The sequence below is a fragment of the Falco rusticolus genome, chromosome 6 (assembly GCF_015220075.1).
Source record: "Falco rusticolus isolate bFalRus1 chromosome 6, bFalRus1.pri, whole genome shotgun sequence".
Taxonomy (NCBI): Eukaryota; Metazoa; Chordata; class Aves; order Falconiformes; family Falconidae; genus Falco; species Falco rusticolus.
The window spans coordinates 1972063-2033907 of record NC_051192.1 but is presented as its reverse complement, the minus strand read 5'-3'; the positions used below and the strand labels follow the sequence as shown (position 1 = coordinate 2033907).

Here is a 61845-nt window from a genome sequence, read left to right as displayed (position 1 = left end):
CGTGGGAGCAGAGATGCGTAGTGCCCCTGTGCCACGCAGCAGGGCTCCCTGGGGAGCCCCTGGGCTGCCACCACGGAGCTCGTTCCAAACCCTGCCCAGCACCATCCCTCGCCCACCCTTGCCAGCGAGTTGCACTGACGCAGAGCAGTGCTGAGAGCTGAGAAAGATGGGCAGCAGCGCCTGGTACACACCTGGACCTCCTGATCTTCCGCACCTTCGTGCGTCTTTTGGCTGGTCCAGCCCGCAGAAGTTTTTCTATCTTCATCATCCTCTTTTCCGTGCAGCTTTTAGTGTCCTCTCCCCAGGCCTCTCTTCTCCTTAGCCTTCTGCCTTCCTTGCTCTGGAGAGAGCCTGCAGACCTTTCCATCCCGCAGTGGTATTAGTTAGGGGGAAAGCCACCCTCCAGCGGAGTACCCTCTGATTTGACCCAAAGCGAGCCCATTTTACCTTCTGTCCTCTGAAAGGCTGGCCAGCTTGACTGGACACCCCAGGGGGCCTGCTGCACTCTTGATGGTGGTTGGAGGCAAAGCTGGAGGTGCCTACAAGAGAAATGTTGCAGTTGGGAGGTGGCAAGGGACAACCTGGAGCGGGAAGCGACTGTTGGCCAGACTGCCCCCTTAGCTGTCCAGAGGAGCTCCCTTGGGCTGGTTTGCATCGGCCACATTGCGCAGAGTCATCTGCGCCCCTGCAAAATAGACCGGCTGAGGCTCTGACATCGAGACAATGAAGTAGGGCCCCGGCAAAGCCCCTCTGACCCCCTCTGTCTTTTTGTAGCTATTTTGTGGGCCTTTTGTTTGCTCAAGCAGATGCCTAGTGCATTTGAGAACCACCTTGCCACTTCCCCTTCCTATGTATCAGCCTGGGGGGGCTGGAGGCATAAGCCACACGCAGCCCGGCTCTGCTGCCGGGCAGAGGCACAGCAGCGACGTGGCCTCCTCAGAGACTGCCCTCCTACAGCAGAAGACAGGCTGTCACCGTGGCTGCGGGGCTGACATACCTCTCCCGTTGCAGACTCCACCACTGTCTCTCCCCCAGCTTTTTCGAGGACACTGAGCAGAGAGGGGCATGTCTGCAGCAAGGCTTCTGCCCAGTGCTCGGTATCCTCTGTGTCTGCACAAACACTTGGCTCTTCCAAATGCAGCTCTAGAAAGAAAAAGCCCTTGCAGCCAGGTGACTTCTTGGAGGTAAAACCCAGCTCCAGCAAAACCCACCGGCAGCCCTCCAGCGCTTCTGTTTCTACCCCCCCGTGCCCGGCCTGCAGGCCTCAGCTCACCTTGCTGAGCAAAGTGTTTGTGCCCCAAGAGGCAGGGGCAGAGGCCATGAGACAAGCGGGTCTGAGAGGACCACACAGGATGCCCAGCCCCGCCAGAAAGGATGCTGCCGGTTCTGTCATCCCAAGCATCCCAGCCTGTGACACCCCTCAGTCCCACTGCCTCTTACCTCCAGATCTCTGCCTGGTGGCCAGCGACTCCTCGGCTGCTGGGCAGGGGGGGCCACTTGTCTCCTCCCCAAAGATTTCGCCACAGTTCTCCACCAGAAACTGCACCAGCACCTTCACCTGCACACATCAAAGCCCTGTTGTCAAGCCAGCTGCTGGAAATGGACCAAGCAGCCTTTGCCACTCCTGCGCCTTGCCTGTGCGCAGAAGGCGGTGGCTGTGGGGCTGCTCTTGCAGGCAGCCACCCCAGCAGCATCTGCCCAACGGAGGAGGAATCCAGAGATCCCACCTCAGAGGGACCGCCAAGGCTGCAGCTCACTACAGCGCCAGTACCTTCTCAGTGACCTTCAGCATGGCCTCCAGCGAAAGGAGGCCCTCATCAAGTGGGCCCAGCAGGCTGGGCCCAACACAGACAGCCAGGTTGCTGCAGCTCATCTTGCTACTGGCTTCATTGCGGCCGATGTGCTGTAGGAGAGCCAGCAGCCGCTTCAGAAGGAGCAGATTGGCCACAGGCAACTTCTCGGCCACCCTGAGGGAAGAGGAGCACAAGGTAGACAAGGCGCATGTTGCCCACAGCCATCCCTCAGCCTTGCCCAAGGTGGGCGGGAGCCAGTGGTCACCTTGCGTAGCCTTGCAGGTGCTCTCAGCCAGCGGTCAGGGCTCCTGCTTGCTCAACAGGCAGGCTGCTGCCCACACTTACGCTTTCAGCTCTTCCATCTTCTCCTCCCTGCTGGTCTTCTGCATGGCTCCCATCCAGTCCTCGTACATGCTGTTCACAAGGAGCCTGCCAGGAATGTTTCGCAGGAAGTCCTGCAAGACCAAGGGCTCCAGGTGAGCCTTTGAATGCTCCAGGCCGGCCAGGAGCTCCTCCAGCTGCAGCTCAGGAGCACTCACCTTCAGGATGACAGCGAGCAGCAGCGCAGGCTGGCTGGCCAGGTCGACATCTCTGCCACGGTCCAGAGCCTCCCGCAGCTCCCGAACTGCTGTCCCGCTGGCAGACAGGCGAAATATCCCCACTGTTGATGGTCCTTCCTGCCAAAGGGCAGACAGCAGCTCCTGCAGGTGAGGTGGGAGGACAGTTGCTTGGCTGAGGAGCTGCTTTCCAGCAGCGGTGGCCAGAGCACTGCCCCAGGGCTGGCTCCTTGCTGTGGGTGCAGAGCCCAGTCCCCTGTCCCTGGAGCCCCGGGACACCCACCACCTCTACGGAAAATGCGGAGGGAGGGCTGGGCAAGCCCTGTGCAGGCTGGCTTACCTGCATGGGCTGGGGCAGCGCGCCATCCTCCCCACCGAGGGCTGCCAGGGGCTGCCCAAAGAGCGCCTTGCCACAGCTGGAGCCTGCCTGCCCTGGTGCCTGGGCAACGGCCGCGCTCTGCCGCAGAGCTAAGGGCCAGGGCAGCCCCCTCCTGCTGCTGCTGCTGCTGCTCCCTCCTGCTGCAAAGCAAAAGAGAGCCAGAGCCCATCAGTGGAGACTGCCAGGCCAGCGGTCCCGGAGCCTGCCCGGCCTGCCGCCCAGTGCTGAGCAGTGCGGCAGGACGGGCAGGGAGCCAGCAGCTGCAGCCGTGGCTCCGGTTCAGTGGCTGGGAAGCTCCCGAGAGCCGGCGTGCCACCAGGGCAGCAGCAGAGGCTTCGTGTCCCCCCAGAGCCAGATCCGGCAGCCGCTGCCCAGTGAGTGTCCTTGCTCATCCAGGCGATGTCCTCCCTCGGGCTGCCCAACCTGCACGGTGACGCTCCAGGGACAAGTGAACACAGATCAGCTGCTTGCAGGAGGTGGCCTTTTGTTCCAAAACTCACCTGGTGAGCGGCAAAGTCCCTCTCCGTTGCTCGATTCGGCCGCGGGAGGCCCTTGCTTGGCATCAGTCTGCAAGAAGGCGGCAGCGCTTAGCACCAGTGCCACCGGCGAGGCCATGCCAGTGTTCCTAGTGGCTCCCCGACCCCCTCCACTGCCCAAGAGGCACCGTGGGATGCTCTCTCCCTCCCCCCAGCACAAGCTCCCCCGCCTCGCTCCACATCCCTGGCACCCCGGCACAGCCAGAGGCGGGTGAAAGGCAGCCATCCTCACCCTTGCCTGCCGCTCCACCAGCCTCTCCAGGCTCCTGGCGCTGAACGTCCTCCACTGGGCAAGAGAGAAGGAGGGGAAGAAGATGAGCGGCGATGCCTCAGCTGCTCGGCTGGAGGACCACTGCTCGGGGACAGAGCCCGGAGCAGAGAGACACTCACGGCACAGCGGCGGCTTAGCTCCTTCTCCAGGAGTCTGAGTGACGGCACATGGGTGACTCGAGGTCTCTTGTGCCCTTCTGGTGTCCTGTGGAGCGGGAAGGCACAGGGAAAGAGCTGGGTGAGCCCCAGGCCGCCTCTTCTCCCTTGTCTGGAGAGCTGGGGAGCTGTGTTCCCCCGGCCAGCTGGGAGCATCCCCCCGGCTTACCCAAGCAGCGTGTCCACCCACTGCTCCTTCAGGGCCCAGGAGCTGCAGAAAGAGAGGAGACACAGTGTCAGGCCCCGCAGCCCCCAGCCCGTGGGCAGAGGTGGGTGCCTGCACACCCCTACCCCGTGGGGAAGGGCACAGGGGCAGGATGGAGCCCCGCGGGGCGGGGCAGAGGTGCTGCCCAAGCCCTGGCTCCCTCTGTCCTGCCACCCTGCCCACACAGATGCTTTTGCCCTTCCCTTCTGGGGACCAAAAGGTGGCCAGGGGATGCAGGAGGTGGCAATGCCCCCATCCCTCCCTGCCGGCGTGCTGCCTGTCCCCTGGCCAGGCTCTGCACGGGGGGCAGAGGCCACTCACAGGGTGGCGTGGGCACAGCTGGGAACCTCTCCTGCCCGGCCATGGGACGTGGCACCACGACTCACCCAAAGTCGGCAACGCAGGAGCCAGTGGGCCAGGCGAGGATGAGGGAGGTCCTGCCCTCATGGCTGCCTTCCTCTTCTTGGTGTCCCGCTGCCCTTTCTGGGCTGCTGAGCACCCACAGCTCGTGCAGGGCCACGCGGAGCTGTGGGCGCAGGGTGGTGCCACGTCTGCGGAGGGGAGACGTGGGCAGTGAGGTGGAGGTGGCCTCCTTGGGGTCCCCACAGGCAGAGCCCTGTCCCCCACCTGCCCTTGGGACGGGCACCGGTGCCTCCAGCACCGAGGTGCCGGGGCCCGGGGTGGGTGCCAGGGTGTGCCTGTCCTGGTCGCCAGGCAAGGGCTGGGGGAAAAGCAGGTGGGCTCTGAGGGTCTTACTGCAACTTGGCCACCACCAGTTCCTCCGGGAGGAGGAGAAGGCGCCTCTCACTCCTCTTGCGGCCCTGGGTCAGCCGCACGTCCACGCTCAGCGCTGCCTCGTCGTCGCTGAGAGCCTCCCTGCAGAGCAGAGAAGAGCGGGCATGAGAAAGGCCACTGCTGCGGGGTCCGGCCGTGCCCGCGTGTCCCCAGGCCGCAGGGGGAGCCCACCTGGAGCCACTGCAGCAGTTGGCCTGGCCCATCCTGCCCGGGACAGCAGCACCCTCGCCGTGCACAGAGGATGTGGCCCAGCCGGCGATAGCGAGGATGGGAAATAGGGCGCTGGTGCCAGGACAGCGCTGTTTGGCCAAACCCTGCCTCGTCCCAGCGCCACTCCGTGCCAGCACAGCTCCCTCCTGCCGCCTCTGGTGGCTGCTGGCTCCAACTGACCAACACTCCACTCCCAATGGAAAGTGGGCGGAGCCTGGGGGGGGCTGGGGTCTCTCTACAATATGGCCACCCATGCCTTGCCCTGGGGAGCCCCAGCATGACAGGGCAGGGGGCAAGGACCACCTCCCTCCCCCTGACGGCAGTGCCCCCTGCCTTAGCCTTCACCGTTGCTTCCCAGTGTCCAACTAGTTTCGGTGCCCCAGGCCTGGTGGTTCAGCCAGGTCTCCATTCCTCGCGCTGCTCATCAGCCCGTGGTGTGTTTGCTTTCCTCCAGGCCTCAGGCCTGGCTCCTGTTGGGAGCGGCCTCGCAAACCCACCTGCCAGGTCCCGCAGCACTTGAGGGTGCACCCCATTAGGGACATGAGCATCTCCACTGGTCTCAAGTGTCATCTAATCTCATCCTCTTCCAAGCGACCTTACTCAATCTCCTTGCACTAAGGGTACCTCTTCTCCAGCCTTTCCAGCTCTCCAGGGCCTGGCATGTCTGAAGGCTGGTCTTGCCAGAACCACCATACCCCAGGAGGATTGGCAGAACCTAGACCAGCCCCAAGTGCTGCCATGGTCTAGTGAAGGCCAGCAGAGGTTTACCGGAGAGACAAATAATTCCCTGAAATTGTGACATATGATGAGTTCTTGTAGCCCTGGGGAACTGGGCATCGGAGCTGTTTTCACTGCTGTGCCCTGTGCTGGTTCTGCCTTACGGTGCTCAGCTGGCACGGTCTTCACTTCTCTGTTGGCAGTTCAGTGTGGCAGCAGCAGCCGGGGGTTCCAACCAGCAGCAACGCGGTGTTGCCACCTGCTTAGCATAGAGGTCCCTCAGCCACTGTGCCTTGCCCAGTGGGGTGTGTGGCTTTCCCTGGATTCCCCATGCCTGTGTCTGTGACCCTCACAGTCAAAGCCTGCAAGGGAAAAACGTGAAACCAAGGGAGGGATAAAGACCCAAGCAGTTAGTATTCACCAGTGAGTATTTGATTTCAGCCCATCCCTCTGCCTCCATGCTTAGCACTGTACAACCACCCAGCGCAGGAGAGTGGCTCTGCCATGGGGGCGAAGCACCTGCGCAGGCAGGAGAAGGGGTGGGGGACCGCACGTACCTGGCTTAATTCTACAGTCTCGAAAGAGATTTCGCCAGCTGATGTCATGACTTGTCCGAGGCTGGCAGTGATGTCGGCCACAGAGGCAGTAATTAAAGCCCTGGCCTCCCAGCTGGAGGCACAGCCGTGTCCTGTGTCCTCCGAAGCAGCGCTGGACTGACATGGCAGGAGCCTTACGTAGCCAGGCCAGATTTTCATTTTTGGAGTAACAGCTTCAGATCCACCAATGCAGGATTTTTCACTGTAAGCTGGAGAAGCAACACACTTATTTCCCTTTCTGTCTCACACTTAACTAGATGGCAGGTGTGTCAGGGGACCAAGGGCTTCTCTTCCAGCCAACAACACAAGGCTTTGGTTCTCATTCCCTCATCACGTTGTGTTGGCTAGCAGAGGTTTGCACTGGCATGTGACATATTTTCTTATTGCTCATCTGCAACTGCAGTCACATTTCAGAAGTGTTTTGGCGCACTGCCCCACTGGCAGCTGGCACTTGCAGCAGCAGCTTCTCCAACTGAGGTGGTTTGGGTGCAATGCATCAGCCCATCTCTCGCATTGCACAAGGTCTTCCTTTCCCCCTCGCCTCTTTTGGCTGTACTGGGACATGTGACATCTTTTCAAAGAATCTTTAATCTTTTTCAGCATTTGGAATGGGCCTGAATAAATCCTTGTCAGGGGAAAACTTTATGAGAAAGACGTGGTGTTCTGGCTGGTACAATCTCTCGCAGGTGCAGGATGACGATAGCCATGATGCAGCAATGCAATAGCATGGGGTGTGAAAACCACAACTGGTTTTAGTGGGAAGAATCGGGCTGGTGGTGCCTGCGGACCCCTGATGTGCTCCTTACCTATCCTGTGAGTGTGCTTTTCTGGTAGACACACTCACCCCATAGTTCCCTGGAAAAGAAAGGCTTAGAAATGATGGGAATTTTCTATCACCACCTGAATACCACTTAAAACTGTGGGATAATTAAGGTTGACAGCTTTAATTCATTGGCCCCATTTTCAGGTAAAACTATTCATTCAACCAGGGTAAGGGCAATAGATGACTACCGGTGAGTTCATCAGCTGTAAATCTGGGGTGTTAAGTAAAATAAACATGTTGTAAAGCTTCTGCCCTGTTTCGTCCCAGCTATTCTTTAGACTATTCATCTATTTTGGAAAGCTTATTGGTTCAAGATTTAAAAATCATGGACTACATGTGAGGAGCAGGTGTGATGTGGACGTGGAGGAGACTGAGGTCCTGATAGGAAACAGGGGTGGGAAGGTGAGATGCTGGCATCCTTGGCGAGGGATGAAGCAAGCTAAGGGAGAAGTAAGGGGGCAGGGGGTGGGCACATGCATGTGTGGTTTGGGGATCGCTGCCCAAGTTCAAAGCACTTATGCAGATTATTGCTTGTAACTTGTATTTAAGCCCAGACCCAAAGCGGTTAAATACCTGCCCAAACGTCCAGCTGGTGTCCCCTAAATGTGTGCCTGTGGGGCATCAAAGCCTGCTCAGCCAGGGGGGTCCTGGTACGAGGGTCCCTGGGCTTAAGCAGGGCTGAGGCCAGCAGCTGGAGGGTCTGTAGAAACTCAGCTACAAATGTCAAAGCCACAGAAGCTTAGTCTCCAATAAACAGCTTTAATCTTATTTATCTCAAGCCTTTTATCTGCAGGCTTTCTTGGCTGGTTTTGTTTTCTTTACATTTGTTTACATACACTGAACTAAGAGTTTTTCTGGAAATGCTGGTATGGCTTTTAACTGTAGGAATGATTCACTGAGAATAATTAATTCAAAGATCTTGGCATCTCTTTTCCTTGTAATCTGGTGATGGATATTCTGTGATTTTCTTGGAGGTTTTTCTCCCTGTATGTGCGTGTTTACACTCACACCCACACAGACTCACACACATTTGCAAATGCAGATACTTCCCTCTTCTTCTGGAGCTTTTAAGTTCTAGAGCAGCGTATCTGACCTGTGTGATTAACCCTTTCTGCTACGCAGCTCCTTTCTTTACATCCAAAAGCATGACAGAGCTTTTGTGATTTGTGAGACCCTTCCTATAGGTTTTTGCCCATACCATGAACCCCCTGAGCTCCCAGAGCAGAGCAGACACACAAAACACACTTCAAGGAAGGTCTGTGCTCTCTGCTGACTGCTGCGGCTGTTCGGGCTCCATCTGGGGGACAGCTGGCTCAAACCAGGCATTTTCCTAAGGAATTAAACAGCACAGAGCTGCTCCCCAGGCCCAGGATTGTTCCCCAGCGTTGTTTAATTTATTAAATATTGTTGATACGGAGATTACAGCTTGTTCACATGTTAATATCCATTAGCTGGGAAGCAGTGAGTTGCGCCCCTGAGACTCTTGAGGAGTGGGACTTATGTAGCAAATGAAGCAGGGACCTCACAGTGTATGAGACAAGGGGTTTGCCCGCTGGCCCTGTCTGTGAAGTCTCTGATGGCCCTTGGAGTGGCTTATCACTCTAAATGTCAGTAACACTGAAATGATTTCCTTTGTAGAGCTCACAGCTACACTCAAATAGTTTATTTTTTTCCCCTTGTTCTGAAACCCATCGTCTGTGCGCTGCCAGGATCCCTGTAGCCCGGTAATTTGCACTGTTATTTCAGAAGTTAAAAGCTATTATGGTGCTTTTTAATCACCAGCACAGCATGGCAAAAACCCCTCATTGCTTCACAGTGATGGTCATACCATTGCGACACCGATGGCTGCCTGGGGACCTGGGCCAGGCGGCTAGCAGGCTGCTGGTGAGCTGGCATTAGCCAAATAGTGTCATGGCAGAGCCCGCAGCAGAATGTGGAGTCACTCTGTAATTATGCTCCTGTTTTTTCTGTTTTGTCTATGAAACAGAGTCACTGGAACAGGACAACTTTCATAAATTCAGGGAGGGCCAAGATTATTTTAACTATCTCTAACAGCACTTGGCTCTTTGAGGATTTTTATCCAAATGTCTGCAAGCCCTTGCTCTTCACAAAGAACGATAAACGTAATTAGCACGGTTCTAAAGTGGGGAAAGCCGAGGCTTAATTAACTACTCATGGATATGCAGCAAATCAGTGGCAGAGATGGGAAGAGAAACCAGTTTTCCTGACTCCCATTTATGCCCCAGTCAGTGGATTCCAGTGCCATCTCTATGTGTAGCAACTGCAGTGGGATAAACAAGACAAAAAGTCGCAACAGGGCAAAGCCGAGGGTGGCCCAGAGTCCCTGGACAGCCCTGTGGCCGGCCGACATGGCTCTGGGGGACACCGTTGCCTATGGTCTGGCATTTGGTGAAGCCAGACCGGCATCAGGAACCTGCACAATGCATGTGTGGGAGACCAGTCTGCTCCTCGGAGCCTTGCCCTTGTAATAATCCAAAAGTTTGCTTACAGGAAAGGGTTCCTGCTGGGGCATTGCCCACCCATCCGCTCCCTGCCTCCCTGCCACCCCCACTGGGCTAACCTGGGACTCCGAGCTTTCTCCAGTCGGGAAAGTCAGTGGTCTAGGACAGAGTCATGGCAATATGCACCCTGCACCATCCACTGGGGCTTCTGGCTTTCCAACCTGTGTCACCCTTGTGCCAGCCTGCCCGTCACCACCCATGCAGCCTCAGCCGGGACCTGCAGCCACGCAGACCCATGCTGTCACGGAGACCCACGCTGGGTGAACCCCTGCTTCTGAAAGCCGAGCCATGCAAGTGGAGGAAGAGGCTGTATTGAGGGATGCAGAGATGAGATAAGCCAGGCACGGACTCCTCAAAGGCAGTGTTTAGCCGTTGTTCTCCCAAAAGGCTGCTGATCGAGAGGGATAGCCTTGAAATGTTCTGTTCTGAACAGGTGGTGCCAATGTGGAGGGAGGGATCTCTCCTCCATCCCTCTCACTGACCCCGGGATGGGTGTACTCAGACTCTATTACCTTCACAGCTACACACCTGGGTGCAGAGCTATGCTGAGTGGTGTCCTCCTTACGCCCCACCAGCTATCACAACAGCTCTGGAGGTCAAGGTGCTCGCAACATCTCCATGGGCTCTCTGGAGGTTGCACCACCCATCTGACTTACCTTCTTTTCCTACAGCTGCGGTAGAAGCTGTCTTAGCAAATGAGGAGAAATCATGGCTACACAAGTGACATCCCTTTCCTGGTTTGGGTCAGAACGTAACCTTGAGCTTGTGCAATAGAACAGACTCCTCTGCCTGCGGCTCCCAGAGCACAGCGCTGCATGCCTGCAGGCGTTTAGCTAACTCCAGGAAGCAAATCAAGTTAAAATGCTGCAAATGAGATTTTTTTTTTTTTTTTCCCTAGCATTTACTGATGACTTACTACATTGCATCAGGGAGGCTTTCAAAACAGGAAGGTATTTCTACTCCAGGCTGAAATAACACACTCTAGTACCGCCAGCAGGGAACTTGCTGCTCACACCCTGGGCAATACCCGCTTTTGCTGAGAGCAGCAGTAGGTGCAACCCATGGCAAGGGGTGGCTCTAGAAACATGTAAATAGAAACTGTAGTTTTTGCTTCCAGCCACAAGAAGAGGACCTATTTAGCATTTGCTCAGGTTGTTACAGGACGATGTGGTTTCCGTTTTCATCCCACTAAAGCTTCAGGGTGAGCAAGGATGGGTCTGCAGACAGGCACTGTGCTGGGGGAGGGACGCAGCCCCCGCCCCAAAGGCTCCTGCAGGAGCACCGTGGCATGGGGCAAAGGGACTAGCAGCAACACAACAAGAAGGCAGAAAACAGGCAAGTGCTGCTGTGCAGGGAATCACTAAATGGTGGAAAAGAAGGGAACTGGCTGGCTGTGGCAAGCAAGAAAAAAGGCAATGGGGGGCTGGAGCTGAGACAGGTTAGAAAGGAAGATCTCTGAGGCCGCATCTGTTCTTAATCACACCCAGGGCTTTTCTCTGGTGCTGGGGTCAGCTGGCGGAGGAGACCTTGTGTCCATACCATTCCACCCTCTCAGCTGTCAACAGGTGATGGCTGACTCTGCATGGTCTCCTGGGAGCTCTTCCTGGCTTGTGCTAATTCCCAAGTGATGCCCAGAAACCTGCAGGACAAACGTTCATTTGCACAAGCCAGGAACATGCCGGGGACCGCCCTGACCATTGGATTCCCTTGCCCAGGTCCAGTATTGCTGTGTCTGCACAGCCGAAGTCTTTGCTTGGCTCTTGCCATGGCTTCCCTCACCTGGACCTGATGAAACCCTTCCCTCACAGCTGCCAGCCCCCCAGTGCCTGTCGCGAAGGACCCATGGCTGGGGGGCACACATGCACATGGCTGGGAGGGGGGTCCCTCTGCAACCTTGGCGAGGGAGGGCTGCTGGCACCACAGAAGTGCGGGCTTGGCCAGGCTGAGCATTGAGCATAGGCTGCTTGTTGCGGCAGGCTGATGGAGAGTGATGGTAAGAGCCATAGAAGCTGGTGCCGGCGATGCTGATGGAGAGGTGAAGCAACGCTTTCCTGCAGCATCAGGTGCTCCCTGCTGCCCATGTCACCAGCCAAAGCAGTAAGGCAAGCTTTCACAGGTTCTCCATCTTTGTCCCTCCTCCTGCTCCAGGCCAGACTGCAAAGGCAGAGATGATCAGTTGTGCCTCTGAGGCCAGCGGCTGGTCACGCCACCAAGTACATGTTCTCCAGGACAGAAACGCATGTGGCAGACGTTTCTCCTGCTCCTGGTTTAAATGTACCTTGGAAAACTTGCTGTATTAACGAGGCTGAGTTGAAGTGGTCATGGACACTTTTGGATGCTACATACATACATGCGCATCTTCTCTTTAAGATTCTCCCTTCTCTTATATCCATGGCTTTCAGCTCAGGCAGTGCTTTGATACCCCAGTGCTGATTTTTGACTCGAGCACTTGCAGAGACTGGCTCCTTGTGCTGGTGGGAGCCTGATCCATTGCCCAGCTGCCTTCCTCAGGGGAGAAGTCACAGAAGAGCTTCAGGAGCAACTTGCTGTAAAGCTGCTTATTTAGTGAAAGTGAAAGTGAAAGTTAAAATCAGCCTGAAGCCTGGAGGAAGGCAGCAGCCATCACCTGGAGGTGCTGCGATGGAGATGCAATGGAGGTGCTGCGGTGGGGGTGCTGCGATGCGGGTACTGTGATGGAGATGCATGGGGGTGCTGTGGTGAGGGTGCTGCAGTGGGGGTGCTCCGATGGAGATGCTGCGGTGGGGGTGCTGTGATGGGGGTGCTGCCGTGGGGGTGCTGCAGTGGGGGTGCTGCAGTGGGGGTGCTGCGATGGGGGCACTGTGATGGGGGTGCTGTGATGGGGGTGCTGCAATTGGGGTGCAATGGAGGAGCGATGGGGGTGCTGTGATGGAGATGCAGTGGGGGTGCTGCGGTGAGGGTGTTACGATGGGGGTGCTGTGATGGGGTGCTGCAATGGGGGTGCTGCGATGGGGGCACTATGATAGAGATGCAATGGGGGTGCTGCAGTAGGGGTGCTGCGATGGAAGCGCTGCAATTCGGGTGCTGCAATGGGGGTGCTGCGATGGGGGTGCAATGGAGGCGCTGCAATTGGGGTGCTGCGATGGAGTGTTGTGATGGGGGTGCTGCGATGGGGGTGCTGCTGCAGCCCCCGTGCCCAGGTGCCCATCGCTGAAAGGCAGCCCTGGGCCAGCACAATCCCCCCAGCACCGCTCAGTCCAGCAGCTGAGCTCAGACAGCACCTACTGGCACCTCCCGTGTGCCGCTGCGGGGGGTGTTGGCCCAGGCCGGGAAGCAGTGACAAACCCGACCTTCCCAGACTGCCGTGGATGTCCTGCTCATTTTCCTGGGAGAGGAGAGCTACCCTGGGGCAAGCTGTATTAGGGAAGGGAGGGACTCTTGCAGGGGACCAGGGAAGGGGATGCTGGTGCCAAGGGAGTGCCTTGAGTGGAGATGGGGGCAAGAAACAAGGGTAAAACAAAAGAAAAAAATAAAGAGAAAATAAAGAGAATAGGAAAAAAAGAAAAGAAGAGGAGAAAAGAGAGATAATAGGAAAAAAAAAGAAAAGAAAAAGAGAAAAAAAGAAAAAGAAAACAAAAGGAAAAGGGGGGGAAAGGTGGGTGGGAAGGAGGGGAAGAGGGAGGAAAGGAGGGGGAAAGGAAAAAAAAGTCTACAGGTACTAGCAAGGAACAAACTGGAGGTCATCACTACCTCAGCTCTGCATGCAGGGCCATTCTGTACCCCTCAAGCCCCAGTTCAGACAGCCTTTCAAGGCGCAGAACATTTAAGTCCATAATTTTTCTTTTTTCACCAAGTTTTACGTGGCACTGAGGAAAAAAACCCACCACATCTCTTTCATTCTTGGCTGCAGCATTTTAAATCAGAAAGGAAGAGGAGGTGCAGTTTCTATCTGTCCGCCTTCAGGCACCCCCAGTGCAAACCCTGGCACCGATGCTTGTAACTCCTGACAGTCATGACTGTCACAACAGCCAGAGAAACAGACCAAGACCCCTGCAGCTGTGGGGCTCCACAGCACAAACCTGAAAAAGCCCCCAGGGCACCCATAGGTCCTAACGGCCCTGAGCAGCCTCAGCTGGGACCCACACCCACGCCCCTGCCCAGCAGCTCCATTGCAGCTCAGCCTTGGGCTGCCTTGCAGGTGGGTTGGGTTGGTCCTTTTGGGGTGGTCCTTAGGTTGCCTGCAGCCCCGGCCTTGGAGCACCCTTTTGTTGTGCCTGGGGCTGCTGTGAGGAGCTGCTGCTGGCACCCAGCTCTGCTCTGTGTGCCTGCTGGGGTCTCCGTGCCCCCCTTTGGGGGCAGTGCTGCTCCCTGAGAAAGGCAAGTGCTCTTGTTACTCTTCCATTTCTTGTCCCTCAGTAGCTATCTCCTCCAGGGTTTTTCAACAGAAGTTCTTGTTATATGTATGTATATTTTCCCCTGCTTATATTTGTCTCAGAAGCGACCTCATCTAACATTTTCCTCAGGGGAACAGGTCTGCATTTATGACCATAAACTGATTTATCTGCTCATAAGAAGATGGTGCAGCCTACTGAGCCACCCTCTGATCGAGGCTTGTCAGGAACCCCTGCTTGCCGGCCACAGGGCTCCTGAGCCTGCTCGCCTCCTTGCTGTCTGCAGGTTTCTGCTTACAAGCTGGTTTTTGCTTGTGAAGACTCAAGCCCACTGATTTTATTTTTTTAAAAATATGTATATTCCTTTTCTGTTCTCAGGATGGTCTCACGGCTTTTCTGAAGTGCTGCGGAGGAAATCGCTTCACTGAAGCATCTCTGCAAACTGCTGACTGATGATGAAATCTTGCTGGGAAGGAGCAATTTTGAGCAACAAGCCCTAGCCTTCTCCAAGGCGTGCAGCCGCCCGGGCGGTGGAGCTGGGACGCCGTAGCACTCGTCCTGCTGCTGTGGTCAGAGCTATTTTCCAAGCACTTTTATTTTAAGACACCACGAACTTTGGGGCCCAAGTCTGACTTTTGTTGAGGGTTGGAAGGGCAGGAGTGTAGCAGGGCTGGCCTGGTGCTGTGCACCCAGAGGTCTGAGTAAACCACTAGGACCTGCAGAGATCCCACTGCATCTCTGGGTAGCCTTGTGCTGATGGTCAGGATGATAGAAGTAGGGGAGCTGGTGTGGACTTTGAGGGGGGTTGATTGGTTTTAAATACTTATTTCCTTTCCTGTTGAGTGTAGGGGTTGACGTATAAAACACCTGGCAGGTGGATCCGCCTTTGGAAGCAGAGCATGCTCAGTGTGGTGTGTGTAGGGAATGAGCCCATGGCATAATGGCTTTTAATGTTGATGAGTTTTATGAAGTGATTGTGATGCCTCTTCCTTGAAACACTTCTGCTCACTGTTGTAGGGGGTGTATTGCAAAAGAAGGTTTCACTGCTGTGTCCTATCGCCCAGGGCTGCTCTTGCATGAATCCTGCTGAGTGAGGGATGTGTTCCTTGAAAACACTTACCTGCCTGGGGAGCACATCTCTGCCCCAATAGTTTTCTCTGTTTGGGCAAGTGCCCTGTTTATGGTGAGTAAAATCAGAGGAGATTTACAGCCCACACTGATATAATGTGATCCAGCCATGACAGACAGTCCTTTTTGTCATCACGAAGGATGGATCTAGTTGTTAGTACTATATTTTATTACGGTAACAGGCAGGTTTGAACTGCACTTGTGAAGGATGGATGTGTTAGGAAGGAAAACACTGGAGCTGTTGTGGCTCACTGTTGTGTTAAGGAAAACTGTCTTGCACGTCACATGTGGGCTATTTTACACAGCAGAAAAAACCCAACCCTTGCTGTCGGGGTTTGCTCTTTTCAGGGTGCATTTCCTAATTTTAGAGGTGGAATTCATGCGTTCTGCTTCTCACATTGTTGGTGAGGTCTCTGAGAAAGCATCTGTGGTCAGAGCAAGTCTTTGCAACTAGTACTAGCCCTGCTTCTCCTCAACTCCCAGTTGCTCACAGACAGTTGTTCAAAGTGGGTCTTACATCTGCTGTTGTTTATACACAGGAGCTTTGCAGGGCCATGTGGTAGAGTGGCAGATTATACAGTTTATAAATAATCTGGCTGCAGTTATAGCCTTTCTGTGTCTTTAAATATATATTTATATATATGCACACTTGGTGAGAATGATACTGTGTAGATCTATGTGACCTGACTGTCACTTCCACAGACTTTAAAACAAAATAAGTGATGTTATGCTTCAACTTGAGTGACAGTCCGAGCCCCTAATGCTGGTGAGAGGTGTGGAGACTGACAGCCAGCCCCCCATATGATGCCTGGCCCCCGCTACATGCCAGCAAGGTGCCTTAGACCGAGAGTCCCGAAGCCCTGTGCTGGTGGCACGTTGGGATGCCTGGAAGCTGCAGTGGTCAGGCACGAGAGCAAGCCTGCAGTGATGGCTCTACCAAGGCTTGCGGATTCTGACTGTTGGCAAGCCTCGACAGAATAACCAGATTAAAACTGTTAACACCATAGCTTTCCCTAAAACTTAATTAGTAGGAAGGAAGAAAAGGAGGACGGGCAGGCCCTGCTTTGAAAGTTGAGTTGCAAAAAGTAACACCACAATAACCCTGAAGAGTGTTTGGACTAAGGCAATGTAGGTGTTTGGTGTTCAGTGGAAAATATGGTGAGAGGCTGATGTTGCAGAGCTGACGGTGCCTCTCCAAGGAGCGCAGGGCTGGGATACTCAGAGGCTTTTTCTGACAATCTCATCATCAGTCAGCCCTTGTCAATTTGCTGCCAGTGGGTTTCAAAAAGGGGTGGTTGATTTTACTGCTGACCCTTCTGAACGCCTGTTCTTTAGACACCTCCTGATGTTACCCAAGGGAGGAATTCCAGTCCCTCCAAAAAACAAGCTTTCTTCTAAGGCACCTCAAGCATCCCAGGTCCAAACCAGAGGCTACCCCAAATCACCAGATGTGCTGGGGCAGATCCTCATCTACATCTGCAGGAGCAGGAGGTCTTGGGCACTGCGTGGCAGGGCCTGGGAACTCTTGTAGGTTGCAAAAAGCTGCCACGAGAAGCTGCATCTCACCTTCTTGAGGTGTAAGGCCCTTGTCTTCAGCTGGCTTTCCATGGGCACATTTGGTCTCCAGCTTGAATGAGAAAAGCAGTCTACTGCATGACCTTGGAGAGGCTTCAAAGTGCTCTGTGAGGATCTAGATATGTGCGTGTGCATACATGTCTCAAACAATAAACGCATTTACTGTAGGCAAAAATGGCAATGCTGTTTTCAGTTATGGCTTTCTTATGCTTCCTGCTAGAGCTGCCTTGCTTCACTTCTGACTTAACCAAAATTTCTTCTTTGGCTGCAGTTTTCCCTTGTTGCTGCCACTTTCCATTGTCCTTCACTTGCCTCAGGCTTAGCTTGTTTCTGAGAAGTTATAGCAGAAAGGGTCTTGCTGGTTTTGACTAACCTTAGGAGAAAACTGATGTTTTGTCTTAAATTTCTGACTGCAGTAGTGTTTGCTATGTCTAACACTTCCAGGTTCTGAAAGGCAGTCTGGAAATTCAGCTGGAGGATCGACATGCAGCAAAGGCTGTGGGGTTTTGCCTTTGAAAAGTAGTGAAATAATTCTGAGTTATAGGTTTGAAAATCCTTACATAGGAAAGGATAGAGGCTGGCAGAAACAGCCTGGAGAAATGGTCTTTTCCTTAAGAGGAAGGGGATGGGGCAATTGTGTTGAATAAGGAGAATTAGGACAGGTAAGTGGATGCACAAGCAAGGATGCAGGATGTGGAAAAGTGGGTGAGTGAAGTTTGTATGGTAACATACACAGAAGAACCAGTTAGAGGGACTGCTGTCTAAAATGTGCCACGATATACACAATTTTTCAATAACTGCATTTCCATATGGTCAGCCAAAACCTGTGTAATATGTTGCCAAGGTTGTTCCCTGCTTTGGCCCACAGAAAGTTACCAGCTTTCAGCTCGTGTTGGCTGTGCTAGGATTGCACATGGTTAAGACTTGTCTGATGTGGAGGCTTTTAACAGGAGCACGAATATTAGTGTGGATGGAAATGCATGGCTGAGCACCCCAGACAAACACAAAGGGTTCAAGGAGCGGCTTGCAACGGCCGCAAAGCCAGCTCATGCACTTCCCACAAAAAACTAGAGGACAAAGAACTAACAGAAGCCTTGGATAAGGTGACAAGTTGATGACCAATAGTACTCTACAATAACCAGCTAAAGATAACCAAAGGCTCAATTTTGCCTGAAACTCTCGAGGGGTGAGGCAGGACAGTACAAGGTCATGGTATCCACTGCTAAAGGGTGTGGAAGGTGCCACCAAAACCAGAGGAGTCCAGGTTGCACAGTGAGGCTGTGATGGTGTTATCCCATGGGCTTCCTGCTGCACACAGATGATCCTGGCCAGATGGATGCATACAGCTCTGCATGGAAGTGTTGATGGGAGAGTAGGAGTGGGTAGAACCAACTTATTGGATTATTTTTATTAAAAATCACCTTCCCTGTCTGTAAGGTCTTGCAGTGAGCTTTCTTCCACTAATTTCCCACAGTGATGGAACTAAATGTTCCATCTCTGCTAATGATTCATGTAGGAGGTGATATATATCCATGTGCTGGCATTTTATATATACTTTAGTTGCCTTTAAAAAAAAACCCCTAGATAATTAGATTGCAAAATTGCTATGTTAAAGGAGTATTCATGCTGAAGTCAGGCACTCCACTGCTGCAAATTGAAGTTGTCTGTTAAAGCTTTGTGCTGCCCTCCTGTAGGAAAGCTACTGCAATCGAAATATTTGCCATGTTTCTCATTTTCTAAGTGCTCAGCTCAAGATCCATGTTGCCCATTTGACAGCTGCATCGAATGCTGGCAATTATAGGTGACACTGCTGCATTTAAGCATATGAAGCGCCACAAAAAGTGCTATAAAGAAAATCAGGCCACCCAGGTTTCGAAGCAGGCTTTCTGCGTGAGAGGTTCTTGCTGACCTGGATGCTGCAGCTATAAAACGAAGGCAGCTCTCTGCTCTTGCCCAAGTCTGGAAAACTTGTGCTCTGACTGCAATCCAGGTGCCTTTTCTCCCTTCCTACCTGTCTCTGTCCCTGACTGTGCTGGGTGGCCACATGGGCTCTGCAAAATGGCTATCTCTAGCCACTGAGGGCTTGCAGAGGTCCGCTTCTAGCGCAAGGGGCTGCTTTCCTGGGTGCCTTTTGCTCTTGTGGAGATGGGGGGGGTGGGGGGTGGTGTGTTGATGCTTTGCGGGTGACAGAGTGCAGAGAAAAGCTAGGCAGGAGGGTGATATTTTGACATCCATAATGATACAAAAGTGATGCTGCCCAAGCAGAGTACTGAATGGATGTTACGGGTTGTGTGTTACTGCTACAGTGACTGAAGAAAATAAAGTTTACAGAAGGAAGATATTGGCCATATAATTGTGTCCTCATTCACCCCTGCTGAGCTCCGCTGTTGCCCTCCTCTCTGAAGGGGGGGCTGTGCAGGTGAGTGTCTGGGGTCTCGTACCCGGCAGCTCCCGCAAGCGCTGCCGTGCTGCTGCTGCAGTGCTGTGGACACTGCTGGCTCCCGGCCAGCCTGTGCAGAAGGGAAATGTGCCAAGGCATAATCAGTAAGTGAGAACATCTGGGGAGAATACTTTCTGCTTGTCTCATGAAAGTGAGCTTAGAAGCGCATTGTTGGTTTTGGTGTGTCCCCCGCTTCTTTCTCTCACAAGAGTGGGGCCCGGGTTAGTTCTGGGTTACTTAAATGCTTACAACAATGTCCTTAACATAGAACTTGGCAAAAAGGTTTGCAGAACAGTCAATGATTTTTTTTAGCATGACAGCTGCCTTAATGTGGTTGAAAGTAAGTGGGTAGTGGATCCCTATGAACCTTCTTGCTCCCTTAAACCTAGGGAAATTTCCTTGCTGCCAAAGGGTGAATCTGTTCTGTTCTCCAGCAACAAAAAGCAGACAATTCTCCTTAAAATACACAGAGGGGACTGCAGACACAGATCCTCTTCACCGTGTGCCCATCCTAGTGCCTCCGGTCGAGCCCCATCCCCTCCAGCCAGCAGCGCGGGAGGGCTAATCCCTGGTACTGAAGGCACCCAGATTAACCTGCTGCAGGATTAGGATGCTTGAGCTGTTGTTAGGAGATTAATACATTTGGTTGTCAACATTTGCTGAACTTGGCCTGAAAATTATTTCCAGTGAGGTCGCTGCCCCTTGGGCACAGCTTGCCTGGCACGTTAGGAAAGGCTATGGTTAAAGCAAGAGGCTGCAAGGGTTAAATGGGAGCTCTGAGCATGCAAGGATGCGTTTTGGGTTTAAACCAGACATTGCTGATGGGGGCAAAAAGGCTTTGGTGGTCTCATCTGTTGCTGCTGAGCTCTTGCCTGGCCAGGGAGGTGGTCGGGTCGGTGGGTGTGCCTGTCTTGCGGTTTGGTGCAGGTGAGGGCATGCAGCATGCTACCTTAGCCCGGGTGTCAAGCCCTTCTGCTTTTCACAGGCTCTTTTATTTTGGGTCACTTGGCTGGAAGCAAATGTAGCTACTATCCTGGCACTAGTTTTGTTCACCTATTTGTGCTGATGTCCAGATAAGAGAGAAACAGCTCTGTCCTAGGTGACATTAGAGCTTTCCTTGGTGAGGAAAAGTGGCTTTTTGGTACTTTGCTTTCTGGAGTTTCCCGCTGATGACAGCATGTGCCATGAAGCTGGTGAGCTGCCCACAAATGAACTTGTCTCAGTTCCTGCATGGTGCAAAATGAGTTTATTTTAAGGGCAGGGCCTCCGCAGCAGTAGGTACCTGTGGGGAGAAAGCAATTGGCTTCCACTTTCTGTGCTGGAACTCAAGCTGTCTGTCCTTGGAGTGTCTTATTTCAGCTGCTAGCAGGAGAATTCATCTTTTAAAACAAACAAAAAAAAAAATGAAACAACAAAACTTCCTTTTGTCAGCACAGTGTTAATTCCAGCACAAAGTCTGCTCATGCTAGCTCAGCACCTTGTAAATGCTTACACAGCTTTCTAGTGCACGGGGTAGTGATAGTGGAGCTGTGGTCCCATTGCAGCTGGTCCCACTATTGTGTGTGGACTGGTGCCTGGGGTGCACTGATGCCAGTGGAACACACCATAGTGCTGCAGGGAGTGTGCGTGGGGAGGGATGGGCATGGCAGATCCTTGAAAAGCAATTCTTTTTCCCTTTTTCTTCTCTGGGAAATCACAAATGAGGGCTCTAAAGACAGACCTGTCTTTAAAGGTTTTTGGTGATACAGGGAATATGTGTATATTCCTCTTATCAGTGGGAAACTGCCATGATGGTAAAATAACTGTTGGAGTGAAACAGTTCCCAGCTATTGTGACCCAGGTGGATAAAACTTGCATCTGCTTCAAAGCAGCTTGTCTTGAAAAGTGAAACACCGGCTGCGGGGTGGAAATGGTTCCAATTATTTCATTCAGCCCTGTGCCTCAGCATCTTGATTTCAAGACACCCTTCCAGGATGTGGGTCAGGGCGTGCTCCCCTCCGCGCATACCAGCGCTGGCAGCGGCTGGTGGCTGGAATGTCTGTATGGCATTTGTCACACACCTGACAATATCATTTTTCTTCCTCAATGGGCCAGCGAGGATATTCAATGGAGATTCCCACGTGGAAGACAGAAGTCTGAAAGGCCCTTTGGCGAAGGGACACTAGACAGGTAGGGCATTTCCCTAAACGCTCGCTCCGTTTGACATGGGTATCCCCGAGCGGGGGCTGTGCCAAGCAGTCCCATCCTGGCAGAGCTGTGCAGCCCAGCAAAGCAAGGGCTGTTGGGTTTTAACACATTTATAAGCACTAAGTACATTCCTCTGTATCCTACCAACATTCTTTAGGGAATTTCTGTAAAGCTGCATGATAAAATAATTTTGAATATTTTATCCAAGGCCTGTGTCACAATTTATTCTGAAAAAAAGAACTTTTGAAACCCAGAATGTGGGCTTAGAGCTTCTGCCTGGCTTACTGCAGTGCAAGGACAAGGCTACTGCTGTGGTGGCATCGCTCCCAGCCGTCTCGCTGCAACAAGGCAGATGCATTAAGAAATAACCAGCAAGAACACAGGACAGAAAAAGGTGCATGGGTTCTCCCACGTGCAGAAATTACCCTGGGTTTGGGTCAGCACGGACCTAGCTGGCCAGCTGTGCCTAAGTGATGAATTTCAGACTACCCATTTGATGGATGAAAATGTCCGATACTCTGCTTGAGGTTGTTTGGGCTATCTGAATAAAAACATCTGTATGCGTATACACACTACGTAAGTGGCCCATGAATAAGATGTGATCCAGTGTGAAAAAAGTGCATTGTGGATGTTAATATACTAGGAGTAGAGGGCCATACTATGGATGTATCTGTCAGGCTTGTATTTCAGCCCGTGCTTGGTGTAACAGTGCTTATAAACGTGTAACCTGAAGGTGGCTTCTAGGAGATGGGGGGGGGGGGGGGGCGGGTGTCACAGCGTGCATATCTGGGGGGTGCACAAAACAAAAACAGGAGGAAAAGATGCTCACTCCACCAAACCATGAGGTCAGGCCTTAGTTTTCTTCAGGGAACTGGTTATGTACAAGCAGGTTTTGTTTGTGATCAGTGTGGGGCACAACACGTTGTCTGGCTGATGTGAAATTATCACGCGTAAGCCGCTGGTTTCCCCACCAGATACCATCGAAGGGCGGACCTCGGACCCACGCTGATAAGGTAGGCAGTGACAGCGCTGGCGGGGTGCCCTGTCCTACCTCCCAGCTGGCAAACCCAAGTTCATGTCGGCTTTGTACCCCTATCCCAGGTTCCTCGGAAGCCCCAGCAGGGTCCGTCCCCAGCCCAGTGATGGTGCTTCCAGTGGGTGAGGCCAGAGGCTTGTTTAGTCACTGCCTTTATGTTGATGAGAGCCCAGCAAGGCTGCCCGCCTGTAGGCACTGCAGTTGCACAAGATAAATGATATTTTGATGCTGAAGCATATTTTTAGTTGGCTGTAACAGTTTAAATTTGAGGGGGAAATACATAAAGTGAAAAGAGGGGATGTGGTGAGACTGGAGAGGTGCAGGTGGAGACTGATGAGCCAGTGTGGCTGCTCTGACTCCGTGGGACTGGCTTGCAGGGAGGGGCGGGATCCTTTCCTATATCTGAACAAAAATTTACTTGTGCAATATGCTTGAACCCAATCTCGTTGGGGGGAAACAAAAATAATCCTAGAGAAGTCTATTTGGCACTTCAGGTTTGGGGTCATTTTATCACCTATACTTCCCTGATGGTTCTGATGTTGGGAAGGTTTTCCCAGGGGTTTCTAGAGTCCATCAGAGTTAGGAATTACTTAAAGGCTATTTCTGAGGGCAGATTTGTGGATTTTCAATGGAGTATGCACAGCCTGCAAGGAACAGATGTGAGGTATCAATACACAGGATTACTATACATGCGCTTGCCATGCAAGAGAAGCTACTTGTGTCTTGCAACATCTAACGCTATAAAAAAATATAAAAGAGGGCTGCAGCTTCCAGCTCCCTCTGGGGCTGTGGGAAGGTCTGTTATTGCTCACAGGACCCAGAGCTCACCGTGTCTTGCATCTCCAGCTTCCCCAGGCCCCGGCTGTCCCCTCTCCCACCCTGGCTCCCATTGTGCGATGCCTTTGGCACGAGAGGGCTGGGTTTCCCTCCTCCTGGTGGAGCTGGGAAGCACAAAGCAGGCGAGAGCACGCACCCACGCGCTATTGTCTGCCAGCAAGCTGGGAGCGTGCATTGCTCTGCTCCAGCTGTTATAAAAGTCCCTCGTTAAGTAATCGCGTTTCTCTTGCATAAGTGCTTGTTTTTGGGAGGCTTCAGCCAACTGGAGGCTGCGGCTCAGATGGAAAGCATGCCAAACTACTGTGATTATCTTTTTTTTTGAATAAATATTGCATGGTTATTTATCTGCTGTGAGTTGTATAAAATCTCTTTAGATAAGGCTGAGCGGCAGAGCCTCCCCGGCGCTGGTGGTAGCTGAACTACAGCTGCAAGGCACTGCCAAAAAGCCCTCCTGGATCTTTGTGAGTAATATTTCTGATTCCTCTAAAGGGTGGTTGTGGCTGAAACTGCAGGCAAGGAAATATTGCGGATGATAAATTAGAGGGAGGCAGGAGGTGAGAGACAGTCTTGAAATCACTGACCGGTTTGAAAAGGCAGCTTTCCTCCTGGGCTTCCGTAAGCAGGCGTGGGCTTCTCCCAAGTGTGTAATCAAGTCTCTCCCAAATATGCTAATAAAACAGAAATGTGTTGAATTCAATTACAGGGCTGTCAGGAGGACGTAGATTTGGCCTGACAGTGAGATCCACTAGTCCCATGTCCTGGTTTGGAGTGGCCAAAAGGCAGTGTTCAAGGAACAGATATAAGAATAGGACAAGTGATGTTTCCTCTCCTGCATTTTCCTGGCTTTCCAAAATCTGCAAGGCAGTTATTTCCGGAGTCAGAAATTATATCTTTAATAGTACAAGTAGATTTTTCTTTTCAGAATTTCAGTCATTTGTTGAAGACACTTTGTTTTGGGATGTGACTGACATAAGCCTAATAGGGATTTGATAGCTGGAGTTAAATGAGCTCTTTCACGTAGGATTTTAATTTTAGAAAAAGGGTGATTTTTCTGTGTAGATGTAACGGGAAAGGGAAAAGCTTGTATGGATTTACAGAGAATGGCACCTCCCCTCCCATTTCCTTGTGAAGTGTCTACTTGCAGCTTGGTCCATGAACAAAGCCTGGAACTATAAACTGTGCACTGAAGTGGGAGCTGGAATTTTAGCCCAATGCCGAGTGCCTTGGAGCAGCTCGGTTGTTATTCCTGCCAACTCTGGAAGGCATTGAAGTGCCATTGCATAGAGAAGACAGCTCAAGTGCTGAGCTGCGAGGGGAAATAAAGCTGTTGGCTATAGTGTGCATGCACATATGCTTACTCTTATAGGTGGCACAAAATTCTTCCTTGACAGAGCAAATGCTGGACTAATGGAGAAAGCTTGAGAGAGCTCAAGTCACTACTTACAATCCTTGAAAAAAACATAGTATGTAGCTTTTACAATCTATAAAGTTCTTGAGACCTGCTAAAGCATTAAATCTCATTTGCAGCCAGCAGACGAGGAGGTAATACCACCATGAAAAGATATTATTCTGTAGGAGTTACAGGATTAGAGATGTAAATGAAAAGCTGTATTGAACTAAAAGGCACTCAGCTGCAAAGCCAAGACTTTGGGAAGGAAATGTGAAAACATTAAAGTGGGCAAAATTGATAGGCCTGCTGGCTTCAGTAAAACTGCAGTGGTGATGGCAGATAAGTTTTACACGTCCTCACTTATTATTTAGACCTTGAAACCTTTGGAATACATCCATAGGCAAACCTGAGCAACGCCTCTTGTACTGTGCTGGTAAGGGAAGGGTGGTGGCAGAGCAGGGCTAGCTGGGCACCCCATGGTTTCCCGCAGCATTCCCGCAACCTGGCAAGGCTACTCTGCTTCTGTGGGTCGGGGCCATCCAGAACCTGGGCAGCCCCCCCAGATGTTTGCTTTCCATCTGAAACTTGGATGGGGGTTCTTTAGCCATTAGTGGTAGGGGCTGGTAGAGGTCGTTAACAGGATCTGAGGCACTAAGACAAGTTTTTCCCCCAGATCATTGGATAACTTCATGGATCTGGAGAGTTTTCAGCTGTAAAAACCTGTGAGAGACTATCAAAGATACTACTAAAGATACTAAAGAAATCCTTGAGCTGCTGAAGAGTGTTCTGGGGAAGTATCAGTTGCTTGCCCTGGTTCTGGGCTGCTGGCACTGACTGTTGTCAGGAAGATGCTGGTTCAAAGAAAGATGCTCCTAGCTCAGGCAAGGCCTCTTCAGTCATTACGGAAACACCACAAATAAAAGTCGGCAGTCAAACCTGGGGTATTTACAATGTTATTTCTGAAACAGTCCCTGCGATATGGAACGAACCCAGGCACACATTAGGACAGGCAAACAATACCTCTGGTTTGTTGCAGGGTAAGATGGATGCTATACACAAGCCGAAGATTCTGGTGATGTTTCTGTCTCTGGCTACTTTCACAGTCATGGTGATACTGAATGCTGGAAATGCCACTGGGGCATTCAAAGGTAAGGCAGGCAAATCGTCTTTGTTAGAGGTGGGTTCCATGCATTAATCATTTAACGATATGAAGTGCCTTAGATGGGTAGATCTGTTACCTCGTTGCTTCTCTAAATATACCCTGATCTGTGGAAGGTGGAGGTAGCTGGTGCATCTTCCACGTGTTACAGCCAGGTGCCTGAGCCCTGCCCAATCCCTTGAAATCCAAAGAAATGGTCCTGTTCCCGGTGAACCTGGATCCAGCGGAGGGTGAAAGGCAGACTTTGCGTACGCTGCCTTGGTGGAAGCTGTTCAGGCAGCTGCAGTGGGTTTCAGGAGGGCAGGGGTGCTGGGTTGGAGACTACCCAGCTGAATCTGTCAGGAATGGGTATTGTGCTCCTCCCTGGCTCTGTAGGAGAGGGAAGGCCCTTAGGGTTCCCCACAGGGACAGTGATCCCGTAATGGGTGTTCAAAGGCAAGCTAACTGCAGCACGTGGCTTGATTTAACCTAGGGCATCCTGTCGTCTCCCTCAGATCCACTGAAGGGTGGACGACTGCAGGGTGAGGGAAAACAGTCTTTCCCCATCCTTGGTATGTAGTAACACTTTTGCCTGCAATAACATTCATCCACTGCAGGTCTGTTCAGGACAACCCCTGGAAACATCTCAGCCAAGTACAACACTGACTTCACCCCAGCTGGTTGGACTTTCCTCATCTGGAATGTCATCTATGCCTGGCAGCTTGCCTGGCTTCTCTACGCCTTGTCAGGGATCTGTCGAAGGTATTTTCCCTGCTTACAGTATAAATGAGGCTCTTCCCTGCTGTAGCTCACCTTACCCACTTTTCTGGGTTTTCTAGTCCGAGTAAGTCCCCTGTCCTTCCTCTTGACATGGCACACCAAAGCTCTGCTGCTGGAGCATATCTGAGGCTCAGCATCCAAAGCTGGGAAGCAGTTTGGAGGTGCAGGAACTGCTCTAACATGTGGACAGGTTACCAAGCACACAAACTGTTCCTTGAGGTCTGGTTTCCGCTGATTCATGTCATCTGGCAGAGCTACCCAGTAGCTGTGCTCACCTGCTTCTAGATGTTGAGAATGCACAGAGGCGAAATCGATTAATTATAGAGCGAATGCTTTGAGTTTATATTCTGTCAGAGAACTGACATTGGGAAGTCTCGGGTCACTGAACCGGGCTTGAAGCTTTTCCTGAGGCTATGGGATTGATAACTGCGCACGCAGTACCGTGCAGTATCTGCAGTATCCTGTGCTGCCTTCTGTGGGATAGACTGACATGGCAGCTCTGCTGCCGAGGGGGACTAGGGACCTGCTTAGCTTGAGTCTCGTGCATTTGATGATTTCATGTGACTTATAAGAAGTTGCTCAGTTGATACTGGCCAACACTGAAGGCTGAGGGAAGAACGATGTATATGTTTGTCCAGAAGTAACAAAGTCCATATACATGTATGTGCACACACACAATACATACATACACATGCTATGATCCCATAAGCCTTTTCCCCTGGGAGCTGGACCAAAACCCATGACCATGACACTGCTACTCCTACCAGCGGCACAAGCTTTGCAGCATCTGTGGAGCAGCCCTTGGTACCCATTAAATCCATGGTGGTGCAGAGACCAGCAAGAAGTTCCATACTGTGGGACAGCACCCTGATGGGGAAAGCTGCAGCGTCTCTGCATCAGAAGGGTGCAGAGCAGAAACAGTCTGGTTTAAGCTGAAATATTGAACTCTGATGTAGAGTCCCTGTCAGCATGAGGAAAATGAGTCCAGGGAAGTTTAGTCAATGCAGGCATTGTTTTTTCTTTCTCTGTATCCATTTTTTCCTGGCAGGAATGAACTTGGATGTGTCTACATAAAGCCAGACTTGCTGCCAATACCTTTTTATGTGGTGTGGATTCTGAATAATGGCCTCAATGTTGGATGGCTTTTCCTGTGGGACCGAGAGTAAGTGGACTTTTGTTACAAATGCTTCCCAACCCTCCTGCTGGGGCTGCCCCAATGCTCCATTTTGCCCATTCCCCTATGTGTGAACACTTAATCATACCTGTAAAACCCTACGGCAGGCCTTGGCAACAGGTAGCCTTCAAAAATTTGGGGTATTTACACCATGTTGTCATCTTGCCTGTGAGGTGGGTCAGTTATTGGAGCCCAAGATCTCCTCGAAGCTGCTGTTCTTCCATGATTTTTCCTCCGCAGGTAAGACAGGAGCCATGCCTCTTCATAAATACAGTTAAGCTCCTTGCCTTGGATTGTTTGCTTAATCATGGTCACATGAAGGGCTTTTAATAGCACCACTGTCAAGGGGTGAAGAAATCAGTTGCAGTCGGGAAAACAGCTTTGTGATTAACAGAGTAAAAGAGTAGTATGTCAAAATGAGGGCTACGCATAGCGATTACCTTAATTAAAGGCCGATTGACTTAAAGACAGTAAAGGCTAAACGCTAAAGCTGTGAATGAAGGCATTGTGACACCACTGAAAAGTGTTTTATCTTGTGTACATGCATGTTCTTTGTCCTAGATACCTCTTCCCAGCCCTGGTGTTCCTGGCAGCCCTCACTCTGACCACGTGTGCCTCCCTCTTCATTTCACACCGAGCCCTGAGCATCCATTCCTCCTGGTTCGCAAAGGGTCACAGAGCTGAGCTCTGGCTCATCCGCGTCCTAGTAGGTGGCATTTGGCAAGCTGTGCTGTTGGTATATGCTAAAAAAAAACAACCCTCTGTGCAGTGCTGAAGGTATCAAGAATGAAAGATTCAATGGCAGGAGATCAGTAAGGGAAAACTTCTGCCCTAACCTGTGCCTGCTGCAGGGGCACACAGCACAGGCTTCGTTGCATCTCTTTCCTACTGGATATCATGGGAATGATCCAGAGCAAGGTATATCCCTGCATTTCACTAGCTGCTACAGAATGAGGCTTTTGGCAAAGGATGTAAACTTCAGCCCAGACTTGTGTTTGGGTTGGAAAGAATATTTCTTATCGAGGGAGAAGCTGTTGCTAAGGGTGGCTTCTGTTGTAGCTGGTGATGTCCCTGGTATAGGACTACAAAAAGTTATAGATTTCTTTATATGGGGAAGTGTACACTGGTCAAGGTTTCAAATGCAGCTGCCTTTCTGAGTTTTCCCAAAGCTTGGAAGAAAATGGCTTTATTGCTACCCCTTAGAGGAGTGGGTGTTTGTTTTTGGCAACCTGCACAGGGGAAATAAGAGAAACATAGTCATGCTCCATCATTCCCTGGTTCCCTCCTTGTGCCCCTTTCCTAGCTCAAACCTGCTCCCCCAGTCCCTGCTTCCCCATCCAGGGAGTTGGGAGGGTTTTCAGCAGAGGGGGAGCCTGTGAAGCTGGGGGGCTCTGCACAGAAAAGTTCCTACCAGCCCTGCTGGAAATGAGCCTGCATCTCTTGGCACAAACTGGGAGTGGGCTCCATTCTCTGCATCTTGTATTGTGTTTCCTGAGGCACCAGTACACAGGGGAATGGGAATAGCTGGGTTACCTGTGCTCATCCAGGAGTGACTCCAGCCCTTGCTACTGCCTGTGGCAGGTTCTGTGTAGCAAAGAGGTTTTCTGGGAGGTAGTTGGAATGCAAAAAAGCTGTTCCCTTTGCCTGTCACAGCAGCCTGCAGCGACTGGGCTGGGCGGCCAGGCAGACTGGGCGTTTTGGGTGCAAGGGGCAAAGCCCTGCTGGGGTGGCTGGGCTTTGTACAGGGAATTCTGCAGCCACCACTGGGATGGATCTCTGGGGTACTTTGGGGACTCCAAGGCTTCAGCTCCTCCCCATGCTAAGGGACTCTGCCTGCAGCTAGGTCCAGAAGGCTGGCTCTGCTGCCCAAGGACCTGTGGGTCACAAGGCAAGCAGGAATTGCCTTCACCGCCGTTGTCATCTTGTGCTGTGTGGCAGGTCCAGAACGGGCTGGCACTCTACGGAACGTGGACCACCATTGCCACCCTGCTGAACCTGGCTGTTGTGTTGACCTACAAGTGGAACGTGTCCCACGAGACAGCAGCCACTGCTTCGCTGAGCATCCTTGCTCTTGGCCTAGTACTATGGTAAGCAGCCCCATGGGTTCCCACCAAGCCTGGAAGACCCCTTCCACCTCTTTCAAATGGGTTTGGCTACGGCCCCAGTTCATTCCTAGGCTGTCCCCGCACCAACGCTGAGTACAGAGGCCTCTGGTAAAATCCATGGCAGACAAACAGGGAGCCTGGGCAGAGGTTTCTCCTCCCCGACGCTCAGCAGTGCCATAAGCACCTGCAACGTGCCAGGGACAGATGCTGGGACCTGCATAAGCCCAGCCTGCCCTAGGTTTGCAGGTGAGGGCTTCCTACAGAACACACACGAAACATGGCTTTATTCTTTCCCTGAACTTACCCTAGAGAACTTCTTTTATTAATCTTCTGAATCTTAGTAAATGAACAAATTTGGATTTGGGTACAAACTGGCCTGCAAAAAAACCAACCCATTCTTTGTCCAATTCCTTACTTAAACTTTCCAGGGTGGGGGGGAGAATACACAGAGAAAATGCTTACTTTGGTCACTTGTTTTCTTCACAGGTTTTATCTAGAAAACTTCTTTCTTGACAAGTACGTCCACTATAACCTGACAATCTACCCAGTGGTCATAATAGCTCTGACTGGCAGCACATGCAAGAACTTCTCATTGTCATCCCCAACGACGAATGGCATTTTTATAGGTGAATCTCTTGGACTGGTTCCAACTCCTGTAAAAGGCCACATCTTCCCTGTGTATGAGGGGCAGAAAGACAGAATTACTTCTTGTAGTGTTATTTATAAAAAGCAGAACTAGGGATTCATTAGAAGGTATTCACTTTGCAGAGCAGAGTAGGGCAGAAATCACTGTCCACGAGTGCTGGGACTGGGTTCAAACCCTGCATTGCCCCAGGTTCGCTTCCCGGTGCAATGGGTTTGCCCTGTGATTCTCCATCATCTACCTGGATCCTCTGCTGGTAACTCCATCTGAGGCAGTGCTGGGATAGAGGCTGTGGATTTCCATTTGCCCTACATTATTTGGGATCTGTATCGGAGACAGTAGTGCATACGTTTCTGACCCAAGCAGGGGTTGCATCTAAATTTCACAAAGCAAAACGCTGCGCGTGCTGCTTTCCTATGCAGAGCTCGGGCTAGCCTTAACAAGTTTTGCTGGGATTATTTGGTTGCTGCAGGCCACTGTAGCAGAGTGCAGTCACCCATGGTAAAAGGGCTTAATCCATCCGAATACTGAACAGTCGCAGTCTGGTGCAAGCTGTACCATCATGAGTAGCTGGCATGAAAGGGACCGAGCTGTGTGAATCCTGCTGCAGCACTTTGAGATGCCTACCCTCGCCTCAGGGCCGGCGGGAGGGAGCAAGTTCCCACCCTTCAGCCTTCCTGCTGCCACATACCAGTGGCTAAAGTTAATTTTTAGACTGGCACCACCATTGCGACCACTCCAGTATGCATTCCCTTTTGCTGTAAGGGCAGCTGGAGCCTGGCAGTGCCTAAAAGCACCCAGCCAGGACCCGGCAGAGCTTGTCTGTCAGGGGTCTGAGGGCACTGGAGACCCATCGCCTGATGGTTGCGGCCACCAGGAATGCTGAGGGTATGTGTGATCCCTGGTAGGCAGCTGTGTTCCTCCAGGAGGTATGTTTTTGCCAGCAAAACTTCATTCTAAGTGCTCCGGCTTGTTTGACTGGTAGGGCAAGAATGTGGTTTTCTCAAACTCATGCATGATTCTTCATAAAAAATTTAATAACACACTCCAAGAAAAAGCACCACCACCACCACCACCCCTTTTAGACATCCCTTGACCTGGAAGCATCAGGTGAGTTTGGATACCAGTGAAAGTCTGGACTTTGAAATACAACCCTGATGTTGTGCTGACACATTCTGTGTTTCTTTTCTAGTTGTCCTGCTGGCAATGACTTGCTTGATCTTTGCTGTTCGGCTGGGACTAGTCACGTGCAGACACTGTCGGAGACCACTGGAAGCATCAGAAACCCCAGACCCATCAGGCACAGTGGCCTGAGACCTCTGGTGTGTTGTGACAGATACTTCAAAGGGGGGGGGGGGGGGCGGGGGGAATAATTAGGTGTCTGCTGGTCCTTCCTTCCAGTATTGATTCCCTTGTGCTTTTCTCTATTTCTTTCCATTGTAAATGCGGATGGCTTGCGTCTACAAGCCATGTTCCTTTAGATTAGCTCCTCGCAGCCCCACCTTGACTCTGCACCCTCCTGCATTAGGTTTGATTCTGGACCAGCGCAGGGATGGGCTCTCAACAGCCACTGGGCAGGCTTGTGCGAACAGATGTTCATATTCTATCCTGGAGAGTTTATTTATCTTGGAGTGCAGCTGTCAGTGAGCTGTCCCCAGGGGTGAAGGTGAGCAGTTGGTCTGGCGCTGCCTTGGCCACCGAGTGCTAGGTACCGGCAAGCCCCGGCGGTGTGAGCCCATCTGCAGGCAGGGGCTGCTCCCATTCCTGCTTCTCTTTGTGATGGGAGCAGGTACCACAGCTCTGGGGCTCTACCTTCGTGGTGTCAGCTCTGATGCTTGATGTCCAAGGGGGAGAAGAGGAGACACTGAATAATTCTGACAATTGCAAGCCCTCGAACCTCTTCCAGCTTGTTGTAGCTTCAGAAACCAAAGACATGTTTGCTTTTCAGCATGCAGTAAGGTATCTGAGTCTCTGCCCTGGTTTTCCCTGACATTCTGAGTGAAGTTGGTCACTGTCAGCACCCCTGTGGACCCACAGTAACACAGCTTTGTGCTGTTCCTGCCCCACCTGAGATCAGACAGGATCTGGGCCAGATGGGAGCACTGGGCTGCCTTTCCCTGGCTGTGCAGGGCCAGCAGCTTGCCCTGGCTGCGTGCCTCCAGCTGGGCAGGCTTTGTAGCCACTCTGGCAGGAGGCTGGGTGTACAGGTGAGGTGATACCTGATCTGGGGTAAAGCCTGCTGCTTCAAAGGAAACTTGTTGAATTTTAAAAAAAATAATAATTTGAACCGGTAGGGCGAGTTCATCCTGGATCAGCGCTTTCTCATGTGGCTTCACCACTTCTGAGCTGGTGTTAGGAAGCTTAAAAGCAGATTGACTGAGTTGTTGGGCCACTGCCTCTGTTCCTGTGCCTACCCAAGAGGTGATGGTGCCTCACTGGTGTCTGGACAGTGTCTCTACATGGCAGGCGCATTCAGATGCTGAATATTTTTCAATACTATTACAAAGGTAAATTTTTCTAAAATAACACATGCTATTGTTTACACTTAAAGAGCAAAAATCAGTCTAATGTAATTTTTGTCACTCTGGTGTGTTTTCTTTTCAGATAAATCAGCTAATTCCACCACTTCTCTACTAACTCTGTAGATCTAGTGCAACTGTCCTAGCTTCTCTTTCACTTGTCCCCTGGGCTCCATGGTGACTCTGGTCCCTTGCTTGAGCCAGCTGCCCCCCTGCCCTGGGATGCTCCTGGGTACAGCTTCTCTCACCCATCACACCTTCATCAACCTTGGAGGTGAAGACTTGGACGATGCACATTCCTATATATGACTTAAACTCCTCTGCCCAGCACCCTGTTCATTAAACTTCCATTTTATAAGCTCTGCGTCCCAAGGGCCCAGCTAGTAAACTCCCAGCAGCTTCCCTGTAAGCTGCTGCCTTTAATACAGTGGTATTAAATCCCCTGGCGTGTGGATTAAGGGGTCCAGGTGGGGTGGGCAGTTGGTGTGAGGCTGGGCAGCCTCTGATGTGCAGGAAGCTCTGGAAGGTTTGTCATTCTCCCAAGGAAGAGCTTCTGGACCAGGGCATCTGCACGGCCCTTCCACAGGACGTTACGCAAAGCCTTCAGGGCTTTTGCTGTGTCTGTGCTGGCCAAATGATGAGGAACTATATGCCACATGACACAATTAATGTATTAATTAGCTTCGAAAAGTCAACAGGGCTTCTGTAGAGGGAAGTCATGTCTCCTACTCTGAGTTCTCCAAAGTACTCAGAAAACACATAGGTAAAAGTGAACTTCTTTTATGTGGCCGCTGGCCTCTAAAAAGCTGAAGAACTATGGCATAAAAGACATCGTAGGTGATTGAAGCTGGGAAATAGAAGGGATGTTTTTCTCCAGGAAGGGAGGTTGCTGGTGGCACGTGTCATTAAGCCTAGGCTGGCTAATGTAGTCATTAAAACCCAAGAGGCAATTCAATGATGGACGATTATTTAGGACACTAAAGGAGAAGGCTGACTGGGGAATTGCAAAAAGCTCTTAGGAAACCAAAGGTGGGCAGTGCAAATGATGAATAAATAACATTGTGGGCATGTACCAAAGGATGCCTAAGGGGAAAACCAGGCTGCATGTCACCTCTTGAGTGGTGTGCTCTGAGCTGGTCCCTGCCACTTGGATGCAAGAGCTTGGAGCTATGGTAGCCAGTCCCACCCCAGTATTTCCACATGCGGCAGCAGCAAAGGCAAATTGTATCTCAGGGGTGGTTAGGAAAAGATTAAAATCGAGAATACCCTCGCCCCTCTCTAAAGCTGCTGTGCACCCACATCTTGAGGGCTGTGTGCAGTTCTGGTCCTTGTGCGTCCAGGAGGTTATTAAGAGTTTGGGAAAGGTTTGGAGAAGAGCATTGGCATCAGGAAGCAAGATGTCTCCTTGCCCACCTGTGCACCCCAGAGCTGAGCAGCTCAGGCAAGGAGGTGTGTGAGCCCCTGTCCCCGGCCACCTCGCACGTGGTGCAGGGGAGCCAGCAGCCAGAAGAGGCTTAAAGGCTTTTTGCTGAGCAGTGATGAGGTACTGCAGCAGCACACAGTTAATCTTTTGCAGACCTCCCTGACAACTGCCCCCAAATGATTATGTTGAGCTAACCCCAGCACCTCTTTGGCCACCCATAAATAAGCTCCTGGTCCCCAAAGGCCACCCCCCAAGCACTGTCTCCCCGGAGCTGGGGCAGGCATAGGTTCCCATAGCTGTCCCAGCACACAGAACTCCGGCCAGCTTTAGGGAAAGTGGCTTTCCTCACATCTGCAGCTGGAACAGGAGCCTAAAAATACTCCCCCTGCCCCCTTTTCTTTTAGCTGGGGTGGAGAGAAACAGATGAAAAATAAATGTGAACCTTCCTCTTCCAGCCTTGGTGCTAAAGATAGCCTTGAAGCTATTTATAAAGATTTTTTTTATTTCATTTTGTCTTTTTTCCTGAAATGTTTGGTTTTCATTTGTTTTCAAAACACACTGATACGTAGTTTTGCCCACAAGAGATTTTTTTTTTAGTTTCAGCAAAGCTGCATTTCATGAAGCTGGAAGCCTGCCAGCTTCTTAGCAAAAAATAATCAGTCCAGCATTTGTTTCCGTGAGTGATTATAGGATTTGGGTGAATTTTACCAGATTAAAATTTCTTGGAAAGCTGGTGGCCTTAAAAACCCAAAGCTTGAAAAATTATTGTCATTTCTGAAAAGGCAATCCAGGGCCCTGGCAAAATCTCATAGCCCAGCCCAGGATGCCACCCGGGTCACCTGGGCTTCCTCGCCTCCCTGGGGGGCTGGAAGATGGATGGGGCTGGCAAAGCCAGGCATGATGTGGTTCCCAGGACATGACAACATACTTTGCTTTCTAATACCAAAACTAGGTTTATACTTGTCACCCTCTGAAGGGATTTGCTCTGTGGCTAAATGGGGGCATAGGGACAAGCAAGGTGATGGATGGACCACCCCAGTGCTGAGTGCAGGGGTGCTTGGGGATGCCTCCTTCTCCTGGCTGGGGACAGCCCCTGCTCTGTGCCTGGCTGCCTGCATCTGAGGATGACCCATCAGTTCAGCAATATTTACTCCAGAGGGCTGCATCAGCTGGGCTGGGTGCTGCTGATGCTACAAGAGAGTTGTTTTCAGTAAAAAAAGGTTCCTGGGAAAATCTGATTCAGAAGAATGTTGCATGAAAGAAGTTGTGGGTCAGGACAAATATGCATTTGAACAGAGAGAGCAAATGTGTTAATTCAAAAGGAATTTTTTTAGAAAAAATAGGGTTGTGAGGCCCTGGAGCAGGCTCTCATTAAAGCCCATGTGGCTTCCAGAGAAAAACATGCCTCACTTCTTGGGTTAGGGCTCAGCCAGCTCCTCCTCAGCCACCGTGAGAGCAGCTGATTTGGGTGCTGGGACCAGGGCAGGCTTTTCTTCGAGGAGGCATTCAGTGCTCTGGGCAGGGTCCCCGGCGACCAGCCTGCCCACAGTCCCAGGGCACCACGCTCTCCTCACCATCCTCCTGGCTCCACAGCACAGCCTTTCCTGCCGGGCTCCCGAAAACCAGAGCACCCAGGCAGAGGAGACATTGTGTTGTGACCTAATTTGTTCTCGGCTTGACTAATTGAGTACTAAAACCCTCAGTACTAATTACTTTATATTAAAGCATCTATGAAATGGAATAATAAATAAATAAAACTGAGCCCGCCGGAGAGAAGAGATGTAGCATCATGTTGCAAAGCAGGATTGCTTTCCATCTGCAGTTCAAAGCAATTCTGCAAACCCATTGCCCGGCTGCAGCCAGGGGCAATGGGCAGGGCGAGATACAGTCAGCAATGCTGGGATACAGGCACAAGTGGCACTGGCCACACTGGCCACCATGACCACCAGCAGGAGAATGTGGATGAAACTCTTGCTGGTACCTTGTCACTCCTCAAGGCATCTCATCAGAGGAGCATTGGCCTTGGAGAGGAAACACAACGGGGGCTGGCTTGAAATGCGGCGGACCCGAACACTCGTCGTCTTTTTTGGTTTTGAGGGGTTTGAGGGTTGGGGCAAATCCAGCCCTCGCTGGCTGCGCCTCCCGTTCCTTATCTGTAAAGCAAAGCTGAACAGGACAAGCCTCTCTGTACAGGACTGTGAAGATCTCCAGATAAAAGCATCAAATACATATGACGATGATTAAAGGCATCAGCACCCTTTGCTATGCACACAGTCTAAACACGCTCGGGCCATCCTGGGCTCTTTGAAAACTGTTAGATGTTTTCAAGCTAAATATTTATTTTATTTGCGTAGAGCCAGGACGGCCCCCTGTCGGGACATTAGCTCAGCTCCCTCTGTCAAAGGCATCTCAGCAAAAAGTTACGGGCTCAGGCGGGACTTATGCATGGGCTGAAAACATGGGAAAAAAATGTTGGAGCAGCCCAAGAGCCTGACCCTGCTCCCGGCAGAGCTGGAACGCCAGCCAAGCATGCATCAGCCGTGTGATAGCATGATGGGCATTCCCCATTAGAAACTTTGACTCAAACCCCATGAATAGCCACACAAGGATGCTGTGTTTGCTCCCTCCTCTCTGGGGAGGAAGGGTCTTGAAGACTTTTGCCCAGACAGCTGGTAAAATGTGATTTTCAACCAACCAAGAGGGGATGTTGCCTGCTCAGGGTGGGACTCATTAGGGTTAGGGAATGCTGGAAGCAACAGTGACATTAGCTGGTGACAGTTTGTCTGCAAGTTGTTCTAATAAAAACTTGAGATTAAAAAAAAAATGGGCATTACTGGGAAGTACTTAGCTTAAGTGACCCATGGCATGAATTACTTCCAAGAGAGAAAAAAAAAAAGTGTGTGTGTGTTTGTGCCTGTGGTTGCTGTTGCTTCCCCTGGAGACAATGTGTACTTTGCCACGTGTTCTGCAGGAGCAGAATAACGGAATCATTTGCCATGAGATGCCCCCAGGGCTGAAAGGAGAGCAGAGGGGTCGAGCAGAGATGTCCAAGAGCTGTGCCAGGCTGGTACAGGAACTCAAGCCTGGGCTTCTCGCCCCAATGCTTTACCTTAAGCCCATTAAAAATAGCATGGAGAAAACACGTGTGCTGTCACTGCTTTGGGCCACGGTCCTGGCCAAAAATGCAACCTCCTGGAAGACCCACTGTGTGTCCCCTTGTTCAGGGGGCACTTTGCCCCCTGCAGATGTGTTTCTGCTCCATCCTACTGCCCTTGGCATGAAAGAGTTCCCACCAGGTGTGGCGATGGACTTGGTATGAAAAGTCCCATTGGACAAAAGCTCATCCCAGATGCCTTTGAAGAAGACAAGAGATCGTAAGAAGACACCACCCACTGCATGCCTGATAGCAACAGCAGGTACAAAGTCATGGTCCATTCCCAGCATACCCTAATATTTTTTATCCTTTGAACTGGGTGCGCTGGAAGAGAGCAGTGTGCTGGGTTTTGCGCCTGTCTCCTGGCAGGGGCAGGAGATGGTCACCACCACAGGCACCATGTAGCCGTCGGCTGGGTCTGTGAGAGGCAGAGCAGTGGGCCTGGGGGTCCTGCTGCTCTGTAGGCTCTCTAGAGCAGAAGAGCATGATTGTCCTCGTTCACAGGAGGGTTGCATGGCTTTGCCCTGGTAGCTCAGAATAATGCAGGCGTAGCCCTGCGGTCTTCAAAGTGTGATGAGCGCTAAGGGCTCGGTCCCTGCTTTCGCATGAGATGTGAGCACCCCTTGGGTGCGAGCACCACATTGCCTTCATTTAAATGGCAAAACAAGAAAAGCAGAAAACGCACAGAGAGCACACGCCAAGCACAGTGCAGGGGAGCTGTGAGGGTTGTTGAAACACAGCAACTGCTGCCAGCAGAGGCCCTGGCCACAGCACCCAGCCACACCATCCCCATCCCCAGGGCAGCCCCCTCCCACTTCCACACCAGCCGGCAAAATGCTACTTGTGGACAGGGGAGGAATTTTTACTTAATTTAATTTATTGCCACCTAACACAAACTTCTGGTCACCGGTTTGGTAATGAGGAAAAAAAAACCCTAAGCGATTATGTACTCAGGTAAACAGTGTTGCATGAGCTGTGCAGACATTGATGCATGGACTAACTGGGTGCCTGTGCGTGACTTCAGTGGGTGCTTATGCATGAGCAAAGAGGGAGCTCAGGTGTGCGCAGATTGAGCTCTAATGCATGAACTTCTCAAGCACCTACGCATGAATTAATGGTTTGCTCATGTTTGAGTTGTTTGGGTGCTCATGCATGAAGTAGTTGGGTGCTCATGCATAAATTAATTGGGTGCTTATTTGTGAACTGATGTGGCCCTCATGCATAAATTAATCATGTGTTCATGTGTTACTAGTTGGGTTCTCATGTATGAATTGAGTGCTTATGCATGAGCTACTCGGGCTCTTGTGCACAAATTAATTGGGCCCTCATGCATGGATTAGTTGGATGTTCATGCACAGATTAAATCAGTGCTTGTGCATGACCTACTCAAGCCCTTGTGCAAGGACTGATTGCCACTGACCTGCCATGGCCAGACTGGCTTAGGGCTGCATGTGTCCTCCATCACGCACTGAGCAGGCAGAGGTGTTGCACGGGGCGTTATTGCCTGATCGCTCCTTGATACCCAGGATGGGCCCTACACACCAGTGATGCTGTGGACATTTCAACCTCTATGCAAGAAGCCACTGTCTGGATGCTTCTGACCTCTCCTTGGGAGGACACCACCCAATCTGCTTGGGGATACTGTATTTATGACGGGAAATGACAGGCATGTCATCCTTGTATATAACACTAGCCAGAAGAATGCACCCTACTCAGAATAGTCGGATGAAAAGCTGCTGGTGTGGTTTACGAGGATGGGTGGAAAATCAGGAAAAAACACTGTTGTGGTTCCTCAGACAAGAACATCTTGTTCAGCCAAATGCAAAGGCAGTCCTTGAGGGCACTGCTGCAGAGACAAGGAAATGGGGCGACGGCAATAATGTTGCTGCTTGGCTGGGAAAGTGGAAAGGAAGCATTTGATAATTATCACAGCATTACCACAAAGCCTATGCAGGCAGCACAGCAATGAGGTCAGGACTTCTGCAGCATCTGATGCTTCTCCCTTTTCTTCCAGCACCAGCACCACATGGAACGGGAGAAGGAAGATGATGGCTGAGAACTCTCAGCAATGTGATGCTCCTGCCCGTATCCCTGCTGCAGAAGGAGATTTGGCCTCACAGCTGTCACCAGACTGAGGTGTCTCCAGTGCTAGAGCAGCTCCAAGCCTGCAGTGGCATTGAGGACACTGATGCCAGGCAGCAGCTGCCTCCTGACCCCACACCAAAATCAAATCCTGCAGAGCCAGCCATGGCTGCTTATGGATTTCTCTGCTCTCTGCAGCAAGTTTTTGAGCGTGATACCAGTTGCACGTTATCAGCTTGTATAGAGAGGAGCCAAAGCAAAGCAAACAGCCATCCCCAAAATGCCCGTGATACAGGGATGCAACATCTGAGCTGCCCTGGCTATCTGGCTCAGATGCTCGTGCCCATGTCTCTGCATGGGATGCCAGCCAAGCTCATCACCCTGTTTTTTGCCTGCAAATCTGTCCCTGGGGCATAATCCAGGCAGAGATGTTGCTGCATTACAAACATGCAGGTCTTAGAGCAGCCAGGAATTGCAGCCTGGGCCCTGGGGTGCACGCCCCAGGTATTGCCCCACGGAGCCTGCCTTAAAATCCTGCCAGCTTTTAATGTGCTGGCTGCATATCGAGGGCGGCTTGCATGTAGACATCCACTCATGTGTGCAGAGAGCTGGCTGCAGTCAGTCGAGATGATTTGAATTGGCATGACAGTGCAGTGAGATGGGTTTTTTTCCAATATTAATGAACACTTATATGTTCCATGTCTGTTAAATGGGGGGAAGCGAGCACCCTGAAGTGTCCCGAGGCTAGCTCACATCAGCTCTCACGCTACATGAAACTCAAGTGCTGGTGAGATTAATTTTAGTCCCACCTAACATCTCCAGTGTGAAGTTAAAGAGTGCTTTCCTCCCACCTGCCTCAGGGAATGCAGATGTGTTGGTGGGACGCACAGGCAGCCTGCTGCAACACCTTCATGGGCTGCGCCAAGCCAACGGGGCTAGCTGATGCTTGAGGGCAGGGAAACAACCCCCAGCAAGCCTTGGACCTGGGGCTGGCACAGAGGGGGTCCAGGAAAGACCTAGAGCATCTCTGGGATGAGACTGGTGGGGTTTCCCATGATATTGCCTTTGGGGAGTTCAGGAGTTCATTGCAGTGTTAAAAACCCTATGGGCTGGTCCAAAGGGACCAGGGGTGGAGACTGTGGTAAAAATACCTTCAAATTGTAGTAGCCCATGACTTGAGTTGCATGCTATAGGAATGACTATAGCAGGAACCACCTGAAGCAATGAGGACAGGCTTCACAAGAAGCAGTGCAAGTGCAGCAGTGACCTGACCTGAGCTGCTTTGGTGACCAGTAACTCCGTGCAGCCCATGACCTCCCCTGCCCTGAGTGACCTCCCGAACAGATGGAGCCCAAAGCCATGGGCTAAACGAGCTCCATGGACATTTTGTGGATATTTGTGGACATTTATGGACATTTTACAGGTATTTCACAAGGGTGGTCTATGAACCAAGGGAATGGTATCTGTGTATCAAAGGATGGGAAGGATGATGGTGGGTAATGAGGATGTATTGGATAGTGTGGAACACGAGCATGACACAAAGGGTATGGCACAAGAGGTAGAGAAAGTGCTGGCTTTGGCTGGAGTAGAGTTAATTTTTGCCTTAGCAGCCAGTATGGGACTATGTTTTGGATTTGTGCTGGAAAGATTGTTGATAATTCAATGTTTTTGCTGAGCAGGGCTTACACAGAACCAAGGGCTTTTCTGCTCCTCATCCCACCCCAGCAGCAAGCAGGCTGGGAGGCATGAGGAGCTAGGAGGGGACGTGGCCGGGACAGCTGACCCCCACTGACCCGAGGGATGTTCCATACCATATGGCATCATGCTCAGCGTATGGAGCTGGGGGAAGAAGAAGGAAGGGGGGAACATTTGGAGTGATGGCATTTGTCTTCCCAAATAACCATTACATGTCCATGGGAAGTGGCAAATTAATTCCTTGTTTTGCTTTGTTTGCACATGTGGCTTTTGCTTTACCCGTTACACTGTCTTTATCTCAACCCATGAGTTTTCTCACTTTTACTCTCCCCCATCACACCGGGGGGCAGTGAGTGAGCGCCTGCAAGGGGCTGAGTTGCCAGCTGGGATTAAACCATGGAGATGTGTAGGTCAGAGAAGCCTGCGGGGAAAGGAGCTTCTCACTCTCGCCCTCTTCCACTGATGCTGTCCAGATGCAGAAGCGGCTGAGCCTCTTGAAAGAAGCAAGGCTTGGTATAAAGGCTCAGATAGCTTCCTCACTGGTCCCAGCAGCCTCCTGAAGGCTGTTTCTTCATTACTCATCTCCTCACACCCCTCTGTAATCCTCTTGATCTTCAAACACCTCTCAAAAGGCAAGTAACACTTGGTGTCGGGCGAGACTGGAATGGTTGCCAGCATGCTGCCTTCCACGGCGTTGGGATGGAGACGGTCAGGGCAATGACTCCAACACAGCTGGTGAAACAAGTATTTATTTTTTTTTATTTTCCCTTTTCCATCCTCTGATAGAAAGGCAGCTCCCTTCCACTACTGTGATAGGATCTCCCATCTTTCAACACCGACCGCTCACAAATCAAAGTGATGCTGGGGCTTCAGCTTCTTGCTGCCACTGCTGGTTGCTGCGAGCGACATCTCCAGACATTATCTGTGTTCCTTAGATCAGCTCTGCACCAGAACCCAGGATCTGCTCTGGGTTGAACGTGGTGCCTGCGCAAGGCTAGGTGAGCTCACAGCCCATAACTCTGACTGTGGTTCCCAAGCCTTGTTTGCTTCTCCTCTGTGTGCACAGAAAATTATTTTTAGGAGGCCTGGACAGTGCCAAGGCTGGAAGGGAGTGCACAGGGAGACCTGGACAACCCAGGGACCTGTTGCTTTAGAAGAAAGACCTACCTGCAACCTTGCAAAAAACCCAACCCAACCAACGTTCCCTCGTGGCAGCAATGCCTGCTTAAGATATGGCTTGAGTTGGGCCCAATTATTTTGTTACACTGAAATGGTGCTAACGAAGGTTGGGAGGGTGGCAGTGCCCGAAACCCCGTGTCTGAGCAGAGGACTGGCCTTTGACTGTCACAAAGCTGATCTGCTTGCTCCAGCTTTCCCAGCCAGGGTGTGCAGAGCAATAAAGAGCCTCCTGAAAGCTCTTGACAGCTTGTCAAAGGAGATGCCTTACGTGGTGTGTGCTGAGAGTATCCACGGCACGGAGTACAGGCAGCCTCTCCGGGGGGCTAGCCTTGAAAACTGGTGTTCAGAAAAACTCGTTGTTGAACAGTGTTTTCTATATTGCCCATGGGGCCTTGAGCAGGCATCAAAAAAGGCAATAAATGCAAAAATGTTGACTTGTGGGTTGGAGGTTTCAAGGTTCCCGCTTAGCAAAGGAAACACAGGGGACAGTAACCAGGTGAGAAAAGTCGTCACTTAAACACTGAAAATCCTTTCTCCACCCGAAGCAGCCCCATCTCTGTTGCTGGGTAGCTCTCTTGCACAGTCAGAAAGCCTCTCCACCTCCACACTCTACATAAACACGCCACATTCCCTATCAGAGGGTGATAAACACGCTCTAAGTGTGTTTATCAGCTGGCTGACAAGCTCCACTTAAGAGCTTAGTTTGCTAAGCTCAAAAGAGGCGTCCCCTGTCCTGGCTGGCTCTCCAGGCTGATGCCAGGAGGGTGCTGGAGAGCATCTGACGCTCCACAGGGGCAAAGCCCATCATTCAGCCCCCTTTTAGCCTCAGCACCAGGATCTCCAGCTGAGGCAGCAGAGATCGCGCTTCATTTGATATGACAACTTGCCTGAGCCTGTGGCTTTGGCTGCAGGAGGGTTTTGAAGGGAGAAGGACGGGACACGAGCACTGGGGTCCTCTGCTGTGAGCAAAGGTGCTGAAGCTCCCAGGACACTTTGGGAAGCAGTTGCCCATAACCCCTGTGCCCACACTGCTGGAGAGGGGTGACATGTTCTCCTACAGCTAAATCCTGGTCAGGGCAGGCTTGGACATCCTCTGCTGGGGTGTGATGCCTCTGTGGAGGACAAACCAGTGCAACCAAGACTTTCCAGGCAGAGGGCAAACGGTCTTGCCCTTCGCTCCGGCTGCAAAAACTCTTCCTCGAAGCACTTCCCATTGCATTTCAACACCACCGGAAAGACGGCTGCTTCTGCAGACCCTGCTGCCACCCCGCAGCTGCTTTACCCCTGCAGGAAACCTGGCCTGAAGGACCCTTCCCACCCACCGCACCCCCAGCTCCCCCCAAGCCTACGGCGGCAAACGCCGCGCGGGAGCCGCCGTGGCTGCCGAGGGGCTTCCAAGGGAGGGTGTCGAGCGCCATCTAGTGAGGGCTGGTGAGGCAGCCCGGGGCTGCGGGCTGCGGGGGGCGGGCTCTGTCCTGCTGTCTTCTCCCAGTGCCTGCGTGGGGGAAACTGGTCCTAGCAGCAGAGAGGGGGGAAATCAGGAGCGCGACTTCTTGTGGGTCTTCCTTTTCCAGCTTCCTCCTGTCGTCCCCCCCACGAGCGAAGAGCTGGGACGTGCGTGCCGGCTGGCAACTGGAAGTGTTACCCGGCCTTCAAACAGTCCCCCCTGGCTCTGCTGTAGCTGAGCAGAAAGTCCTTTGTGAAAGAAGCTGGGGAGAATTCCAGGTGTCCCACTGCTTCGTGTGCTTGGACCTCGCATTGTAGGGGAGGATTTTCATTCCACAAGACCTTAAAAGCACCCAAACCCCCTTTCCCAATGCTCTTATGGCCTCTCTCTATCTGCAGCTTTGGCCCGAGCAGCTGGAGAGCTGAGATCCCCTCGCAAAGGCTGTGGGATGCTGCAGACCTGCCTACCTGCCACCTGCAGCTGCTCTAATTAAAACCTCAAGGGTGAGTTAACATCTTTTTTTTTTTTTTTTTTTTTTTTGGAATGGAAGTGTTTGAAGTGCCTCCTTGCTTTGGGCAGTCTGTGCTGTAATGAAGCTATTAGCAATGAAACTTAAGCTTTACGATCGCCCTTTATGACAAAATATCTCAGAGGGCTGTGGAGCAGGTTTATTAGAAAGTGAAAACACCTTTTGACACAGGAGCAGCCATAGGTGGCCAAGGACACGTCAGTAACAGTAAATTACTGCCACCCCCCCCAGCCAGGAGCAGCCCGGCTGGTGATGGGCTGCACCAGTTGGTGCCTGGGTCACCCTCCAAGGCTGCTCCTTCACAGCAGCACAGCACCGCTCTGATGCCGAGTTTATCCTGGTGCCTGAAACTGGGAGCTTCATGGTGGGCAGTGTCTCATGGTGGTCACCCCTGCTCTGAGTTCCCTTGCCCATCTAAGCTTTCCTCCCCTGGAGGCACAGGCCAGTTGTCTTTAAGCATCTTCTGGCTGTAGTCCTGCTCCTCTGAGCTCGGGACACGGTGCTTGGCCCTAAATCATTCCAGCCCCTCAGCAGGATTGCCAGGCATGGGTTCAGCCCTGCCAGCACCAATGAAGCAAAGTCACTTCCCACACCCCTATCCCCAAATCCTGGCTTAAACAATCGACACAACCAACCTTCTTGTAAACCCGAGCGATGTGTGGCTGCCAGATATGTCACCTCACAGGCTCTGCTGAGAGACCTCTGTCTGACCAGGAGCACCCATGGCATCAGCGCTGCCAGTGCCACAGCCTTCCCGGAGGGCCGGCCGGCAGCTCCTGCCACACATAGCACCAGTGCCCCCCGGCAGGTGGCCGCTCTGCTGGCAAACGCCAAGGGGCACACTGAGTGTCTGCCCCTGCCACCCCCCTTGGCAGAGCTGAAGATGCTCGTGCTGTCTCAGGGCAATTTGGGGATGCTCTGAACGCCACCTCGTGCAAAGCAGAACCTCAGGGGCAGGAAGGCCTGTGCCCTGGGGTTCCACCGCATCCCACCCCCAAGGCCATGGCCATTTGCTGCCTGTGCAAAACCCTCTAGAGGGAGCCCCGATCCCAGCCATCCCTGGCCAAGGGCCACGCGGCCACGAAGATGCTATGCGGATGCCCGGTTGTAGGGTGTGTGTGGGGGGGGGGGGGCTTGTTTTGGTTTGGGGTTTTTTTTGTTTGTTTGTTGGGGGGTGAGTAGGGTTGGTTGGTTGGTTATATTAAGGCTCGACCCCACCGTAATGCCCTGACTGGTCACAGCTATGGGCTCGCTTGCCCACTCTGAACATTTCTGCATGTTCCTGCCTCCTCACTCACCTCCAGTATCTCTGTCCGTTGCAAAGGAATTATACAATAATGAAGCTGGGTTAGGTTAATTAGCATTGATAATATACAGCTGTGGGCTGGCTTCAGGGCCGGTGGGTTGGCTGGTGTGGATAAGGTGCAGCTGTGGCTGGTTCCTGCTAAGTAGTTAAATAGCTCTAAGGACTGTATGAAGAGGAGCACTGGATGAAGAGAGACCTGGAAGAAGCAGAGGGAGGAGAGAGAACACCCTGGCTGTAGGAGAGGCCCCCAAGAGAAGCAGAGCAGGGGGCCTGGGTCAGGAGAGGCTGGCTGGAAGAAAAGCCCAAAGAAGGAAGACTCTGGACATAGCAGAGGCAAGAAGCAGGGTGGACTGGCCTGAAGAGGCTGAAGAAACAGCACAAACTGTTGAAACCTTGTGGGGGATTGGTGGCCGTGCCGGGGCAAGGTGCGATAAGTACTTACTGAAGTTAACCTGGGATGTGCTGGTAAAAGCCTTGTTGCAGCCAGCAAGTTTTGATAGTGCTCTGACAGTCCCTTACACCTCACTGAAGGTGGGGTGAAACCTGTGGGGTTGATGCCACCATTGCATGTGAAAGCCTCCTCCCATGATGGCCTCCAAGGGCGCTGCACTTGCAGAGGGCTGGCACTGTGCTGCCCTGGCCCCAAAAGCCAGCTGTGGTGTTTGCAGCAGCTTCAGCCACCCCCTGGGTGCTGCTGGCTGTGCATATCCCCTGCACCGTCCCCCGCCAAGACCAAGGGAATCCAGGTGTCTCTGCTCATCAGGCTGTTTCTCCAGCCTGTGTGTCAATGAGCCTCTTGAAACCTACCCCTGAGCACGGGGGGCAAAGGGAACTTCTCCTGGCTTGATGGTAATGGGATGTGCTGACACTTTCTGGTTCCTGCAGCCCCAAACACAGATGTGACCAGACCTCTGCAGAGACCCGCCAGCTCCATACCATGCATAGCATCCCCTCTGGCCAGTCGTGCAGTTCAGTGGCACTGAAATAGCCTGAGAAATGCCCTTTTTCTTTGCTTACTGGTTGCTTAGCTGATTCCCCGTGCCCAAAATCTGCTCTGCTGCACATTCTTCCCCTCCTGAGCCTGGCAGCACGCTGCATGGGCTCCTCTGCTCTGCCTAAAGGTGGGGGTTTTTTTCCCCTCAAGCTTTGTTCTACCTTTAATGAATTCCAATCTGTTAGGTGGTGTTATTGCTTTGGGGAGACCACAGGCACAAAGTAAATCCCATTAGGGCCCAATTGCATTTTCTAATAGTTTATGCTTTTTCCCCTTTCCCTTCCCTGCCTCCAAAGCACCCAGGTTCCTCTCTGGAAGGAGGCATGTCCCTGTGCATGCCTTGACCTGAAGAAAGGCTCAGCTAAATGTCCTCCCTGTAAGCATAACCCCTCGTTGGGCCTCCACCCCCACGGGATTCCCTTATGGGACCCCACGAGGAAGAGCAAAGAGGGTGCAAAGTCCACCCCATGCTTCCTTGGATATCATCCTTGCTAGCTGCTTACTCTGGCTTTAAAAGCTGAGTGCTGTTGCATATTTTACAGAAGGAGGACAAACAAGGAGCACTCTGCTAAATAGCAAGACTGGGTGCTCAGCTTGCTTGGATTTCTTGCCACCAGCCAGCGTCTAGGTAGTGCACAACACGTGCACTGTGGAGCAAACATGCTCATCATGGCCGTGTGCTTGCTGCAACTGAGGATGCTGATGAAGCTGTTAAATCTTTAAAGCCATCTTTAATTTTGCGGATTGAAGCTGATTGTTGGGGTGACCACCCTCGCCTGTGGTTAGATTTCCCATAACTACTTGTATCGGAAGCCATGTCCTAAAATGTGTTTGTCCCTTTGTACTAGGGCTGCTCCCCAGAGAGATGGAGGACCTCCACTGCGCAGGAACGATGCTCCTTGTGCTGCACTCAAGTGCTAACAACAGAAGTTGCACATGGCCACAACCCGCACAGGGTGGAGGTAGCAGGAGATGTTGCTGCATCAATTGACATGGAAAACTCTCCAGCAAGCAGATGTGATGCCCATCTCATGCCGAAGTGGGACTCGGAGCATTCTGGGGCATTATTGGTATTTATAGCTCTTTGCACAGCAGGGCCCTGGTCCATGGCTAGCTATGAGGGAGCCCCGCCACACTCCTGTGCAAGGAGCACGGCTTTGTTCCCTTCCAGAAAGGTGCCCTGCGGATCTCAGTGCAGTGGCTGCGTTCCCAGCCCATGCTGACAGCCAGCCCAAGGGCAAGCACCAATGAGCTTCCCACAGCGAGCTGCTGGGAAATGGTGGGACCAGCCTTTTCTCCCTGCCTACCAGGCGGAGCGAGGTGCATGAGAAACGATGCTCTGAAACACTGTGTTTCCAGCCACTGCCCACCATCCAGCTGCCCGCTCACCCTGGCGATATGACATCGTGGACTGCTTGAGTGGCTGTGCAGGAGCATGTGTGAGCCAGGTCCCATACAGGTGTTGGGCTAAGAGCAGCGGTGAGGAGTTCCAAGCAGAAGCCTGTAAGTGTTCCCTGCTGGTCATGCTTGAAACAGGGCTTACGAAGGCTGTCCCAGCTGCTGCTTGCATCAGTTTCACCTTTTCCCAGGTGGGTGCAAACAAGAGGTCCAGAGGGAGATGCTGGATCTAGTGGTACCCTGAGGGAAATAGCCAGGGCAGGACCTGTGCATGCATGTGTATAATTAAAGCGTGGGCACTTCTTCCATTAACACTAGTGCACGTGATGTGGTCTGATGGCGCACTGAACGGCAAAAGTCGCTCGAGCTCTGAAGGCTGTGTGTGCCCATCCTGCTGCAAGCCATCCCCAGGCAATGTCACATCTCTTCTGCCACCCCTCTGTCCTCCTCCTGCTGCTCTGGGCTTCAGGGTCATCCATGCCCAGCAGACACCACAGCATCCCCAGGCTGTGCACCCAAGCACCCACTGGATGAACTGGGAAGAGCAATGGGTGCTGCTCAGTGCCACTGGAGCGGCTCTCCATTCCAGCCGGGCTCTGCCCACCGTAGCTTTCCGCAAGGCTTGCAATGACTTTCTTCCCCATCCTCATGCCTTCCTCCTCCTCCTCAGCTACTTACAACATCAAAGCCCTGAAGTCTCCACTGTTCTTTCTCAGGAGATCTGATTTAGCCATTGGTGAAGGATTTACACCATGACAGGAGCCTACTGCTGCCTGTAGAATTAAGTCCCACAGATATTAACCATATTGGGATCAAGGCCCTGCTGGATTGCCTCCTCCAGCCCAGCTGGATCTTCCCTCCTTTCCTGCCTAGTCCTTTATTCATTTACAAGTCCTGTGAAGTCCCAACACGACATCTGATTTCCATCCAGTTGGACAGTAAACTGACATTTTTCTCACGGTCTCTGTGCTCTTGTGCTTTGGGTCTCTGCCAAGCCCTCCACATCTTTAGCTTGCTTGATGGTTTGGTTGGGTTTTTTTCCCTTTCAGACCGAGTTTTCCTGGTCCTGCCTCCCTCCTTCCCTTGAAAGGAAGCAAAATAAAAAGGTTGACAAGTAGAGCCGGGCTCCTTCCAGGACTCGCCCGGGGATGAACCCGCTCCCCTCCCTTTGTGCCAAGTGGCACTGAGATGCTTCCCTGCAGTCCCGGTGACAGCGGCTGCTCAACTCTCTGCTCTGAAAGTGGGGAATACAGCAGCCAGTGCCAATAAAAGGGGCTGCTCTCCCGTCCCTCCCGTTCTGCCAAGGGCTCTGCTGCCCCCCATCACTAATCCATGCCAGGCAGGCGTGCGAATATGCTGCACGTTGTTTCTGCTTCTCAAAATTGTGGGTAACCGCTCTCACTTCTGGGGGGGAAATGGGTGTCCTCTCCCCACGGAACAGCAGGCAGTCTCGTCTTGCTGCTTGTCCGCTTCCAGACAGCATGGGAAAGCAGAGTGAATGCAACACATACCCTTGAACTCCCTTCCTTTCCCACAGCCTTGTGCCTTTTTGCTTTCTGCTCTGTTGGCTGGCAGGGTGGGAAGGCGAGAGGAGCACATCCTGATTTCCCCCTCCCCAGACCTCTTTCTCTCCAGTCCATCTTCCCTTTGATACCTGCCCAGACATCTATGGATATGGGGATGTGAGCAGAGATGCTGCCCCAGGCACTAAAGTGGTGGCCCCAGTAACCCAAACACCAGGGTGTTAGAAACTAATGCTCGTAGCAGGGCCTTGCAGCTGGCTGTAGGCAGCAGGAACCAAGTCATTTTCCCCAAAATAGCCCACAGGATCTCAGAAAAACAAGCAACCACAAGAGCAGCCTCTACTCTCCCTGGCTGCTGGTATCCAAGAGCATCAGGGCTATGTTGTGGTTGGGGCTACCCTAATGGTCTGCACCAAATTGCAGTGCCGTGACGGCTTGCTTCTGCTGGGAGACAACCTTGAAACAGAGTAAATGTGAAGTCGTGGTGAAAATATCTTTCTGGATCAGCTGCTGCATTTGAGTAGGTCCCATGGCTGCTTGTAGCGAGCATCCCTTTTGTGCTCAATTGAAGGCATCCGAGCAAAAAGGAACCATCACAACGGTTTGCTGGCTTCTTCCTTTGTGATCTGCCATGCCACTGCATCACTGTGTCTTGCCACTTCAGGTATCGCGCAGTTATTGAGTATTGTCGGCTGCCACTTGGGCGCCAGGTCCAGCAGCCAGCGCACGCAGAGCTGTGTGTGCTTCCCTGCCGTCTTCCTCAGCGCTTCTCCAGCCCCATGCGGATGAGTCACTCCTAAGCCCGCAGCTGATGCAGAAGTCATCAGAAGTGACTAAGCGCTTTAGGAAACCCTCCGGTTCCTCAGGCGGCAGCCTGGGCCGTGGTTTTATATCCCACCTCCCACCGGCCATCCTGGCGATGGGCTGGCGGGGCTGTGTGTCCCCTCCTTGCACACGGGCAGGCCTGTGTCTGTGCAAACTTGCTCTTGGCCCCAGTGAACTTTGTTCTCTCCTCATTTCCTCCGTAGGAAGCAAAGTCCCTTGGGTCAAAAGGGCTCCCCCTCTTACGCAGAGGAAATCTTACAACAGCATAGATACACAGCCTTGCCACACAGACCTGGCTGTTTTTTCGAGGAAAAATGATTGCTTTTGGAATTGTGCCATGATTTGAAGCAGCAATAGGAGGCTGTACGTAAGCAAACGCTAAGCTTGCCCTCTAGTTTTTAATAAGGGCACAGTGGATCTCACCAGTCAGTAATAACTTAAAGGCTGCTCACCTCTTTAGGTTGGATGTTTTCTGTTCCTGCTCATGGAGATGACTATTTGAAGCCATGTAATTGCCAAAATGTCTGTCATGTTATAAGACAGCAAAAGATTCACTTGATTTGTCTTTTAAACTGGACTGTTTTGTTTTTGTAGCCCAGAGGTCAACAGGAATCTGCTAAGATAGAAACAAATGCATTTTGATGGAATTAAAACCCATCATCTTCTCATTTCTTCATTGACAAAGACTCTTCCATGTGCTGGATAAATGACCTCACCTCTTCTTACCCCAAACTGTCCCCCCATGGTTGGGACAGGTTTGTGGGGGGCCACCACAGCACCCTTGTGCCTACCTCTGCCTTGCCCAACCTTGCTACCCCATTGAACAGGCTGCTCTAAACATTTTCCTTGATTTTTTGGCAAAATTGCAAAGGCAGCAGGTTTCATCCCATTCCTAGGTCTCATCCACCAGCACCTCCTGGCAGCAGACAGGACTCCTGTGCAAGCCTTTTGGGAGACGGTGGCGGCTTTGCACATGATGGTCAAAGAAGAGTTTAGGACTCCTGAGGCCGACTCATTTCTTTTCCCTCCCTCTTGTGGATCTTGTGGATCAGTTTTACTTCTCTTTGTTGTGGTGCATGAAATTGCTGTCTTTTCCAAACCAGAGGGCTGAGCTTTCTGCAGACATCTCTTGAGCACTTGCACTGAAATCAGCGGGACCTTGGTGCCTACCCGGGTGGTTGGTGCCTGTGCCGTTGGGCCATCCCAGCAGTGTTATTTGGTGTCTTCTGATTTTAAGGCATCATCAGGAAAGCCTTTTGGCTGTGTCCTGCAGAGACCGAAGGGAAAGGCAGCGTGGGTTACACCAGAGGAGTTGCTTCCCACCTGGGCAGGTCAGTGCAAGGCACCAGTGCAGCTTTGAGGTGCCAGAGCATCATAGCTTAACGATGTCTCTGCTTAATTACTGGGATGCTTATAGAGAAAGGAGCCTGTCCCTTCGCCTGCTTTGCCTGTTATCCTCCTTTTGAGAACATTTATGGAGTCTAGACAGGGCTGGGACCCACACATACAGCTTCTCCTCATTTTTAGCTGTCTGAATGAAAGCTGAGTGCTCCATGACTCACCCTGCTCCCTTGCATAGGAGCAAACTTTCATTTATTGCTTCCCTTTGTTATACTTTCTTTATGTAAAGAAGGTGTCACACAGGAACGCACCAAACCCCTGTTCTGGGGGGTCTGGCGGATGGTGTGGCCCCCAAGCTTTGCCCTGCTGTAGCTGATGAGGACACCAGCCAACCCTCCCTTTTCCCATCTGTTTCTCCCCCCATTGCATCTGCATCACACCTCTGCTCTGCGAGGGCACCTGGAGGCCATGCCGCAGCTCCAGCATGGCTGGAGTTTGTATCTGAAATGGAAATTAATAATAATAATAATAGTAATAGTAAATAATGAGAAAGGAGAAGCAAGGAGGCAAGAGAAGGACCTGGAGCGAAATGCTGGAGAAACATGGCACACGAGGGTGAGGCTGCATTTCAGACCCTCTCTATCCTCCATCATTTTTATAAACAATCTTGGAAAGAAAATGGAGTAGAAGTGTAAATCGGAGCTTGAGATGCTTTTCAGTAGCAAGCTGCTCAGTATACCTAAAAGCCTGGTCTTCAGCAGCTTGCTCAGGTGGATTCTCTGATGCCTGATATGGGCTGTGCTAACCTACAGCCTTTCCCCCAGCAGAGCTATCAGTAGGGTTATTTTTGAATTTAATAACCACACACCGCTCCCGGTGAAAACCTGTGGAGCTTTAATAGCAATTGTTAATATATCATTAATATAATTGTTAATAATAACAAACGCTACTCTCGGCGTAGGCTTGCTGAAGTCAAGCAAGAAGTCCACCAACTTGATGGGGACAGCCAGCCTGTGCAGGGGGTACACACCAGGGAGGACATGACTCTTCAAAGAAGCCTTTGCAACCAAAAATGAAGGTGAAGGCTGATGTTCCCCTGGACTTGAAGCCCTGCAAAATAGCGAGTGGTGCAGTCCCTCCCAAGACAGGTCAAATAAAAGAGTCAAGACCTTTGGGGTTTGGACATAGAGATGGTTTCAGCCACGTGCCAATCACTGATGCTCTTTACAACTTCAAACCAGTGCTTTAAAAATAGGTCCCGTGGTGATGGAGCGCACTGTCAGGACATGTCATTCACCATGTGATGTGGCAGATGGAGATTCATGTGGTATCACGTAACAATTTTAATGGGTTCTGCCTAAAATGGGACTTGGTGCTAAAAATCAAACTGTACAAGGTTACATCAAGGGCTGGGCTCCCTCCGGCAGAGCCTTGTGAGCCAATGAAATTCAGCTCAGCAACAGCAATGAGGCATTGCAGCAGTAAAAGCTCAAAGCACATCCCAAAAATGCAGCTTAGGATTTTGCATGAAAGATTTCAGGGCTGTCCTGGGCAGAACGAGCCCATGGCACCATGAGGGTCTGACCTGAGAACACATACAGCTCCCATCCCTCGAGTGATGTTGCAAAGAAGGGGTTAAGAAAAGACTTATTTTGATTGCAGGCAAACCACTAGCAACTGAAAATAAACAAGCAAGACATCAGTGCATATTTAGCTTTAAATAAAATGCAGGATTTTGAAAAAAATAGTTGTTTGTTTCAAGCACAGCTTCAAGGAAGGTAGAAAACCCTTTGATCTCCTGAGCCTCTCTGCAGTGCAGCTTCCAGTTTCAGGTGTGCATCCTGTTGGGTGTAGATCTTAATATAGTTATTTTCTTATATGCTCAATGCAAAAAAAAAGAAGAAAAAAAAAGCTTGCCTGCCTCATCTGTAATAACAGCCGAGATTTGATTTGATACATTTAATTATGGTGGATGGCACAACTGATCCCTCAGTCACTAATGTATGAGGAACACATGAATAAATGAGCTATTACACTGGAAAAAGCCCATCCCTGGGAAGGTACCAAAACCAGGATGAAAGCCTTTCCTGAGGCACTGGTGTAGCACTCGTGACACTGGGCAGCCTCCCGGCGGGCTCTGGTGCCAGACATGCGGGTGGTGGAGAGCTCAGGAGGTGATGGAGGCAGTGGTCCAGCAGCGCCCGGGAAGATTTCCTCTGAGGGATGTCGCTTCATGCCTACCTACCTGTTCTGCAATTCCTAGTGCCCTGGCAAGCTGGAGCCTCCCGTGACTGTGAGCTCTGATGCCTCCAAGATCTGACTTCTAGAGGCAGGATGGATTTTTTTCCAAAAATACTTTTGGTTCAATACTAAGCAATACAATGTTTTCGAGCTCTGTTTTCTTTTATTCTTTCTAAGCATCTGATTTCAAAGCGCTTCCCCCCTCCCTTTAAACACACATAGATTGCTTTTAAAGATTTAGCGATGTTACCCTGTCAGCTAATTAAAACCCCAAAATTTGCATTCAGTGCGTTAATGCAATGGGCTTGTCTGGTCCTTAATGTGCACGGAGATAACTCTGTGTTGCAGTGCTTTGATCGTGCCTGGGCACGTGGCGGCAGCTCCCGCTGCCATGGCACCAGTGCAGGCAAGGAGAAGAGGGCACCCAGGGAGACAGAGGACCTCCAGCACCCAAAAGAGACCTTTGGTTAAAGGGTGCAGCAGGTGAGAGCCCTCCTGCACCACCCTGGGTGCACAGCGGGGATCAGGCCTGAGGCTCTGCTTTGGTGGTGGAGGGGGTGACCGCAGTCGGGGTACCCCCAACCCAACGCTGCCCCATCCCCGCTCCCCTTCCCTTCCTACCGACACATCTGTGCATTGTTCCTGTCTGTCGTTTCTACTCTCTCACACACATCCTACCTCCTCGTGTGAATTTTGGGGGTGACACCCTTGAGAAAAGGGTTCAGGATGTGTAGCAATGAAATCCGTAGCTATACGATGCCAGCTATGGAAAGCACTCATTTTTTCACCCAGCAGGGTTGGAAAGTTAAATAGATACGTGGTAGCTGAAGGGATAATTTCTTTGACCATGAAGAAGGTGAGCTGTGGTGCCCAAGGCGACGTGGGGCCCGTGGGCCCGTGGGCACAGCTCATACCCTGGAGCAGGTGATGTGGCTGTGATGGGGAGGAGGAAGAGGGAGGACAGCAGAGGCAAGATTGTGCGCTCACGGTGAGATGACAGGTCCCCACAAGGCAGATTTAGGGACGTGGGTGGCTGAGGCTGCAGGTGGAGTGAACACAGTCCTGTGGCTGGGTCAGTGGTGTAAACACTGTCATTCAGACAACCGTCAGCAGGATTAGACCATCACTCTTGGGATTTTTGGGCAGGGGGCTTTGCTGGGGAGAAGAAGAACATGTAGAGGAAGGAGGAGAGTGAGCAAACTGGTGTGTGAATAAAAATGGATGGAGACAAATTCCATGTGACCTGAAGAAGTTGCCAGAAATGTTTTCCAAGGGAGGCTTTTTGCGGGGAGAGAAGAGGCAAGGAATCCATTGCTGCACGGGGGAGCGCTCCAGAGGAGCTGGTGGCCTTGGGGGAAGCAGGACATTAGCTTGCCCATCTAAAAATGTAAATTGCAATTAGTCCTTGCCCTCACTGGCTGTGCTGAGACTCCTGGTGTCCAGACAGCTGCCTGGGTCAAAACAGCAAGTGAGGTCCACGGCCATCTCTGTTTCCTGCTGCTCCTCATGCCTGCGACAGAGCTGGGAAACTGCCCCAGTTTCCAGTCCCCAGAGGTTAATTCATCAGCCCTTGAGTTAATTCCCCATAATCTGTTCATCAACCCTCGAGACTTTTTCCCTGCCCGACCCCTCCTCGATGGCAGCGAGCAGAGTGCAGCTCCCCATCACCTCCTCCAGCCTCGCCTGCCCCAAACCTAATCTGGTTTGCACTGATGCAAGAAAAAAGCTGCACAAAGTTGTTTAGAAACAGGCCCCTCCAGTTATTTCCAGCTACTCCAAAGCCATTTGAAACCATACACCAAGACCGCCCTGTGCTGCTTTTCCTCTCTACTCTGACTTTTTTGTCCTTGCCTCCACCCCGGTGGCCTGTTTCTCCAGCCCACCAGTGGAAGGAACCGTAGCTGCTCTGCACCCCAGCCATGCACCCGGAGCTGCTGGGAGGGGGCAGCACCCATGGCAGCCCCCAGTTGCCCATCCACCACCACCTCAGCCGGGCTGCAGCGCAAAGAGCCAAGCCCTGTAGGAGCAGTGGCAGCGGGGTGGCAGCAGCAGCCGCTGTGTTTGAGAAAAATTAGCAGATTATCTTCTGAGAAGGAGAATTTGCTCCCCCTTGCTTGAATGCTTCAGTCAGCTATAATAATTATTATATATTACTGATAATTATTAATATTATATTATTATAAGTCTAAGAATAATGCCACTTTGCCAGTACATCACTACCTGTCACCTCACAATGTCTTGGCATTGCGGGCACCTCCCTCGTGGACCACCTCTGTTGCAGCCGATGGGTGCTGGGAGCTGGGTTTGGGGTGCCCGGCAGTGCCACTGGTGGGACTTGCTGGACACAGCCTTCCTTGGGGACAGGCCGTTGCCTCCAGGGTCCCCACAGGCTGATACACCCATGTACGCAGGTGGGGGTTCAAGATGATCCAGCGGCCACGACATGAGCGAGGCACCCAGAATGAAGCTTCACCACTGGGTTTCTCTTTGGCTTTGAACAGCAGCAGCGAGGGTTTTGCCTCCTGTCCTGCTGTTGCATCTGAAAACTCAGCAAAAAAGCCCTAGCTGCTCACCAGCAGCTTGTGGCTCAGCGCTTAGCAAATTCGGGCACCGGTACAGCAGCGCTCGGGGCTTGCCTGTCTCTCGAGGAGTCCCAGCACCTCTGAGCAGGGAAACGCTGCGTAATATGATGTGCTGAGGGGTCCCCTTCCCTCACTGCAAAGTAGGAAAACACTTACAAAAAACATATGTCTGATGTCTTTCCTGTAGGCATAAATTCTCCAGATGCTCTGTTTGCTCCCTCTTTCTCATGTTCTTTTATTCTGGAGGTTAAGAAATATTATCTTTTTATCTTCTTTGCCATCTACTCCCCCTCCTTCTTGGCCCTGTGCCTAATATCAGTAGCCTGCTCTCATAAATAATGCAGCATCTGTCTGGGCAGTTGTTTGTGGTCTGATCTTACACGATGGATCGTGTTAGTGGAACGGTTGAGCTGAACCTGCTTCGCTCTGTCCTGTGTAGAAGAGCTACACCAGCGTCCTCCATGAGAGATGCTCTGCTCGGGTATTGAGCCCCTGTCAGAGGTATAAGCTGGCTGAAGCAACATTTTCCCACCCTAAGCGTGAGCATCCCTGCTCAGCACCTGGAGAAAGCATACAGGGCTTAAAGGAATCAGACCTGGGAGATTTAAGTATATGCCTAAGGTTTAATGAGTGCTTAAGTGCATTCCTGACCCAGGGCCTGAGGGAATGATGTTATTGTGTTACCCGGCCTTTATGGGATTGCCATGGTCCAGTGGGAGCAGCCAGGCAGGCGCAGAGGTTTCCTGGGGCACCAGGCACGGGCTCTCGTGAACTCCCTTCAGCATTAATTGGGTTGGGTTTGCCTCTCAGGACAAGGAAAGCCCAAGGAAACCTGCGTCGCGGATGCTTTCATGGCTGGATCTGGATGGCACACATTGACATCTTGCCTTTTTTCCCAGCGTTCTCTCTTTGGTCTGGGGGAAAGGGGACTCTCGCCTGCATCAGAGCAACAAAAAGCATCTTTTGGGGGCTGTATACGAGGAGGTGCACAGGTGATCCTCTGGTAAAGGTGTATTTCCATATAGGTGGGGCTCCTTAAGTAGGCAGCTTTACGAAGAGCCTGGACACCACAGAGTGCTAAGAGCCCTGGGGCCAGGTGTAGGATTGAATCCCAAATTTCAGAAACCCTTTTTGCCAGTAAATCTTTCTGCTCACATGGGAAAGCAGCAAAGTGCCGTACAACGCACGCAGGAGCACATGCCCAGGCGGGGGAAAGGAAGCCACGGGGGCCGGGGGGGCTGGGGGAGCAGGGCAAGCCCCCACCGAGCAGCGGCTCCCGGCATAGGGCTCCCCAAAAACTCCTAATGCCTCCCCCCAGCGTTTCTGCCGCACAGCCGTGATAGAGGCCAGCTGAAATAGAAGTTTCAGGAAAAAAAATACAGTCAGGGTGAAACTCAGTATTAAGGAAATGGAATTGCATGGACAGCCACGGCCAGCACATAGTGCAAATGTGCAATGGGTGAAAAATCCCCAACTGATCAAAGTGTATCATTTTGACTTCTTTTCTGTGCTACATGGCTTATATGGATATTTTCTATAAGAAATGATTTAAAAAAAAATGTTATTAATATTAAACCAGTTTTAAACAAAATATTTTTTCAATATTTTAAAATATCTTTGCTTTTGAAGTTATCTTTGCTTTTAAAAATTATTTTTGAGGAATTTTAAAAGGATTTTTAAAAATCCTAGTTAAAAATTATGGAAAAGTTGGTTTTCAGGGGTTAAATGACTTTGAAGCAGAGTGAAATAATTTCTTCAAGTTATACACAAGTGCCTGAGCCGAAAGAAAAAAATGGGGGGGGGTGTCCATCAGAAAAAGTTAAACCAAGTCTGAGATGGGGGTTGTGGGTTCTTTTCCTGCAGCACCAGAGGAAGAGGAGGAAGGAGAGTCTCTGAGCATCCCAAGAGCTTTTCTGCAGCCAGGGAGTTTTCCCCCAGCCACACGTGGCTGCTTTCCAGCACAATAAACTCCAGTGGCTGCTGTCTCAGCTCCACTCCGATCACCTTTTAAGTGTTTTATCTGCTGCCCTGGCATGCACATTTTATTGCCAGAGCTCCCATAAAAACGCTGGGCGAGCGGGTCCCTGCTGAGTGGTTGCTGTCTTTGGCAAGGAGGGGCACATGCTTACGTGCCCGCCGAGCTCAGTGAGGAATGGCAGTCCTCTGCAGATACTCCTTTGAAATGGTTTCAGAGTCTTCAGCAAAGGCAGGAGCAATGGGAGAGTTGCCTTTGAAGAGGTGGCCATCCCACGGCAGGGCGGATCTGCTTAAGGTCTATTAAGACTTAAAGGCAAGTGCAAAGTGCACCTTGATCCCCTCCCTCCCTCAGGGGAAGGATGAAAATCAATCACGCCCCCTCTACGGTGGAATGATGGGGAGCATCGAGGAGGCTGTGAGGGATAACTTTTCCTGTGAAAGTTATTTGGAACATCTCTCCTGCTATTGCAGGTAAGAGCAGCCCAGTGGCTTGAGCTGTAAATTCAGCGTTGGACTGGCAGCAAGTGACCCCCGAGGACCCACCAGCCTGAGCAGCCACCGTCTGCCTGGGGCCATGGACAATTTTTTAAGTCTCATCTTTTATTACAGGGCTCTTCAATCCTCCCTCAGCAGCTGGGTTTGCTTCAGAGCAGTTAAGTTTTCCTCTTCCCACCTGGTGAATCATTTTGGCGTTCACAGCCCTATTACTTTCTAGCTTTTGGTGGCCTCTGAGGAAATAGCCACCATCGCTGCTTTGCGAGTCCTTCCATGTTCTTTACATGTGTCACGCTTTTTTCTTCATGCAATATTACCAGGTCTGCCCGGTCTCCAGGTATTTGTGTGCACTGATGTGTACAAAGAGGTCTCCTTGCTTTGAGAAGAAAGTGCAGCAATAAATACCTGTCCCGGCAACCTGCGCATCTGTCCCGGCGCGCTCCTGAGCTGTTGCAAGGGATGCACGCAAGGCGGCACCGGCCTCTTCCTCTGGTTACTGCTGGGACTCTCCATGTCTTTGTCAAGCAGGAAATATTTCAGAGGCATATGAAAATCATTCCTGAACTTCAGTACATGCTTGAAGCATGTGAATTTTCCTACTGACTGCTTCCCCCAAGCCACCTCCTCTTAAAATGCCAGCTAATCCTGTCTTCAGGCAAAGCAACCCCCTCCTGCTGCCTTTTGCAACGGGAAGCAGGTCCCCGTCTGCCCTCAGATTTCCCTCTGTTACCATAACTCCTCCTCTCCCCACCAAAGCTGTTTGTTTTAAATACAGTGGAAAAAACACTTTATTTTTGGTTCACCCATCCCTCCTGCTCAATTTTACCCAAGTGCCTGTTCCTGGGCAGCAAGAGCCTCCTCTGTGCAGGGTACGGAGGCTGGGGGCAAGGGATGAGCCACATCCTTCCACAGAGCACCAGGGGGTCCCCAAGGCTTGTCTGAGGCTGGCCAATGGCTTTCCCCAGCAGGGTCATGGGGGAGGCTTTCAGAAACTGCCCAAAGACCCCCTTTTTGTTGAAATAAGTGAGTTCAGAGACAAGGTGCTGGTGGCATCAGGAAGGAGTACACCCAAACGCTCTGCCCGCACGTTTTGTAGGTGATGTTGAGATGAGGACGCGGAACTTGTTGAGCAATTCACATATGGAGGGGTTCATCCCTGGTATTGACAGGGAGTAACCCTGCCACAACATGTGTTTATGTGTGTGATATGTTTACGGCTTCTGTAAGCCATTTTCAGAGCCATAGAAGAAATTATTTGGGGATGATTTGCGCTGAAAGCTGCTTCTCCATGGTGATAATTTCATGTTCCTGCTGTGCTCAGTGATCCCAGCTTCAAAATAATTCCATTTTTCAGATCCAGGACCCCTGTGCTCGTATCTGTGATAGCTGGGTTGAGTATCTCCTGGTGGTGCCGTCACCGGGTGTACAAAACTGAGAGATGTGTTGCACGCCCAGCAGCGATGCCGACCGGGTGCTGTCCTTTGGAGAAGGGCTTAGCTCGCGCTCAGCCTGGAGGGATTAAGGGAATTAGCTGGTGTGTTGTGTCATTCACCAAGAGCAGCGTGTTCAGCATCACGCACAGTTCACAAGAAGCTGCAGACCAAGCCTCGAGGAGTTTCCACCCTGCAGCCCTAATTTTGCTTGGTCCCAGTGGCTACCTGCTGTAACTTGGCTGGCTCGCCCTTCTGGAAGGACACCAGCTTCTTGTTAACAGGCCAAGTCTTCAGGTCCCTCAGCCTCCGAAACCAAGCAGATCTGGCCCAGAGACATCTCTGGGTCAGCAAGGCAACTCCTCACCTTTGAAGCCCAGTGGTGGCTTGAGCACCACGTGTGCCAGCCCCAGCACCTCTGCTCTGGGACAGTCAGCAGCTGAGGGGCCACCAAAGGTCGATATCCTCGGGTCACACTGGCGGAGGCTCAGATGTCAAGCCCCCTCAGGTGGCACATTGGCTGTGGTCCAGGCTGGAGGACAGGTTCCAGAAGGAAGCATGGCATTAGCGGTGCAGCCCCAAGTGGACACATCCAGCTCCCACCCCCTTCCAGCTTCTTGGCATTGCTTCAGTGCCTCTGCGTTTCCAACGAGGGGCTATGTCATGACTCCACGACCATCTGCACTGCCATCTGCCAAGCAAGGTGCTAACTAGCCTGACTAAAGGAATCCAAAGCCAGCCCTGGGATTGCCAAATCTCTGCATTTGGCTAGAAATGCATTGTGCTTTTCACTAGCCTCATGTGCCCATGGGAATTATCACCCAGGATCTAATACCTCAGTCCCCTCTTGCTCCTCCCTCACCTGCCTATGAGGGTTACAGCAGCTCTGGGGCTCAAAGGCAGCTGGTGAAACACCACGAGCATGACCTAAAGCACAGGTTGTGGGATGCCAGGGCTGTGCTTGCAGGTGCAGCACCATGAAGAGGGGGAGAAGAAGCTGAAGAGGCCAAAGTGCAAAGCAGAACCACTGCTGATGTGGTGAGCTGTGCAATGCTGGCTGCCACACACACCCTGCTCATGCTGTGTGTTAACAGACAGGTCTCCTGCATCCATGCAAGAGCATCCAATTCACTTATGCATGATGGCCCAGCAAGTTTGTGCTTTCCCATCCAAAATAATTCATGCCCAAGTGCTCAATTGATTTACAAATGAGCACCTGAACAACTTACACAAAAGAGGCATTAACAAGCACTCTGTGCAGAAGGGAGGGCCTTGGTGGGCAGCAAGCAGCTCATAGCAGGGAGCTGGGGAGGGAGGAATGAAGCTGGTGACTTGAGAGAGAG

At 51.6% G+C, this 61845-nt stretch overlaps 1 protein-coding gene across 2 annotated transcripts; it reads left to right on the top strand.

The window, feature by feature from the left end:
• Positions 1-21166: 21166 nt before the first annotated feature.
• On the top strand, positions 21167-33341 carry LOC119150511. 2 transcript variants are annotated; one of them, XM_037393106.1, is made up of 8 exons: positions 21167-21241; positions 25559-25670; positions 26278-26422; positions 27489-27602; positions 28176-28320; positions 29553-29701; positions 30206-30345; positions 31555-33341. In XM_037393106.1, exons 2-8 carry the CDS (start codon positions 25565-25567, stop codon positions 31674-31676), a joined length of 921 nt encoding a protein of 306 aa, XP_037249003.1. In that variant the 5' UTR covers positions 21167-21241; positions 25559-25564; the 3' UTR covers positions 31677-33341. The 2 variants fall into 2 exon arrangements, with proteins under 2 accessions (XP_037249003.1, XP_037249002.1); XM_037393105.1 differs by lacking the exon at positions 21167-21241 and adding an exon at positions 23362-23593 and having other exon boundaries at positions 31555-33340.
• Positions 33342-61845: the final 28504 nt, after the last annotated feature.

Excerpts from the sequence above, each read along its gene's own strand:
- LOC119150511 (XM_037393106.1), top strand. The coding sequence starts at position 25,565 with ATGGATGCTATACACAAGCCGAAGATTCTGGTGATGTTTCTGTCTCTG. Across the intron at positions 25,671-26,277 it reads TGCCACTGGGGCATTCAAAG|GTCTGTTCAGGACAACCCCT; the intron begins GTAAGGCAGGCA and ends CATCCACTGCAG. Across the intron at positions 27,603-28,175 it reads CTTTTCCTGTGGGACCGAGA|ATACCTCTTCCCAGCCCTGG; the intron begins GTAAGTGGACTT and ends TCTTTGTCCTAG.